General features: G+C 40.8%; 3 protein-coding genes across 4 annotated transcripts in view; 1 reads left to right on the top strand and 2 right to left on the bottom strand.

Moving 5' to 3' along the window:
* LOC128769270 (G-protein coupled receptor 26-like) overlaps nt 1–842 on the top strand; it is a 6,799-nt gene extending 5,957 nt beyond the window's left edge. Inside the window, exon 3 of the mRNA XM_053882836.1 lies at nt 1–842. This exon is cut by the window's left edge and continues 1,892 nt beyond it. The gene's annotated coding sequence lies outside the window, so the exon portion shown is untranslated.
* Nucleotides 843–4,895: 4,053 nt separating this feature from the next.
* Nucleotides 4,896–31,481, bottom strand: cpxm2 (carboxypeptidase X (M14 family), member 2). 2 transcript variants are annotated; one of them, XM_053854114.1, is made up of 14 exons: nt 31,070–31,481; nt 26,712–26,813; nt 22,708–22,817; nt 20,534–20,673; nt 17,532–17,616; nt 16,724–16,874; nt 16,356–16,444; nt 14,459–14,582; nt 14,186–14,382; nt 12,656–12,835; nt 10,445–10,742; nt 9,060–9,199; nt 7,484–7,583; nt 4,896–5,643 (listed from the first exon to the last, which is right to left on the bottom strand). In XM_053854114.1, the coding sequence occupies exons 1-14, from the start codon at nt 31,326–31,328 to the stop codon at nt 5,387–5,389; spliced, it is 2,232 nt and encodes a 743-aa protein (XP_053710089.1). In that variant the 5' UTR covers nt 31,329–31,481; the 3' UTR covers nt 4,896–5,386. The 2 variants fall into 2 exon arrangements, with proteins under 2 accessions (XP_053710089.1, XP_053710090.1); XM_053854115.1 differs by having other exon boundaries at nt 17,532–17,613.
* A 6,766-nt stretch (nt 31,482–38,247) lies between these two features.
* LOC128752593 (carbohydrate sulfotransferase 15-like) lies at nt 38,248–71,425 on the bottom strand. The gene is made up of 8 exons (XM_053853964.1): nt 71,274–71,425; nt 49,670–50,246; nt 47,023–47,362; nt 43,223–43,366; nt 41,207–41,363; nt 40,031–40,187; nt 38,920–39,067; nt 38,248–38,706 (listed from the first exon to the last, which is right to left on the bottom strand). Exons 2-8 carry the CDS (start codon nt 50,105–50,107, stop codon nt 38,513–38,515), a joined length of 1,578 nt encoding a protein of 525 aa, XP_053709939.1. The 5' UTR covers nt 50,108–50,246; nt 71,274–71,425; the 3' UTR covers nt 38,248–38,512.
* Nucleotides 71,426–72,089: the final 664 nt, after the last annotated feature.

The raw sequence follows: 72,089 nt of genomic DNA, 5'->3' as shown, positions 1-72,089 counted from the left end.
CCCTTTTACCAGCCATTTTGTTCTGTGAGGTTTTAAGAACATTCAATGTGACATACAATGTTCCAAAAATACAAGTAATTAATTCACTCCTTTGACATTTAATGACAAAGTGACCGGATAGTGTGCGAGTGTACGGCAATGACCTCTCACCTCTGTTCTCTTCCAATGCCCGACCTCTAATCGGTCACTCCTCTGGGACAGCGAGGTCCAGCTGAAGGGCTGCTCAGAGAGACACAAATACCCTTCCAATGAAATAACCTCTTTTCTCTGCTGCATCCTCGCGTTACGCTCGCCTGCAGATCCGACAAGTTATTTTCAGTGATGCCCATCAACCCTCTCTGGGGCTTTGTTTGTAGGAGCTGATCCTGCTGCGGGGCTTGCTACTGAACCTGCCTGTGAGGCAGAACACTTTTTGAGCATATTCACTTGGTGAGTAAATCACCAGCGAATTGCCACATAAATGAGGTGTTTGTGACTTGTCAAGAAAGTCTGGAAGCACGTTGCAGTAATGAGTGGGATTTTTTTTTTTAACCAAAGAGCTCAGTATCGCACAAATTGAACGATGTAACAACAAAATGTAATTGATGGAAAAACCAGACATTGAAAGTTGGCATGACATTATAAAGTCTAAATATGTACAGTATATATTAAGTATGTTCAGATTAAAAGGTTATCAAATCTACTTCTATGATATACAAATCATTTTATTGCAACAGGTTATATCAGTTTTTATGTCTTTGTGTATGTCCCATCATTTCATAAAACCATAAGTCAATCAAGTCAACCATTATTCAAAAGGAGACAGAATTGTAAAATGTTAAGGTACAACTTGTGCTTTTAGAGTATACATTCATATGTACGTATATATATATATATATATATATATATATATATATATATATATATATATATATATATATATATATATATATATATATATATATATATATATATATATATATATATATATATATATATATATATAGATATAGATATATATATATATATATATATATATATATATATATAGATATAGATATAGATATAGATATAGATAGATAGATAGATAGATAGATATATCTATATCTATATCTATCTATCTATCTCTCTCTCTCTCTCTCTCTATATATATATATATATATATATATATATATATATACATACATAAATATATATATATAGATAGATAGATAGATATAGATATACATATATACATACATATGAATGTATACTCTAATATATATATACACATAAATATGCACATGCTCATACATACATATATGAGTGTTTTTTTTTTTCTTTCGCCTCCACTACTTTAATAATGAAATATGGAATTCCACAAAGTTATTAGCCACAAATATATACATTATAATAACAAACAAAAGAAAAAGGAAATTATACAAAGAAATGCACAATCAAGATATTTATGAGTAATAAGTGTCAGATTATAGGCATACTTTTTTGTATCTTTTTTTTTTTTTTTACTGTGAGTCCATTATAATGTTGATATGAAAATATTTTTGCTGTTGGTTTAAGATGCGTAGACGTTTCCTGGAGTTTATTGCGTTGTTGAAGGATCACATAAGTAGGTAAAATGTGTTTTGAATGGAATTGCACCTGTAGAGACCTGCACCCCAGACTTCTGTCTCCACTGACTAAACTTAAATGTGTCATGCGACGTAAAATGTTGTAGAAATGGTTAGATTTGACCTCTGAATTCAGATGTCACGCTTAAAGTAGCTACAAAGAACTTACACCACTGATAAGCTTTTATTCTTTTATATGTTCAAAGCCGAATATAGAATATGTTTGGTCGTTCCACTAAAGTTCAAGGTGATAATATAATATAATATAATATAATATAATATAATATAATATAATATAATATAATATAATATAATATAATATAATTTGAATTTATGACAATAAATCTTACACCTGATACGTAGGAACATTTCAATGAACAACACACATTGTTGCCTTTTTATTTGTGCTACCTGCTGCCTTTGTATTTGTGTTAGTTTCTCAGTAGACCAAGACAAATGTTGTGGTGGATAATAATCTAAGAGTAACATTAGAGGAAGTATTTTTGTTGTAGTTTATATGTGTATGTGTTATTTATGACGTTGTCCGTTGTTACAGACTGTGGGCATAAAAGTGTATTTGAGTGTAATATACCTCATTTTCATTTCGGTGACAGAAGTTTTACCTCTTAAGTTATTGAATTTTGGCTCGATGCTGCTGCTCAACACGAAGACGACTGTTTGTAGTTTTGCTGCTGAGGAGGAGGACATGGTTCACTTTGGTGGTGATTAAAGAAACAATAAAATGTTTGGTCAAAAATCTTGCCGTTTGTTTTTTAGTCCGAAAGCGCAATGACTCAGAATAAACCCAGAGTTACATGTGGTCACGCTGGTTCTAGGAATTGCATTGGCTGCATTGGAAGTCAAATCCACTGCGAAGCCCTGATACCGCATGGATGAAGAAGAACCAGTTTTTAAACTTTCCATTATTTATGCAAATGCAAATCATTTTATTTCTCCACTTGGGACAAAGACACATGATGAAATGACTCAAAGCATATTTCTCATTTTCACCATTAAACAGGGTCAGTAGCAAGTCATATCTTCAGATGTGTAAGGATTGTTCTGAGCCTTGCCGAACCATCTGCTTGAATTTTCTGCCCTTCAGTGACGACTTGCTGGTGTGACTGTGTGTGTGTCATGGATTGGAATTTCCCTTCTTCCCGTCCCCATCATCTTGTGTCCGATTGTTAACTTCTCATGACTCCTACAGTAAATTTTCATTGCTAGTACAAACAGTAACAGCCATATACATATACAGACATATACAATATGATAAACAGAGGCTGCTTTTTTCTGAGCATTTTTTTTCTTCAGTCATCAAATCTTGCATACTAACACAGCAGCTTTGCATCAAAATAACAGTTAAGTTTTACATTTTCAAAGTTACTATCTCGCTAAGGTTTACAAAACGGTCATCTTGCTCATAGCAGACCACCAGACTACAAAAATGGCTGACCAGCTGTGACCACAACTCACTAACGGAACCATTTAAAGCAGCTTAAACAACAATATAAACCAAACTGACTCAAGGCATCTGCAGGGCAAGACAAGTTGCAGCCTTTTCAGTGTGTAAATCAGTGTAACATTGAAACCGCAGAATGGTTTAACTGATTTGGAATGCTGTGTTTTAAAATCAACCGAAAATGAACTAAAAATTGAGCCTCACTCTCACTCAAGAGCCAAAGTCACACTCCTTTCACAATCTTTTAAGATAATAGTTAGCCGAGGTTAGAGTCGCTAGATGAAGTTCATTGGTGGCGCTATTAATCCAGTATGTTGTGTCATTAAACCCATGATCCTTTGAGAACAGAACATTAGTTATGTAGCCTGAAATGTAGGCAAAAGGAGTCAGTCAAATGGTGGGTTTAGTGTATGTCAGTCTTCAACACTTCAGTATATCTTGAGGCGCCGTTTCATCGTGCTAACACTGCAGATAACATGAAATATCGATAACCCCTTAAATGAGTGTCTCCATGAAGTGCAGACTTTGGGGAAGAAAATAAAAGGTTCTTGAAAATCCTGGATAATGTTGGACAGACTACACTTTAAACAAAAATATTCAAGCAGTCATCTGCAGCCGTCCAAAGTCTGCTAAAGAAATGGAAGCAGTCTGCAGTGTGGCATATGTAATACAGCTCACAACTGTGACTGAAAATGCTAAGTTTTGATCGTTGTTGTCTTCATAGTCAAAGATCCCTGTCTCTGCGAAGAAAAGCCTATTTCATGCTATATTATTCACCAGTATAGCAGTTCTTGTGGTCTCCTCACGCTTCCAGCCAGAAGCCGAGGAAGTTATTTTCCTGTTCACACTTCCTCTCAGGTGGTAATGAAGCTGCAGCTTCAGTGGAGATTTTGTTCCTCCATCACACCCCGGAGTCAGTGGTTTCGATCAGATGAGCGACGCGGCGTCTCCATCGCTGAGTGTCTAAAGACCTTTGGGGGTGAGAAACAGGCCTCAGGTGAGAAGTGGACACCTGATGCTGTCAAATACACAAACATCTGTCACAGATGCAGAGGAAGCGACAGGGAAGTGCTGTTTCTGTTGAAGCAGTGCAACGTGAATCTTATGATTCTTGTCTTTTATCAGCCATGTGGTTTTCACTGAAACACTGTAAAGTTCATGAAAAATGTGATAGTCTTTTATCTTGAAGAGTGTAGTTGCTCTCTTTCAGATTGAAAATGTATTCAGAGCATGAGCACTCTGTCGGAAAAATAAATGAATTTCACACTCAGACAGTTTAGACCTGACGACATGTTTTAAGTGCTCACTCTCGCTCTCAAGTTCTTTCATGTCCATCCGGCCGGTGGAAAATTTAATCTTCGTGTGATACTCGGGACCTCTGGAGGGGAGGGAGGTTAAGAGAGGGTTTACCACGACGCCTCACCCTGTGATAGCCCGACCGACTCTGCTTACTTCAAAAGGCTGGAGACACTTCTGAAGAACCGTCTGCTCTCAAACTGCTGGCAGGGTCAGCAGCTTGAGCCGGTGTCTTCCTGAGTTCTCCCCTCCGTCTTCTTCATCCCACCGAGCTCCACCCTGGCACCGTCACTAGATCTTCTGCAGCCCATATGGGGACTGATCATTCTAATAATAACAAAGCTGAATTTTCTGAACCCGACAGAGGAAAAGATTTGAGCTGACAAGCCAAGGCTGAGAGAAAGTGGCCAGCTATGCAGTTTTGCTAATCTGATAGGATTTTATTGAACAACTTCCTGGTGCTAGACTGGCACCAGAAAATCCAACCGGAGGTCCTCCTCGCATCATCTTCAGTGATCAGGTAGTCGTGTTAGATGTGGAATTTATTTTAATAAAATGTAAAAAGAAACACAATATAATAAACATGTACACTTAAAACATTTAGGGGAAAAAGTATACAGTCTATTACTGAGTGTATTGTCTTCCAGAGAGATTTCTCAATAACTATTTATATCTTTATATCGAGTGTTCCGGATCTCTTATAATCCAGACAGAAATTCAAAATAGATGCTGGTAAATGTGGTATTTTCTTTAACTGCCACACATAACATCACAGCAGATCAAACGTTTGATATTCAAGCATGAATACGACGTCATCTCTAATGGCAGTAGTCGCTGACAGAATATTGGGATAATAGAAGAATTCTTGGCCACAATGTCCTCTGCATACAAAGAGATCATGACGGTAACGAAAGCATTCCGTTTAAATTAATCCACATTCCGCTGGAAGCACTCAGGAGGAATGTTCTGGAGATCCAAAGGCTTGGATGTCACCCCGGAGTGATCGGCGCTCCTCTTTGTTTGGAATAATTCCCTTCGGTCATTATGTTCCCAGGCGCCGCTCTCTAGAACGGCGGGCCTGGAGCGGCCTGTTGGGCAGTTTGACGGGCTGCCTGTTGTATCGCTCCATGATTTCTTTGATCCTGGCCAGGTTGGTGCGGCTCATGGAGAAGTCACACCTGCTGGCCCCCATCTCGTAGCCCACCGTGCACTTCTTACTGGTGAGGGTATAGCCCTGTGCCCGGGCCGTGACTCTGTACTCCCCAGGGTTCAGCAGACGCCAGTAATCCCCGTCAGCAGCTGGAAACACACTTTCATGTTCAATCTGAATAAGTCTATAACTTTCACCCCAAATTTGACAAGCATCCAGACTATGTTGGTTTATGTTTCACAGAATGTAACTCAAGATTAACTGTCCTTATCCAGGTAAACAGGCCCAGGGCAACACATACTTACTCCCAAGGTGTCTAATTTTAATAGGTGTTTCAATGGAGTCGGGTGTTTCCCCTCGCATGTGATGTTCTATGTCAGATGTCACGTGGTATATACAGCACCTTATGTGGCTCTCTCCATAATGTTCTAGAGTCACCATGCCCTAGTCAAGCGCATGGCCATTTGAGGTGCTAAATATAGTAAGTGACACAATCATGTATTCAGGGCAGGGACATGCACTTTTTCCTCGCAAAAGAAAAGTGCCCTTCTCCTTTTTTTTTCTTCATTCCTACATTCTGGGGGAAAAAATGTACTCCGTCTTCAGTTACACCCAAAGGTATTTTGATATTGGTTTGTGCGAAAATCATTTCCTGACCAGCTCCACGGATCCCAACCGCTCCTCTTCATGCAGAGGAGCAGTTAAGGGGTATCAGCATCAGGTAAACATGATGTTTGAGAGAACCCTTTCATCCACGTTTTATTGCGATTCCCAGAAACCCCAAACTCAACTCCCTCCATTTACATGAAGCACTTCCCATGGTTTCAGGAAGGCGAAACATGTGCCTCATATGACGGCCGACGACATCAATAGCCAACACAGACCCTGGTGGGCGAATGGGCCGCTTGCATATTGTCACCTTGGGAGTGAGAATGTGTTTCCCGACCTGACAGAATTAATCTCAGCAGGAGAATGAATGCGAAAGGCAGAAAAAAAAGCTAGTTCCTTCAATTCCATTTGTGGCCTTTCAAATGCATGTGTCTGTCCTGAAATTAAATTCCATGCTAATATATTGGGGACATTTATCGAAAACTTGATCTCTGACAGCGTCTCAGCTGTTCCCATACTGTTTTCAGACATGAATATATTATCAATGCTAACAGCGAGAAAGGAAAAAAAAGTAGATTCTGAATATTAAAGATATTTATTGTGACTCACTCCTAATATAGCGCCACCCCTTTTTTGTCAGCCAAACTCCCACTTAGCTCTATCAAATGTCTACTGTGATAAATAATCTGCTAGCATCCTGACAGCATCACGTCATGGTCTCACATTCCCACCAACAACAGAAGGGATGGTGATGGTTTCCTGAAAAGGTTCCATCGATAAATGCAAATGAGTTCTGAGTTTGGCATCTTGGGGGTGATGATTTCCAAATGTCTCCTCTGCCACACTGGTTCTGTAAATGAAAACTGTTTTTTTTTCATAAAAGACTCCGGGGGAAAGGGTCCACGCTGTTCTAATATATGCGTTCCACTAGCTGCTCTGATGATAGCACCTGACAACAGGTAGAGCCAGGTGCTATCATCATTTTTAATTGAAGCTACTGTCCTTCTTATGACCTCCTCTTTCACTAAAGTGTAAAACAGCTGCGGCTTTGAAGAACTCTTTGTGTCCTTTGACGAGGCCTTGGGAAGCAAAGTGGTTCTTAAACACCAGAGAAGAAGCCATGCCTGGGTATTGACTGAGATTGGAAGCCGCTTCTCTGATTAAACATTGCTCTTGTTTATGCCCACTCCCACTGGAGTAGAAACTAAATGCAAGACTGATTGTCACTGTGGAAGTGAATCTCAAGTGTGAGACGCTGAGCCCCGGGCTGAGCTCTGCCAACTCAAATGAATTTGAAAAGATAAAGGAGGAAATTCAAATTCACGTCTGCTTAGTTGATGGTGCTGCTCAAAATGCACAATATGAACCGCGCCAGTGTACCTGTGCGGACGTCATGGCTGATGCCCTCCACGGAGATGGTGGCGTTTGCTATTCCGTTGCCTTGCAAATCCTTCACGACACCCTTGATCCCACGGTGCACCTGTTCACGGGGTGATAGGTGACTCACCAGTCACACCCACATTATTGAGAATGACTGGCCATGTTTTGATGTGAGGATGTGCAAGCTGTTCATTTAGGGCGATGATGGGTCGCCATTCTGTCAGGGCTGTTACCCTGACAATTAAAAGAGCTATTTCCTTTTGTCAACAACCCAAATCCAATGGAGCTGTGTACAGCTGTTAAATGAAGTTTTTTTTTTTATTGTGGTCATCTAGTTAGAGGGTGTCATATTATAAAAAATGTTATTGTTGGTGTTACCTGTTTCTTATTTAGCTCAGTTTTTCATGTGTTTCTGGACGTTTAGGTTGTTCTTTCATTCACGTGTTATTGTCATAATTTATTTATGTGAGTGGTTGAAGGGATCACCTGATGAGAATAGAGACCCCTGACTCCTCTCTCCATTGGAAGCTCCTCCCAGAACATCCAAGAGTCCTACTCTTTCCATTGTGACCTGGGTCAACCCCAGGGGCCTCCTGCCTCATCTGCTGTCTTAAGGTATGCTGTCGATCACTCTTTTCCATAATCATTCTGAGTCTAGACTGGAGTATGGTTTCCATCACAGCTCAGGTTATTTAGGGGTTAGATGGGATTGGGTCCTGAATAAGATCAGGTCAGATTAATGAAGTTAACAAAGGGGAGTCTGGAGAGTGTCACACTGCAACTACTGTCACCAGTTGCAAGCCATGTGATGGGAAGAAGCTATTCCAGTGCTGGCTACAGCAGCTTACACGGGGGAAGCAGCCAAGAGGAAGAAAGCATCCCAACAGCGAGAGGCCAAATAAGTATTGGACCAGAAACCAGCCAAAACGTACATGAACACTGCAGGTGCCGTTCTGAAATGCAGAAACATATTTCTCAAACTTATTTGGCCTCAATGAATTGGTCTTGTATGATGTAGAGAAAAAATCATTGGCTGAACGGGTGCTGTAAAGTTGCCCTGTTCAGATGAGACCCTGCCGCGTATGGATAAGAACCGTCGGGCGTTTTTTATCCAAGGGTTCAGTTGGAGGAGCCAAAGTTTGCTCAAGGTGGCCATTTTTAAGTTGGCTGCAGACTATGGTTCATTCAGAACTAGGAGGGGTAGAGGTTTACTTCAAAGCCCTAGTTTTACATTAAGGCAAGGTCGGGTTTTAGTTTGTGGCGAGGTGTGGATCAGGGTGAAAGATGAAGCTAGTTTAGGAGGAAGGGTCATGTCGTGGCTCACTTGAGGTTTGGGCAGTGGTCATGAAACCAAATCAATCATTACAGAGAGATTATTTAAATGTTAAAGTTAGTGAGGTTGTTTAATGGACAGTCTGTCAAGTAGTGGTTAAGGTTGAAAGCAGGCAGACGGTGGAAAAAACAAATCTAGCAGATAGAGGCCAAAATCTATCCTAGAAGCCCACCTTTGACGGGGAACAATAGACAGCAGTTGTCTGTGTTGTGGTTTCTATTGAATGTGTTGCGGGGGAAGTACCTGCTCCATGAAGACAAGAAGAGACTCGCGATTGTTCTCCCACTCCTCAGGCAGCTCGCTCTCATGAGGGAATTTGTCACAGCCCACGTACATCGACAGCTCAAAGCAGTTGGTGTGCAAGTAGCTGAAATCATTCATACCTGCCAAGACAGAGGAGCATGTCTGGAGTCAAGCATTTGTTTTACTGTATTTGGAGACGTACGTGTTGATGAGAGGAAGCTTTTGCACACTTAGACCAAATCTGTTCTAGATATAAATTATGTCACAATTCTATTCATGACCTGCCAGTGAAATAAAGACTCTCCACCCCTCTGGTCTGTCATATACAGTGGTACCTCGGTTCCCGACCACAATGCAGACGTTCCTGACGGCCGTTGGAGAAGCGATTTGTCCGAAATCTGAATTGATTTTTCCCATTACAATGACTGGAAAAAGAAATAATGTGTTCCAAGCCTTAAAATAGGCTTTTGTGGGAGTGAATGTAGAGTGTCTGCTGCAGGTGCGCTGTTCCTCTATGTGTGTGGCCGCTGCATGTGGGAGGGGTTGCCGAGTGAGTGACGTCTCTCCAGAAGTGAAGAGGTGCCCGGTGCGTGTCCAGCTCTGAATGTGCGCTTCTGTGCAGTTTGGCTGTGACAAAGTCATAAACCAAGTAACGCTCTGTCCCAGACTCGCCTCATCCCTGTCCCAGCTCCAGCCCACAACAGGACATCAAACCCTGGAGTGAGAGCTCCAGCCTCGGAGGTGTGGAGAGCGAGCACCTCCCCTGTGACACTCTACCACGGTCCGGTGCGGAGACAGGAAAGGTTTTACACCTCAATATGAAGAAAAAACAGTCAGTAAATGTAGCTAACGGGACACGTCTGCATACAGAGACTGCGTTATACACAATAACAAAGCACGTTGTGGGTCAGCTGATCGGTTCTGGCTTTTTTCGGGGGCGTTCGAGTTCTGGATTTTTGTTCGAAATCAGAAGCAAAAAAATCTCGAACTTCGATTTCTTTGAAGTCTGTGACGTTCGAAAACCGAGGTACCACTGTATTATGATGCCTTGGGCCATGTTCATTTAATGTTCTGGTAACTGCCAATGCAAAGGTTTTAATCACAAGATTCGGTCACTGTTGTTCCAGTTTGGAATCTATTCTTTTGCTTCCCTCTCTGATTGATTTTGACCACCTGCTTTTGTGTCAGTAGGCATCAGAAGTGACTTGAAGAACTAATAAAAGTAGATACTAGGTACAGGATCACATGCATCTATAACAAATGTGTTCTGATACAAATCTTAAAAATAAATCTTGCAATTCTCTCCACTGATCTTATTCAATTTTTTGCCAATTCATCATTTCCCAAGACAATATTTGAATAAAGCAGAATCAATGCACACTAACTTCCCGCTGCCGTGTGCCAAGACGCCCCATTAATGGTTCCGTCCTCCTTGGCAAAGTCTTCAGTGTGGCAAACTCTCCTGCTGGCGTCAGTCATGAGGCGGTGTGTGGAGGCGTAAGAGAACGCCAGCCAGCGGAAGACGGGGTCATCTGGCGTGGGAGTTTGCTCCCTAGTGACCCCTTGTGATCGTGTTTTATCATAAGGGAAGGTCACCACCAGCTCTCCTCCCTGGATGTTCCCTCCCAGCACAAAAGGGATCTTTTCCATCCACACTATCAGAGCCCGCGTCTCCACAGCCACCTGCAGCAGCAAACCAGACGCCACTGTAATTCATGTCATCACCTGTATGCAGTAAATGCATTAATACAGAAACTTATTCAGACTGATAATTAAACAGAACAAAAAAAAATGGAATCACATCTCCTTTAATATTTATTTGGGACACATGTATTACTCTAATGCATCCCTTCCTTATAGATTGATCCTGAATTGTTTTCCAAAAGTTTTTTTTTTCAGTCTTCACACTGTCTGAGCAAAGACGGACGCGGCTGGGGGTTCTATTTCTGAGACTCAGTATGACTCACCCCAGTCTTCTGACACTATCTTGAGGATGGGTGTATTTATAGTGAGCTGTATGTATTTAAACAATCGTCTCGCATTGGCAGACTCTGAAAGGAGGTTTGTGCCATGACGTGGCTTGTCATGTGGGGGTTTCTTTTTCTGACTACAGTTGTATCAAGACTATTATTGGTGGATGGAGTTAAGTGCTTAAACTCAGAAATCTCAGATGCATCTAACCCACTCCTAACTGCACAATGTGTTCACAATGTACTTTTATAGGTCCATGAACGTTGGGTCAGACGCTGACTGCAGTCTAAATAGAGAGGGCTTTGAGCTGATTCATCTTGCATTTCCAACATAGGGGAAGTGCACATCCACAAGTAACAAATGGTGGGTGGCAAATTAGTGAAGAGATGAAACAACTTTTTTGAAAATTAGTTTCCAACAACATTAATCTGATGTAGTTTTCTGGCAACAAATGTAACACTACATCACAGTCATTACTGTCATTGCAAGACGGCTTATCAGAGGGGCTGCAGTTCACACTAAGCTAAATCACACATAAGTCATGTATCATAAAAATAATAATAATAATGTGTTTTTCATTATTTTGTATTATTATTATTTCATGTATAAAGCCAATGCCAGAACACAAAGAAGCTTTGTCTTCCAACAAAGTTGAAGAAAAGTGCTTCTAGTCAATTCTTAATGTTACAAGTGTTTGATATAGAATTTATTCACTGTTAAGAGAGAGAGGGCACCAGTGCTACTACACCAAGATACCTGTAGAGCGGCAATTGCACGTGGTGTTACCGTAAGAGAGACAGCAATTATGGTATCATATGCATAACTGGGAAGACTTCCCATGCAGCACAGCCTCTTGTTCTGGGCCATCGCACAAACTAATAAGAGTTAAATGGATTTCTACTGTGTCATCTACATGCGAAAATACTTAGGCTGCATAACTGGACACGACTAACTTTATTTCTAGATGTGTCTTTCATCTGTATACAATATAAGCGAATGCAAAACCTACTTTTAATGGATTCAATGTCATCAACATGTATGTGTTTGCATTCATTTTTGCTTTCTTCCCCCGGCACCTCACTCTCTCTGATGCTTGGAGTGTCACATACATTGGCACCCGACTGGAACCCATCGGCAATCAGCGCACCTGCCACCACACCAGCATCTAAACTCCAAGTCATATCACCTGTACTCCTACACTGCCGCAGTTGACGTTGTCTTAGGTATTATCGCAATTGAATGTCTGCGAGTGTGTGCACTGTACCACCTTGTTATCTTCTGCTGTGTTGTATGACAACTGTTTATACAATGAGCTAGCGCTTCCACCATGTGTGCTGCAGTTTTCTCTGAGCGCGTTGACCCTGCCAAGTGCTTTCTGTGCTTCAGATCACCATATTGTTTTTGTTTTCAGGTGTACCTCCTGGTCACCCTTGGTTACCCCCGCAGTCAGTCTATTGTTTTGATATTTCTATTGAATAAATAGTGCTTGCTGCTGTCCTTGAGTCTGTCTGTTTCCAATCACTAAACGCACCTGGGTGACGTTATTTCCGTTACCTGACCAACTCCACCAAATGTCACCCCCAAAAGGATATATTTTTTGAGAAGCAATGTTGAGCCGGGCTCACTGAGGCATTGTTGGAGAGGTACCACTGCGGGATGGGCACATGGTGGTTGAACATTTTACGGGGGATCCACTTCTTGGCCTCAGCCTCCCAAAGTATGGAGTTCAGATCAGGGAAGTTGTGGTGAACGTCAATGCCAATGTTGCTCCAACGACCCAGAGACCATCCACTGAGCTCAGACCCCTGTGAGGAGAGGAGATTCAAAGAAAGTGTACCATGAAATCGTAAAGGGAGAACGTATAGTCAATAACACGTTCAATCTGGTAGCATCTGCAGGTCAGGAGAAAATTAAAATCACTTGTATAGTGTATACTGTATATGTGTGTGTGTGTGTGTGTGTGTGTGTGTGTGTATATGTATATATATTTGAATAGTGACTACCCAATACACTGCAAAGATGAGTTATTATTAGCATTGACAATGTAATTATACAAGTATAAAGTGACAAATGGAGAGTGTGGATCCCCTACATGTTCACCATATAGTGAACACGGATGGGATCCACACTCTCCAGGCGCCTTATTAACACCCTAATAGCACATCACCAGCGTTTCAGGCTGAGCAGGCTCACATGAAAACGCAGTTTTGGCTCTAAAGAGACAGAGTTCAACAACTGAAGGAGGTTTAAACAGCATACGACAGTAGTGTTAATTCAAAAAAACTCCACCAATTCTCTATTTTTACCTGTTGTTCTGTTGTATTGGTGCTCTAATTTTATTGGTCAAAGTGTATATTAAACGTTTGTCTTATGATGTTTGATCACAGTCTACTTTTGCTTTGACTTATTGGATACCATGCTTGAATTTAACTTCGGACCCACCTTATCATAATACATTTTCACACATTCATTTGAGAGTTTTCTTCAACTTTGGGAGGTCATTGTTTCACATATTCATATATTTTATTGTCTATATAGGGAACCTAACACGAGACACTTTGAATGAGGTTGGACTTACCGAATATGAGTCAGCACCATCACATTACGATAGACTCAAGAGTGATCTTGTCTGAAAACAGCAGCTATAGAAAATTGACAATAAGGAATGTTCATTTTAAGTCACTGTCTTTTGATGCTCTTATTGACATTGCTGTCCATTGGCTGCAGTGGTCAGCATAGACACAGTGACCAGGACTTGCCCATTGTCTGAATGGCAGCACCAGAAAAGGAGCTGCAAACACTTTCCTGCCTGTTAGCATCAGTATATAGATAGTGGGCGATTATCATATCATTATGCTCACAATGAGCCTTAAACATTGAGTCTAACTCAAGGGTTAGACTTGAGTCGTAAAGGATGACATGGTAATGTTGCTCAGCTCCACTCAGTGACTCGACTTCGGGTCCTTCATTCAGACATAGTCACTGATGCTCTCACACACTCTTCATAAAGTGCACTTTATATCATCTCCGGCTAGTTTCCAATTTTCCCACCTGCACCTCTAGAGCTTTTATGAGGAGAGCATGAGCCTGCTGAGCAGATACGTCGGAGGCCTCTGAGCGGTATGAGGTCACTAATGTCCGGCGAACAGACCTACCACTTCAAAGGCTTTCTCGTAGCCGTCTGGGTTGATCGATGGCAGTAGATGGATCCTGGTCTCCTCCACCAGGTGACGAATCCGCTGGTTGCCAGAGAGATACTCCAGACACATGAACTGCATCAGCAGGAGGAGCAACTCTCGCCCTAGAACCTCGTTGCCATGGGAACCCGCAGAGTAGCGGAACTCTGGCTCACCTGGTCAAAAAAACCGAAGCCACTTCGACAATTCTACACTCTTAGATGACAGAACCGATTTTAAATCTTTTCTTACCAACTTCATGCTCCCCTGGATTATCAGAAATCTCAAAGGCGTACAGTTTCAGTCCTGAATGGCTTTTTCCAATGTTGTAGATGCGGGTGACATTGGGACACATTTCGTTGACTACTTTCATCAGCTGTGCACAGGAAAATGAACAAAAGATAGTTTCAGCAATGAGTATTTTTAATGAACTGAGGAAGTTCACTCACTCACCCCACCCTTATTTATCTGCCCTATTAACAATGTATGTCAGAATATGTCTGATCATCTTGAAATAGTAATAGTCTCAAAGGAGTCATCATTCATTTGTATCATGTCTAACTGCTGACCAAGCAAAACAACATGAAACTTTCTAAACCAGAATCACCAAATAATGCAACTTTGATGTGACAACAAAATCATTGCACATTCAACATTATTTCCAAGTTGCTTAATGTAAGAGTCGTAGATTTGACCTCTGTGGAATGCAGATGAGCGGACATCATTGGGTTATGACTCACAGAAGAGAGCCATGTACGATTCAGGGAACTTTCTCGCAGAGAGTGAACACGATTTTTGTTTTATCGGTTTGACTGTTTGTTAAACACTAAATGATCATATGAAGTTTGTTCATGATCACAACTTCCTGGGACCTACTACGATGTAAACCAGTAAAGATATAAAAATTACAATGGTAAGTCTTTATTATTAACTCCCAGTGTTGTTTAGCAAACAAAACTTAATAAATAAATAATCAATCAATACAATCTTTTTTTCATATTCATAAGGTTATTAACTAATAATTTTGAATAAAGCTATTGTGTCAGTTTCAATAGCCTGAAAAGCAACTCCCCAAGATTAGTATTTATTCTGTCATGGGCACATTTAAACTACATAAAGAGCATTTACATTTTCTGTCTGTCTGTCTGTCTAGAATCAAATTGTAACTCTTCTTTAGAGTAGTGAATCTGGACACCAGCCAGGAAAAAGACCTTCTACTACAACACTGCTGCTTTGCTCTGTCCAGCAACCACTAGTGATAGCTGAATCATAACTTTGGACCCATCCATCCCCAAACATCTGCTTTTGTTTGTCAAACGCACTGGCACACAGACTGACAGGAATTTCTGCCCTGCGTGTGTAGTCCAATAAGGCAGGCAATTCACGTGTTAAATATACATGGATCGTATTTATTTGAGTAATATCGACCCGCAGTGTTCATACAGTGACGGTCTTGTGCAAATCCGGGGTCGTGTTTGATGTCATGAAGTTTTGTTATGTAATGAAGTAGAAGATGCTCGTACACATCATGCCAATTTCAGTAATGGCTAGAACTCAGCTGTGAGAAAGAAATGCAAGCTTGTCCCAAATATATGAGCTTTATGTGGGGAGTGAATTACGACATTAACCATTTCATGTTCCATTGTTTATTTTTAATGAGTAGGGTTGGATAAGTCCTGCAGTATTTTCAAATAAGTTCGACTTCTGTTATTATTGCATTTTTTTCACCGTGAAATGGCATTCTCTTCTCAGCAAAAAACTCAAATTTTGGGATGCAGAGATTGAGACGATTATTCCTTCAAGCTAATGTGTTGTGGACCCTGTCATATACTAGTCTTTTCTGTGAATTATTGGAGACAGAAAACAAGTGCTCTGTGAGGTAGAGGGTTACTGTGAGTTGCTGTTGGTGTGCAGGACTCCTGTGGATGGCTGTTTGGTGCTGCTGGAGCTCGTGCAATCATAGTGACAAACACAGCTGTCCCCCTCAGTTCAAGAAGGCTACTGTTTATGACAAGCATTCACATAAAGCCAGGGAAGACTTATTTTGGTGTTCGGGTCTGCTCTCTTAATCTGTTGCTCTCTTCCAGATGACATTTACTCACAGTGTTTGGTTTGATTTTATTGCTCAGACAGGACTTCTGTGACTCACCTGCCTCATGTCTTTGTAGCTGTGGTGTCTGAAGTCCAGCTCGTCTGTTGTTATAACTTCATTACGACGGTGGTAGTAGTTGTTTGGATCTATGGAGAGACGTAGAACCAGACTATATATGTCAAGAAAATAACTGACTTCATTAGAATAATTCAATATAACTATATAACTATATAACTATATAACTATATAACTATATATATATATATATATATATATATATATAAAATGTTTCTTTTAATGCTACATGTGCAGTTTTAACTAGGTTATTTAGTAGTCTGTGCCGCTGAACTAGTATGACTTTTCTTCAAATGGTACCATAGTGGTATCGGCATCAGAGGAAGACTGTGTCCATACAAACCCGTCACCTGGCAATGGACAGCCAAGGATCTCCACCCTCATGCAGATGCTGCCACTGTGGAACCACGAGAGAGGATTCACCCGAATGTATCGGGCAACAATGGGAGCAGGAAATATGTTCCGGACAGGGATCTCTTTCTCCCTATTGCCTGCAAAGATCTACTGATGCAAACACAAAAACATAATGTAATATTACTACTGGTCTCACCAACACATTAGTTCTCACTGGAACTTATTATCAGACATTCTTGGAGTATTTCTGCTTCTTCATATAAATTTATAGTTTTTGCCAGATAATATTCCATGTTAATACCCACACAGCCTTTTGAGTCATTCATGCAGCTGTGAAATGGTATTTAACTCTGGTACGACACTGACTCGACAGCACCATTCAACACCCACATGGTGACAGTTGAAGTTACTCGCTGAACCTTTTGGCATTTTCAAATACAAACCGCGACGCTTGGCATTTGCCACAAAAGGGCTGCAAGGAGCTGAGTGGGAAGCTTGTTGTCATGAATCAGTGATGATAACGTTGAGTGTCTTGTCAGGTTATGAGTGAATCAAGTATATTTAAAAATGAACCGGAAACACAACATGACATAGAATACAAGGGGGTGTACTTTATACATCAAAGCCCAATTCCGAAATAAAAGCTGAATCCCATTTGTTTGAATCTGTTATTTTGTAACCAAGTCATAGTAAAATGTTTCAATGGATTTGGATAGATAGAACATGTTTTTGGGAGATGAACTGCACAACACAAGATCAACAACAAAACATACAATGTAGGCCTCTGGGTGCAAAATGTCTCACCAGTTCTTTGGAGCCGTTGGTCAGTGTGATCCACGTGTGGCTGTCGTTACTCACCATCACCTTGTATGACGTCACCCAGTCGCTGCTGTCAGGAGAGAAGCGAACATCAGGTGACAAGAACACAAGAAGAAATATCTTATCTGGAATGAATTCATCGCGAAAATGAAGCGTGGAGGTGCGTCACGGATGCTCGATTCCCAGGCAGTGAGAGAGGCAGAGGAGGCATAAAGCATTTAATTTGAAAGATTCACTTGGGTATTTTATGACTTACAGTTGTGGAATGTGAGAGAAAAAGTGAAATTTGTCATGCAGATGGTTTTAATCTGAGCAGGATCAAGTTGTGATTGTGTAGGCCAGGTTCAGTCTTTCTCGGCTGCTTCATTCAGATTACATGTGACAGGGCGATAAGTGGTGGATGTTTAGGAAAAGATGGCAGAGATTTACATCTCATTTTTGACCATTACAATATCATTATCAAATACTGAGTTGATCCAGTGACCGCATGAAGTCATCTTACAGCTGGGCTACACAGCTTTGCTGCACAAAGTAAGCACTCGTCAAATAAAAAACAGAAACATGAAGCGCTTGAAAGGCACTGAAGAGAGTGCATTCCTTTCTGGAGCCACTTATTTCCACTCACACTATTTTTTTCTACTAAGATTATTGCATTAATAAATGATTTATAAATTTGAATTAAGCTCAGTCATACTCTAGGTGGCAGTGGCATCCACCCCATCCTCACACCCGTGGGGTGATATATTGACGTTGGGAAAGTTTTGCGTCCTATACTGACAAAAAATGCAGCCTTCAGCATTGCATGTTACGCGTAGGTGTTTCAATGGACTAAAAGAATGTTTTCCTTCTGTTGCGTTCCAGGCGGGGCGATGCTCCTAGCAGCCCTGCGCAACGCACGTGGCTGGAGAGAAAAAAAAAACAATAAAACACTTTACTTCCATATAGTACCAGGGGTGGGAATGGATCTCTTGTCATAGACTAACAGTGGATGTCAGTCACTTATTACCACTTAGATGGTTCTCCTCTTAAGTGACGGCACTGAAAGCTACCGTGACTAAAATGCACAACCGTTTGATGGTCTTTAAATAGCAATCTGACTTTAGCTGGTTTAGCTTTTTGGTTTTTTTAGCTGTTTCTGTGTATACACTTGCCACCATTCTGACAGCCTGATGCTGTAATGGTTAAGCTGCCAGTTCAGGTCACAGGATGGAAACTTCTACCATGAGAGGGCACCCAAGGCACTGTGTTAACCACTGCGACATTGTTGTTACCAAACCTGGGACTGTAACAGGCAGCGCTGTTATGACAGGACCCTGTCATAAAACCTCTGTTTTTATTGTCAAAATAAAAACAGTGAAAAGTCAGTGAAGTGTCACTGGGTGGATTCTCTTTACATGTGTAGAGGATTTCCCCACTGCGGTGTTTCACTGATATGAAGTTAAATCTGACTCATCGGCGCTCCAGTGTTACATGATTCTCCACCGTGCTGCCCCTGCTTGCTGACAAAGCCATCGCTGCTGGTCCAGTCTAGTCGGGAATTCCCACTTCTGCTAATTAACGCCCTGAAAAAGCCTCACTCCACCGACAGCTACATGCCCAACAGAGGCAATTGCAGAGAGAATCTGTCTGCGGCATCATGTCGGCAGCAACCCTTACATTCTGCTGACCCAGAAATAGCCAAGGCACTCTGCCCGCCACACTGCCGACTCCCCAGATTCCACAGTCCTCTGCCATTTCTTCCAATTAAGAAGTACAAAGGCCAAAACTTGTCAGGCGGGAAAACGTAGCTGAGTCAGAGGTGGCTGGACGCAAAGTAGCATGGTCTTTTTGCTTGAAAACACTACATTGCTTAAGGACTCTCAAACCACGGTGAGACACTGGCCATGAACCACAAGCCCCTTAAAATAAATGACTTTATCCTCACACAAAAATGTCGATGTCATACACCTTAACCAATTTGGCATAGGAGTTACCATATATGGAGTAATAACTCAACTTTGTGCTGTTTTTGCAAAGAACAATGACCTTGTTTGTGGGCAATTATTACTGATGCTGTTAATATGTGTCAGATTGTCTCTGTATATGAAGCTGGAAACATTATTCTACATGTTGCATTTAGACTAGACTCATTCAAAAAACTTATTGTGCAGGTTTGTATGTGCTAGTGTTCCTGGTGGTGCAGGCAGTGTCTCTAAAAACTAAAAAGCAAAAATATAGTACACAAAAATATAGTAACATATATCGACAAGAGACCTGAGGGGTGAAATAAGAAACTTTGGTCAGGTATGCATAAGAGGACCCTTTTCAAAACTTAAGACTATACATACTCTGATGGAAAAATAAAGGTTTTCATTGAAGCAATGCTTCTCTGGACCACCAGATGTGTGTAAGCATAGCGGTGTGTTGTGCAGATAAACGTTCTTGAACCTTGAAAGAATGTGTCTGATGGATGTGTGACACACCCAAGTCTATTTTCAGAGTGTTGTCTAATTAAAAAGTGACCTTTTGAAAGGGATGAAAGAATGAAGATGCTCTTTAATCAATGTACTAAATCTTTAATCTCCAGAACCAAAAGGTTACTTCCAGGAAGCTTCACGACATCTTAATGTGTTGCCTTACGCTATGAAGACGCACTGAATCCATACTGTCTACATTTAAGAAAAATAGCTACGACATATATATATATATATATATATATATATATATATATATATATATATATATATATATATATATATATATCACAATTAGTTTCAAGTGTATGTGCAAACAAATAAGACGAGCCACAACACCTGCTAACAACAGTTGCAGAATAAATATATAAACAATGAAAGATACTCATACATACATTTACACACTGAGACAATTATTATTTATTTTTTGTGTATTATTTAATTAGCATGTGAAGATGGCAATGATGCGTTCAATGAGTTGAGTGATAATAAATGAACTAATCCTTCATGTTGCCATCGTGTGTCTGTACTTACGACCAGAGGGAGCTCCGGCCTTGTGTGATGACCCCGGTAAACTTTGTCAGCCTCCTGGCATCCACCTCAAACCATTGCAGTGGGTCGTCCCTCCCAGCACACCACGCCCCGTCGTAGAGGTCGTCTTCATAGATGCCTGCCTGGAGGACCCAAAATGTGGAGCCGTTTTATTCCGGATTATGCATGTGAGTATCTTCACCACTGCTCTGTGCGAATGGTGGCATCAAGCATCAAACTCCAACCCACTGACATCCATAGCAGAAGTAATGGCCACCAAAGTTAGACAAGCACCGGACTGAAAAGCATTCGATCAAAACATTCTTTCTCATCCAACACGTTAAAGTAGACGACAGTGAAGGGACCTTCAGAATCAACCCCAAACGTATTCCCCTCTAATGTTGCGATCACATGATTCCATATTGATGCGGTCAATAGAACTTGCTCTCCAGTCTACTCTGACACCAGAAGTGCATTATAGCTACAACCAGTGAATCCCATGTTTTGTTTGTGTTTCTAGCCCAACAATTTATTTGCCACAGTGTGTATTTTAAACATTGCATTTTACGACATTTCCAAGCATGTTTTTCTAAATTTTACGGCACGGAGTTGAACCCCAACATTGTGCGACGTTACAGAAGCCGAACAGATTCTCTGTTTTTTTTTACTCACCAAAAAAAAGTGGCAATGGAATTTGAGCACATCTGTGGAGCAGAACTGCGAGATGGAAACTGAGAACATTGTCCTCTGCCCAGCATTCCAGAATTTGCTGTTTGACTGAAGATTTTATAGTTGTTTTGTTGTGGGCATATTTTCTTTACACACATCTGGTCACACGCACGTTGTACTTGATATACAAAATAACAGAGCTAATCAATGCGCATATTGACTCACGTCTGGTATCATCAGTAGACTGGAATTTATTAGCCTTCATTTCTCCCACCACAAGTTGACTTTGCAGTTTGGCAGGTCTATAAGACAATTACTAACTCACATAAACAACCAGTGATCTAATTTGTGCATCATATGTTGTGTCTTAAAGAGTACGTCAACATCTGTTCACCCCAAGTCGAAGTGAGGTTATTGGAGCTAATTCAAACAGGTGACAGCAGCAGAGATGGTTGAGTTGCCCCTATCACACCAAGGTCTTCACTGAAAATAGAAGTTCAGCTTCTTTAACAGATTTGAAAGAGGCATCTCTGGGTCTTGCAATGAGCACTGGTCAGGAGTGTGAAGCCTTCAGCTCCACAGAAAACATCTTAAAAATAAATAGATAAATAAAACAGATTAAAATAAGATGGGTCTATGTTCCTAGACGCCTCCCTGGTGAGGTGTGCTGGGCTTGTCCTAATGGGAGGTGGCCCTGGGTCAGACCCAGGTCACACTAGAGAAATTATGGCATGGACCGAGGAAACCATTTATATTCCTTGATAGCTTTATTATGACTGCTACTATGACTATGATGTAAGTTATAGAGCTGAAAAGTAGTTCCTCCCCTGAATATCAAGTTGCGATTCAACTTTGTATTTAAGATTTGGGACGCTGCAGATTTATTACTTCCAGGAAGCTTCACGACATCTTAACGTGTTGCCTTACGCTATGAAGACGCACTGAATCCATACTGTCTACATTTAAGAAAAATAGCTACGTTTTCCTATATATATATATATACATATATATATATATATATATATTCCTTGATAGCTTTATTATGACTGCTACTATGACTATGATGTAAGTTATACAGCTGAAAAGTAGTTCCTCCCCTGAATATCAAGTTGCGATTCAACTTTGTATTTAAGATTTGGGACGCTGCAGATTTATTAATGGAAAAAAGGTTATTATTCTTTTGCTCACTTTTTCAGCACAGACAGGAAATACCGCTTCTCCCAGTCGGCTCAAGGATCCACGTCTGTTTGATGGCTACAGAATTACCCTGTCAGTTCAAATCTACTCCGAGATGAAGGAGAGTGATAAAACCCTGCGCACAAATCTTCTAATGAAGCTTAAAAATAGACTGCAACTGATCCTGAAATTAAAAAAATGATAAGATCTGCCAATATTGTCTGTATTGCTCTCTTTGCAGTGGGATATTTCTCCATCTTCTGGAAGAAAGGGAATAAAACCAGCCGGGACTTTTCAGCTCAGCTTGCCTGAGCCCCACATTCCTGGCTCACCTGAATGTTAAGTCGACCTCTGTGTGCACCGAGGCCGTAGCGTTTGGTGGTGGAAGCATGGAGCTGGAAATCGTCAATCTTCAACGTCTCCAATCCCATGGGTGGGCATTCTGAACAACACAAGAGATTGGGATTACAATGAAGGTCCAAACAGTGCAGGAGCTAAGAGTGCGCAGTAATGAGCCTTTTAGATGGTGGAACAAGAGACAAGCCTAATTGTGAGCTTGCTGTGGAACACAAGGACGTCTCAAGCCTCTGTGTTATGCACGTAATGATGTAAAATACACCCAATTAAAGCGGGATGTGTGTTTTTGTAAGTCTTTAAAATCTACCCAACTGACACAAAAGGAAGTTTAAATTAAACATGCACACAAAATATACTTTGGAGTCTGCAGAAGTATCACTTTCTGTTTTGAGAAGCAGTGAAGGGTACTGTCGCCACCAGCACTTTTCATGCATGAGAATGCTGCACTTTTCATGAAAGATTCCAGTTTACACAGAAACACAGCAAGTTCTTTGCTGTGCGTTTTGCAACAGCAGTCAGCGACTTTGATTGCTGTGTATCTACTGATTTCTCGCCCTTTTCACCACATTTCCGCTTCACCATCCAGCCACGATGTTCTGCTTCTCTTTGAACCCTACCTCGCCGACTCAGACACTTTTACATGCCCATGTGCTATAGTCTATTGCAAATGCTGTCAACTAAAAGAATGTGAAGCCCCCCAGATATCAGCAGTACAGTAAGTGATGGCGCTTGTTTTAGAAGTGAGTCGGGTTGAAGGCTGAGAGCACTGTATTTTTTTGGTTAGCTATCAACAATAATAGTTGACTATAAGACTCCCGGACACAGGCGGCTGGTTTTCTTTGACATGTGGCGGGAGTCTCCCTTAAAGATGGGGTGAGGAGTTCTGTCACCACCAGGAGTGGTGCCACTGCTTCTCCGCATTGAAAGGAGTCAGTTGAGGTGGTTCGGGCGTTTCATGAGGATGCCTCCCGGACGCCTCCCTTTGGAGGGTTGTCTGGCACGGCCATCTGGGAGGAGACGGGGAGGTTGACCCAGGACCAGGTGGAGGGATTATACCTTTTCACTGGCCTGGAGCTGGCAGATGTTGCCCCGGAGAAGGGTGTTCGGTGCAACCTCTGCCTCTGCGACCCGGCAACATATAATCGGATAAGGATGGATGGATGGCTGTAAGACTCCACACTTGGTTGTGTAGCATGCACAAATGGGACTTGAGTCTGTGACTTCGACTTGAGTCACACCTATCCGTGACTTGAGAATAATGTAAAGTCAAGGTCAAAAGACATAACAGTCGACTCGGACTTGTGCACAATGTTCTGCTGTCCTGCTGTAACCAACTGTCATACGTAACGCACACGCATGCACGTTGCGTGGCCACCTGGCCGCTGAACAAGAACAAGACAGGCCACAGCGCTGCACTTTATTAGATTTCACTACAGATAGAATGGAGTCAAAACCCGATCCTATATGAAAGTGGATCCTAAACTAGTCCTCCAAAACACAATTGAGTCACTTCTTTCAATGAGGGTTAAGACGATGACTACAGCTCTGGTGGCTGTCCACTTCCCATGAAGACTGTCAAGTTCTGCGAATGATGAATGGCTCTACACAGTTGTGTCATTTAAAAATGAAAGCCATATCCCTTCCATCTAACCGCAGCCTGAATACTAGATTAGAGTGTTCAATTGATTTAAGACGACTCCTGTTCCAGAATAGAAGATCGTAGCCTCCAGTAATCCATCAAGAGCTTTTGGGAGCATGTTGTGAACATGCTGGATGCGAAGCAGTGCATCATCACTACATTACAGCGCATGTACGAACGCCTCATACCATCAAGAAAAGGTAACAAGGTTTAAAAAAAATAAGATACTAGTGTCTTCCTCATGAAGTTATACAACCAGTTTGCACTTCAGCATCCCCAGTGAGATTTATTTATTTTGTAATTCTTGAAGGATATATGATGTAATGTGTTCACCATATTAAATATATTCAGCCCATTTTAGCGCATTCTTATGCATAAAAAAGGGGTTTTCTTTAAAAACTGTCGAAAAACACAGAAGGAGCTACTGCAAGTTATAATAAAAGAGTAAAATAAAATGGACAGTTATCATTTGTATGCTTTTCCAAAGCAGCTTTGCATCTGTTCAAACAAGTAAAGCCCTTACAGAGCTGGAATTCATTTAATTTCACATTCTATTCGTTTCATGCTTTGGCTACTCGCTGGATAGATGTGGTAGTTTTGGGTACCAGTCTTTGTTTTTGGAATTTTTTTCTTGCCAACAATGGAATGAATGATTGATACTGAGATTATATATATATATATATATATATATATATATATATATATATATATATATATATATATATATATATATATATATATATATATATATATATATATATATATATATATATATATATATATATATATATATATATATATATACTCTGGTGACTCTGGTGAAAGAGTGATTCATTTTGTGTCTTAAAAGGGCAAATTTGGCCTCCACGGAACTCTTCCATGAGGGTGGGCTCATTCTCAACTAGTCGGTGACCGTCCAAGCAGATTTCACACCACAACCTTTCAACAGTCAGAGTGCAGAGGATGAGCCAATCCCTGACAAAGGCTTCTTTTTAGTGCGCACTGTCTCAGCTTCTGGGATCGTTTAAATGTGGGCATCTGCTCAAAAAGACATCCAACTCTCATTGAGAGCGTGAAGCGTGAAAAAAAAATTGGTTTTCAGTTATTTTGTCATTAAAAATGCAGATCTTTTTTTGAGAAATAGTGTGTTGTACTGTCTTTGATTATTCTGTGTTTTAAAGAATCTAGCACAGGTTTAAACCTTAAAACACAATGCTTTCCAATGGTTTATGTTCTTCAGCTCTCAAACTAAACAATAACAAACTTATGCCCAAGTTTTCATGGACAATTAACCCAACATTATGGCTTTACGAGATGCTTTATAATTCCATATAATTCCATATAAAACATTAACAAGCCCTATGGAGGCAACCAGCCTTTGTGTCCACCTTTGTGGTTCAGCAATGACTAAACATTCCTCGCTGTTTTGCCTATAGAGCACTTTGAACTGAAGTGCTACATAAATAATGCCCATTATTATTATTATTATTATTATTATTATTGTCTGCCCAAAAACATAGATAGGTTTATTAGTGACTCTTTATCTGGCCAGTCACAGATGTTGTTGACACCAAAAGGCACATAGACATGATGCCTGTTGCCAGAGGTCATTTCAGACTCTCAGCACTCCTTTCTTCTAGTAGCTATGTTGATTTGTCTTGCAGCTTTGCATAATTGTTCCTGTTCACGATGATCTTAAGTGTGGTCATTTGGTGTTGAAGCTGCAAGTGTGGTTGCAATAAATCAGTTGCATTTGGTCGACCAGGAATGATCCAGGATCCCTGTTCCAACCACGTAAACATCATTTATGGAGCTTGGACCATTCTGATCATGACCAGGTCTGCTTCTTACTTTCCAAAACATTATGTTGCCAACCATCAGCTATGAATATCTGTGGAACCTGATCACAAATAAAATGTATTTTCTCTCTCTCTCTCTTTCTCTCTCATGCTGGTTGCATGAAAAGGACAACATTAAAGTTGGCCTGCATAGTCATGGAAATTTTACACTCAACACAGTTTGCAGGCAGAGTTATGATGAGAGTGACGACTAGGGCATCTTGTTTTCAGTTTTGCAAACACCCCGTGGTCCATGGAAACCGCTCTGGCTTCCAAAAAGGAAATCACTGTTTTTTTGGGAGTGAGTTTCTTCTCTTGCAAAAAAAAAAAAAAAAAAAAAGAAAGAAAAAACAGTCGCAGCCTTTGTAAAATGTCAGATGGAATGTGCATAAATTCTTCCAATATCAAAATAATGAGTCCCAAGAAAGTGATGAAATGACCCTAGCCCTTCTATGGGATCATGAATTTTTCATAACTAGTCTTTTTTTGCTCTTTCTCTTACCTTCTTTTATTGGATTGTGTTGCTCCTCTTCTTCTGGGATGCGGTTGGACGCTTTCTGGTTTCCTTTCTTGTTTTTCTCAGGTTTTTTGGTGCCAGTTTTTGCTAAATTAAAGAGGAGCAGAAGATTAAACTAATCATCTTTTCCACTTCATTTAAAAGCCAGACACACAAAGCTCTGGAGAAAGGTGCATGAGTAAAGAAGTTTTTCTCTCCACTGAAGTAAGAGATAAAGTTTGTGAGAATGACAGCCTCCTGACTGGCTCTAATGTGGCAGCGTTAGATACATGAACAGAAAGTACATTTAAGACTGGTCACTGTACACTGTACCCTTGTTGAGGGGAAAACGCTGCAGAAGTGTTGCACAAAGTCGCTCAATTGCTATGGTGTGTTAAGGGATTGCCAAAGAGTGCCATGGCACAAAATAAAGTAATTATAAATAGCCATTTTATACTTACTTGTTGTTGTCCCGGTCACCAACTGGTGACAGGACGAAGGCTGTGAACAACATGGAGCAATCGATACTGTATTGAAGAGTCTTGTTACCCAGCAGGGTTGTGGTTACCCTGACTCTGACCCCTAGCCACACGGTTTCATTCAGAAGCACCATGTCATAACTATCGCCATCACAAACGTGACATATGACTATTGAATAAAGTGGCAGAAGGAGGTGGGAAGCTACCTTCATCGACATCACTGAGGAGGCTGTAAAAATGGCAGCTACGCAAAGGGAATCATGAGACCACAGGTACATGGCTCAAGATCACGCAGCATTAGTGTTGACAGGTTTAAAACGTTCTAGTGGTCATAAAAGGACATCTTCAAGACACTGCTAAAGCCACTGAGCCTTACTTCTCATGATCTCTTTGTCGTGACCTCGGTCTTGTCTGCCATCTATAATCTTTGTCAATTTACACCCAAATATCCTGATAATAATGACGATAATAACACTGGATTGTTAGACCGAGGTGGAAGCTGCCGAGTTGAGAACCAGTTGGAAGCATACCAGAGATCTTCTGTTGATGCCTGTGAGGAGAGAGTTGCAATACAATTGTCCAGACGGCAGAATATGACTGCTTCTCTCTCCTAATTTGGCCGGTGACCACGAGTGTGATTTACAATATGCTTTCTACTAAAGGAAAGGGGACTTGACTATTTCTTCAACGTAAGGGTCAAAAGGACACAGATTTCCGGCATGACAAGTAATGTTTTTGGACAAGACCGAGGCTGTTATCAGAGGAACTAAGAGAGTTTGGTGAGGGAAATGTTAAGCAGACTAACTAAAATTTGGCTACGCAGCAGGTGACATCATCAAGACAGGCACGAACAGCACCGACCCCTTCAGATTCCTTTCTAGGACAGTTAATCTGTGTGTCATCCATGGACTTGTCGTGATGGATGGTTTGACCAAGAGGTAGGGTGTAGATGAAATATAGAATGGGACCTAAAATGTAAACCTGTGGAATGCCACAGGTAAATGTAAGTATGGATGAATAGAAGTGGCGAGTGAAGACGTCCTGCCTGATGTGACTGAAACCAGCAAGCTGTCACTGTGATTTCCACCCAGTAAAGATTTGTGATAGCCACTGTCCAAATTGACTCAAAGCTTTAAGAATATAACTCAAGCTTTCATCCCTGATGGAACACTACAGTTTCTGAAGTCATTTGTTCAGTCATTGGTGTTTAGAATGTAGATCACGTGATATTGCATGCCTTTCATTCCATCTGTTTGAAAGAAAGAGTTCACCAATGTCTGAGTCCTACATCAAGGTAACGGTATCTTACCATAGTAGTAAGTACAAAAAAGTACAATTTGATGTATAGTTTGAATGTGCTCTGTTTTGTGTTTTGAATGTTATTTGCTAACTAGTTTAATTTGGAACTATATTTTACAATATTTGACCATATGGAATCTCCATATTGTTGTGTTGACTAAACTCTTTCAGTGAATTTGGCGACTGCAATGGGACATTAAACCTTTTAAAGTTGATAACTGTTTATCTGTCATTTATATTCACTTCAATTTGATTTAATAAACATGAACCTGAGCTCACAGCCAATATATGCACAGTCTCTGAGTTGATGTTCCAGCTGGTCAAATAGTCGAATCTATGACATTTGTGCAAATTTATGAAATTATGGTGCCACTACCGTAATTTCCGGAGTATAAGCTGCTACTTTTTTCTCGAAGTCTGAGCCCTGTGGCTTATACAAGAGCGCGACTAATATATGGATTTTTACAGGCTGAAATCAAATTAAATCAGAGCCTTTTTATTTACCCTTAAAGCGCTCAAAATGCACTGGTTTCGCCCGCGTGTCTGCAGCTCCTCTCCTGGAGGTCTAGAATCGAGAAGCAGCCGCTGAGACCAGCAGTGGTGTCAGAACTTTGGACATGCAGGCAAAAAACAGCACATTTTGGGGGCTTTAAAGTGAATAAAAGATATGAGACGCTTTCTCGAGACAAAATGCATTCAGCTCAAAAGTCTGATGTGAACACGAGTGAGTCGGGTTTTTATCCAGCTTGATCCCAGCTGGATAAATCAAGACGCTCCGTATTATGCAGCTTGTTTCCGCCATTTCCTCGATTTCCTCTCAATGCTGCACCCTGTTTTCAAAGCCAGTTTTGAAAAGCGTTTTTAAGCCAGTGCACCACTGACCTGTCCACAGCGCAGACAGCACCACTGCACCTGTGGCTTACAGACCGCTGCGGCTTATGCATGATCCAGATCTATTTTCCTTCTTAAATTTAGTGGGTGCAGCTAATATTCCGGTGCACTCTATAGTCCGGAAATTACGGTGTTCATATTAATTTCAGGCTTGGTCTCACTCTTGGTTTTACAATTGTCTCGGACAAGGGGGTCATGACTTCATGTCGTCATGATGATGTAGAAAGGTTTAATTGCAAAAATCCATCAATGCTGGACTCTCAATTACGAAAAGAAAATCATGGATTTGCTTCAAAGGATTTCAACAGATTACAAACACACTGCTGAAGGAAGCTAGTTGTTGAAAAAAACATTCATGATCAAATGAACCATCTTGCATGTTAACAACACTCAAATCCTCAATGTGTTCTTCATCATCAGAATGAGAAAATATTGCAGACTAATGTCTCCATAACACAAGGAATTCTGTTTCTCCTTCAAGTGTTTCCAGGTTGGTCCCTCACCCATTAAAGTCTCATTCATCTAAGGAAGTGTTTTTGTCACAGTGATCTACCAATGTTTAGATCAGTTTCTTGTTGTGCACAGTGGCCAAATCTGAGTGAGTTTCCAGGACCTAAAGATGGAGGCGAGACTCTCTACTGGACTGCCAGGTCAGGATGGGCCCCTCCTCATAACAACAGTCCTTTTGCACATCTGAAAGTCTTTATCTTCGCCTCCTTCTGGAGGAAGTTAAATCTTCAAATTCAAGCTGCATGTGTTTGAGTGCTCTGTGTGAAGAGAGGGCATAGATGTGAGGCTAAAGAAGATTAAGATTGCGTATATTTGTGTTATCGTCCACAGTTCCACCTGCAAACGCTGCAACGCTATCTCGGCCAAGACTCTCAAAGCTGGATGCTTTTACTGTAACATACATCTGATGGGAATTCAACCTCATAAGTCCGACGGTCTCAACCTGATCTGTCATATCTGAAGATTTAAAGCATTACCGTATGGGGCTACTGCATGTTCAGACTGCACACGTGGACTGCCACACCACCTAGCTGGAGGGGATCCTGTGGTCTTCCACAGCTGGATTGGTGTCTGTTCGCCTGGTATCAATTCAGTGTAACATACTGTGGTGTAAAAGCTTCAGATGACGGACAACAGATGGTGTATTCTCATAAACCTTGGCACCGTGGATGCCCTGCACACATGATGGGTCACAAGAAAAATGAAGGCTCAGCCCACTCTCAGCCATGCCAGCAGACATGTCAGTCAAGCTCTCTTTTAAGTGGGCCGCTCATTTTGTTACCATTTCTTCCCATCTGAATGGCCTCTCCGCTTGTAAACACATGACCAGCTTCCTGTCCACCAACTCCTGAAGTTGTTTGTGACCTTTTTATGACTATAAAGAGAGTCATAATAATTCATAATAGGACCAATGACTTCTTCCCTGCGAGGATTTATCACGTCTGGGCTGAGAACCATGGACTCAGATTCCACCCTTTCACTCTTTCGATTAAATCTTGGCCATTCAAAAAATCCTCAGTCATTTGCGTCCATTGCAATGGTTTGACATTTGTGTTAAAACTGAGCCACCACCATATAGTGAAGAGTTTAAGTTCAGCCTTTCGTGATGTATATTATGACAATAATTCTTGTACAGAAGGAAATTATCCTCCATATCAACAGAAGATAACTGGGAAGCACTTTTACCTAATTTGGCCTCAGCGTTGTTTTTATCCATCTTCCTGCTGCTGTCTGTGTCCTTTGGCACTTTCCTGGCAGGCTGCTGCTGCTTGTCAGGCACTGAGGCCACAGGCTTCTCCTGCAGCTGAACCTGGTTGTACTGTTCCCTTGTCAGCAGCTCCTGCATGTAGTAGTCCTCATCCTCATCAGTTGAGACGCGACTGAAGTTAGTGAGGAGTCCCAGCAGAGCCAGGGGCACAAGCAGCCGAAGACGCTGTCTGGTCATGACCTTTGGTGTCCAGGTATATCTCCGGCTGCGTGTCCAATACTGAGGCGGCCGCTGCTGCTGCCAGTCTCTGTCCCATCAACTCCTCTCTCTCTTTCTCGCAAGAAGAGTTTGCAAAGTTCCTCCAAGTCGCTGACGAAAGCTGCAGAGCCAGAGGGTCCATGAAGGGCTCAGTCTGGGAAAAATGCAGCGAGGGAGGGAGAGACAGAGGAGAGGGAGGAGAAAGAGAGCCAGACTTCTCTGCTTCAGATGCTGGCAGGTGACTCAGACCTTCACCACATCTGCTGACTGACTGTGAAATCACTCTAATGATGGAGGTAGATCTGGAATCGTGACTGACAAACAGATATTGGCTAAATCAGACTCTCCACCTACTCTTTGGAGCGAAGATGTGTCTGTGAATGCTGGGAATCCGCTCTTTCTGGAGAATGTACTGAGGCACATCATTTGAGAAAAACAAGTCTGTTTTTTAAATCGGAAAGATGATGTTTCCACGAAAATTGATTTTTTTTCAACAACCAAATGATATATTTTTCCCTTGGTAATGTGTTTTTATCAAAACAAGGGATTTTATTTTATGTTTATTGGATGTGCCTTTATATTATAAAATATTTTGGGTCTGTATGTGCGTGTGTTCTGACATAAAACACCTCCTTGTGGGGCCCTCAGCCGTTTGTGGGACCCCACAAGGTTAAGCCTCAATTTGAGGATGAAGACTTCCAAATAACTTGGTCATCATAATTTGGTTTAAGTTTGGTTAAGAGTTTACATTCAGCAGTTTGTTTTGGATGGTTGGGAATAAGGTGAGAGGCTGGGGAAAGCATTATGTCAATGAGCGGATGAAGACTTCGAAATAACATTAGAATTGGGTTTCAGTTTGGTTCAGAGTCCTGGTTAAGGTTAGCCATTTGTTTAGGATGGTTAGGTTTAGGGTTGGGGGAAGCATTATGGCAATGAGGAACCTCACAATGTCCCCACAAGAAAAACAAACATGTGTGCATGTAGGATTCTTTAAATTGTTTTTCCCCAAAAAACACACGGTGATTTAACAATGTCATTTCTTATGACAGAATTTAAAGTAATAAAAAGAAATAAATTATTGTAACTAACATTTTTGCATGAATGTGCTATGCTTGAATCATTTGTGTATTTACTTATTTTGAATCCTTGTTTTTTCAAGACTATTTTTTTTCTTACCATCATGATGGTGTATTCATACTTTACTTTTTAATCTTTCATTTCAAAAGGTTCTTAAAATGAGAAAATTCTCTGGAAGCTGAATCACCAGCACCAAATATCGGTTGTGATGTGAGTTGTGAGTGTGTTGGAAGATTGTTTTCTTAATCCTCACAAATTTGCCAAAGACAAAATCATTTTGAAAGGGTTTCCCCCCCTTTTCCTTGATTCAACAAAAGCAAAATGAACACATACACTTCTTAAAATAGTTTCTCACGAGTAAGGGAATGTTTCTCTCCTGAAAATCATTTTTTATTTGCTGTTATTCCGCAATATTTTCCAGGAACACTTTCATTTTCAATAAAAGAAAGACAAACTAATGCATTTCAAATTGCCTGTTTGCACTTTGACATCAATTTCAACATACCTTGGCTTTGTACTGTCAAAGTTGCTGAAACCGTTATATTCATTTTTACATAAATTCTGTGGTAATTGGCTCTCTATGTATCTTGAGTGTGATCCCACGTGTCACTGTTGATCTCATCAATGTCGTATTTTCTTCTTCATATATTCAAACTGCAATGTTACACAACCATTTCAATGATTATGAGCCGCAATAAAGAAAAAAGACTTCACACTGACACGTGATATTCATCTGAAGGGCGAAAATAAAGCTATTCGGAGAAAAGAGGTGAAAGTTATAAAATGAAGAGTCAAGATTAAGTCTTACAGAATACAAAGCTACTGTATTATGACAATTAAAACACAATAAAAATGCATCATTTGAAGCAAGAGACAAAATCGAGAGGTCAAGTGAAACATTTCCTTAACGGTCTGCAGCTCATAAATGCTTTCTTTTTAAGTAATGAAAGGAGAAGGCTGCTGTTTTGCGCTGTAATCTTCTTATAAAACTGAAATTCCCAACTGAGTACTAATTGGCTGTGGGTGTCAGATTGACAGGTTTGAGACTCGGTGGCAAATCTCTATTGGAAGCTGTGTTTGTTTTATTATTGATGGGAAAAAGGCATAGCGTGACAGAGATCTGTCACATTTATTTATCACTCAGCGAGTGCATTTGTCGCAAATATTTAAATGTGTCTTGAACTGACTGGCTTGTTAGGTCCCTTATTTTGGTCAGTATGACTCAAGATAGAGCTGGACCTAAATGTGTGTCCCTTTTGTGTTTTATTTCAATACATGATCATTATCAAGTGTGAAAAAAAGTGGTCCTCAACATCGACGCCTCTATTTATCTGCTGATGTTTCAAGTTGCTTCCTTTATAGCCTGGTGCAGACTTTCCAGTGTTGCAGTATAACATGGCAACTCATCTTCAGCTGTCACTGCACACCTGCGATTCCAATTCCTCGCCCTCCTCTGCCAAAGATGAGACACAGTCAAACTGGACGCAACTGAAATAAACCAGATGTTTGCGTCCTATATATATATATATATATATATATATATATATATATATATATATATATATATATATATAATAAATGTTTTCAATTTGGTCTGTGAAAATATTCTTTGAGAGAGACAGCAATAAAGAGTTAGAGTAGTAATAAGCCCAAGCCAATGTCACGTCTTATCATGCAGTATATACATCAAACGCTTGGTGCAATGAAGCATTGCAGAATTCTCTCCAATATTCTTGCACATAGTTATGATTTGCACTGCACTGGTATTGTAGAGTTGTAAGGTGTAGTCAAGTTTGCCCTCTGCTTCTTAAAAAAATGCCTCCACGTTCTGGTGACCCTGTGGAAACAGAACTCCAGCCTCAAGAAGAAGAAGACAATGGTACTGTCTCAGAGCAAACTACAATGGTTAGAACAAAAATTAAATATAATTTTATTTTCTTCCTCTTCCAGTATTTCATCATAACAGAACATTCAAACTAACAATTATTAGGACAACTCGAGAATGTATGTCAAGCCTGACCCGAGTCAGCCAAAGACTGTCCCCCACATCATATCACTAACAGATGCTGCGGACGCCTGCAGCCTTAATATTTCACAAATGTTACCTATATTCAGCTCACACGGCTCAGAGTTCAATTTCCGCTGCTTACTTCTGGGATTACGGGGTGCAATAACACCCTCTCCTTCTAACATCTTTCAGCCAAATGATAGACTCACTGCATCATCTCAGCTCTCAAACACTCACTTAAACTGAACTAAAATTGATAAATTAGAAAAGGATTTGGTACAGTATCTTACACTCAGTAAATATTCAAGTTATACATCTGTCCATTAGAATCTGCTGTGTAAATATAGCATCATCTGCTAACTTCTTGCAGCGCCATGCAGTGCTATATTCTTCCCTGCCACTTCTGCAGGGGAGGCGGGGGGCTGAAGCCTCTCCAAGCGTTATAGGGCAGGAGACAGGCCAGACAACTCCTGTCAGAATCATTACATATGCTGACGGCTGGATGGACCTTTGGAATTCCTGAATTCCCATCAAACTTCTTACGCAGTCCTGGATATTTATTCAAGAATGCATGGTTCATGCCGGTTACAATGATGCTTCCAAAAGCATTGCATCAAAATGCATCAAAATGAAGTGTTGCCAAATCATGTGTAAACAATAGTATTAGTTTCAAGGGAGCAGAATGTGCCATGATCCATTCACCTCTTAATGTCATCCACCATCATTTATTTTATTTATTGTCCTTTCATTCCTGAATAATATGATTGTGCAGCATCTGAAAGACGGGATAACATCACTGTCTCCAGGAAGTTCTGTAGGTTCCATTTAAAAATGCCTTTTTTTCCACAGGGTTCTCAATGTACATGTCTCCCAGTATTTACTGTATGTCCTTAAATCAGACGCTTCCTGCCCTAAATGACATCTACTGTCTCTGTAAATTGTTTGCACTTTTTGCAGGAGACTGTCCAAGATTCATGGCCTGAGGGCTGGAGCTTCAAAGAATTCCAGAGCATCTGGGAAACGTTCCTGCTGTTAATTTCATTGAGAATTCATTGGCTTGGCTTGATATATAAAGTGGCTTGGCAGTTCTGTAAAAGTCGTTGAACCATCCAATGTCCAACTAAGCATCCGACTTGGTGAAACCCATATAAAGAACCAAGTCAATTATGAGTTTACTAAAAGTGATCAGCAAAATATGCAGGTGATGGTTGACTGCACCGCTGTGTCCAGATGTGAGTTCCATATGAAATGCTACACTTTTGTGACAGTCATTATATATTTGAGAATTGTTTTGTCATATCCCTCCTATTCAGGAGGAGAAGTAGAGTGAAAGGGATGATGGTGGAAGGTTGTGGTGTGACAGTAGTAGTTGCTCACTGCACATTCTTTACACCGCTCTCTATGGAGACCTGGAGCATGCATTTCATTAAACTGAAAGCCTTTTTAGAGAGTGCAAACAGAGACATGAAAGTCTCCTTCATCAGCCCTGGGTTTATACTGGCAGATTCCAAATCCATCACCAGACCAATGAGATTGCGGTCTTCTGATGTGAGGACAATAATAATAAGACAAAAAATAAATCAACTAGAAAGGCACTGGGACAGCACATACTCCTGCCACTCCTCTTATATCTTTTTAGTTTGGTAGTTGTTTATTTCAATCCTATTTCACAGCATATGTTCAGCCATCCAACATCCTTTTCCAAGTATTGGGGAGTGAAAAGGAGAAGGTAATTAAATCATTCCTACACTGTAGTTTACAATATCCATATCCACCATCCAAAATAAGTGCCATTAATCGGTTTGTTATCAGTAACGCAAATACTGCATTAGATGTTTATAGATCCTTGTGCAGAAATGACAAAAGAAGCCAGCTAGAGTGAATGTGTCATGGAGCCACTTTCATTTGTCTGGCAGTGGCCACTCATCATCCTGCATCATCTTGAAATGCAACAGTGGTATTGTTACAATGCTCCTGTAACTTAAATACAGGAGATACAAAGTAGAAGCCAGGAGCATCGGAATTTGAATGATATATTGCAAATTCACATTTTGTCACTATAGTGATTTGTTTGCCTGTGTGTTTTGATTTATATTACTTCTAGCGCACTAGAAATTATAGACTTGAATAGGGAAACCTTTAGAACGTCCATAAATCTGAACAACTAGTTATTCTGTTTACAAACCAACAGAGCCCAAATAGATAAATCTGCCGCTTTATTGGTGGAGGTGGCAAGCGCTGCACAAATAAACTGTGCCCACTTAATATGTCTACCATAAAGTCCAGCCTCAAATATGAATGACAATATTTTGAATTAGCTATATTTCAGTTTTGAAACTAGAATAGAAGGTGGTGTTTCAATATTTTAACCAGACATGATGTCAGTTTTAGCATAGCTGTTTTGATATTGATAACTTATTCTATTTGCATGTATTTGTTTGAATTGTTTTCACCAATTTTAATTGGAACTACAATATTTGTTTCATCTCTTGCACCCATGCCATTGTCATCCCTTGTAATTCATACATTGCTTTTTAGTTATTTGAATCAATTAATTCGAACCCTGCACGATCTTAGAGAAAGACGTCCAAGTAGATGCTGCTTTACATTTTTTTTTTTCTGAGTACAACGCTGCTATCTTGTGTTGGAGAATGGTATTGTATCACCCGAGGTTGCGATTTTATTTCTTTTCAATGGTAGCCATCAAAGCTGACGTCCCAGCTGCGGACACAGAGGAAGACAAAGCGATATTGAACCACGAAATAAGGTTCAAATGAGAGGTAGGAAATCATTTATTTATTTTTATTTCTTTACTTTTTTTGTTTTTCGTCAAAGTGGCTCGTTAGCATGGTGGTAAAACAAACTCCGTGAACAAGAGCAAATGTGGCGTGAATAACGTTGATAAAGAACACGAAATCTAACCGAGGTTTCACTCCAGGTGTTTATTATTATTATTATTATTATAGCAAGCAGTGGTCAGAGAAGACACAATGGGTTGTCTTTCTGCATCCGTAGGAATTCGCAGATGCTCTTTATTGAAAGCAACCGAACTGCAGCATCAGTGAACACAGCGAAGGCATAAAACGCAACAGCCACTTGAATTATGGTGCCCCAACATCTGAAAACTACCAAATGCATCATGGGTAGTCCACATCACTTCTGAATACAGCAGTCCACCTCTCAGCCGCTACATTATTATTATTATTATTATTATTATTATTATTGTTATTATTATTATCTTTGGTAGTAGTCGTATCGTGGTCTGATTTTGCTTTAAACCAAACCTGTATGTTATATATTTGTATTATTTAGTGGTAATATGTGAAAGCAAGAAACAGATTTCTATACATTGACAAAAAAAAAGAATGAAAGCGAATTGACATCGTGTCTTTACTACCTATCTAGGTGGTTGAAACAGACAGTTCTTGCCAGATTACTTGTGTCTGTCCGTCAGTCCCTTTCACTCTGGAGTGGAAAAGATATGTAGTAACACAATCTTACCTCTTGATGTCAGTACGACTCTACTAATTCTCACGTGCTGGCTCATGCTTTCGTTCGCTTTGAATTGTCTGACCTCCAGTTAGATATATTGATATCATTACTTTCCTAATGTGCTAGTTTGTTGTTCCTAATTCGTATGACACATATTGTTATCACTGGGTGGTGAAATAACTTACACTTCTACTGTATACTTGTACTACTTATGTTTGTATCTCAGATCAGATGAGTGCATATAAACATGTAGGTCTCACATTGTGTTTAGAGCACAGTTCGTAGAAAATGACAGACAATCAGCCTCTTTTTATACTAGAATTTACGATTTATTTTCTTACACCTCATCAAGAAAAACAACAACAACAAACACTGCAATCACTCCTCACACACATCCTGACTCAATCATTCACCTCGCTCACTTGTGCTATCTTTGATTCAGCTCTGCCTTTATAACTTAGAAAATAATTTAAATTAGAATAAAGGACGAGTTCATGGGCACTTGAGAGTGAATCCAAAACAGAGCAATTGCCGTCCATGTCAGTGGTTTTTCTTCTTTCAAGCTTGAGGGGAGGCGGAGTGGGGTTCATGATTTGGACTCCCAGAGGAAGGAGTCATTCCGGAGAACTTTTGCTAACTTCTCATTGAAGGGCGTGTAGAAGTCCCGGAGGATCTCTTTAGTGATGGGCAGCATGGGTCCTAGATTTTTGTCTGCAGGCCTCCTGGTATTAGATGCAGGACTTCTGGTGATCTCAGACTCTATTTCTCTTGTCACTGGTCCTGAAAAACATTAACACTTGATTTAAGGTGCATTCATTTTTAAAGTGGCAGCTTGTTTCCAGTCATCACAAAGCCAGCAACAACCCTGTTTTGTATGAAAGAAAATTACATTTACAGTGCTGGAAATGTGTTTTCATTCATGTTCTTGTATTCACTTGAGTGAGGGAGTGCCACTACAAATGGTCCCATGTTAGGAACAAGAGCATCACTCACCAAGATCGAGAAACTCAAAGACTTGGTGCATTGTGTATTTTCTATTGGAGGCATGATCCTCCAGGCGCAAGACCAGAATCTGTTCCCTGCTGAAGATGGTTAGCCAGTCCTTTAGGTAGACGATGTATAGGCCGACGTGCAGCCTGACCTGCAGTAAAGAACGCAAGAATCCATGTTAGATAATTGATTGTGGTCCAACAAACACCACGTGATTGTATTTTCACAAAAACATAACATGAATTATTCTCCAGTAACCACCCCCCTCCTTTATCAATAGTCACTGAATTGAAATGATTCCCTTTAACTGGGCTTCATTCTTACCAAAATCTGTCTCAATGAAAATGAAACTGTCCTGTCAGTAAGTCACGTAAATAAATATTGCTATCTTGCGTCAATAGTCTTGAACTTGACCTGACTTGAATGCAGTCCAGCACTTTTTTATTTTTTATTTTTGTATGACTCAGATCATCAAGCAAATATAACCATCCCCTGGTTCCCACCTGATACGCTTCCCAGCAGCCATTTAAGCTGCCAATGTTAGTGTAACAACTGTTTCAAGTTTTATTGCTAAACTGTTCAAATTCTGCCATTTGCATGCAAAACTATTTTATGGCCTTTGGCTTTGGCAACAAAGTGCTGTTGGCATCCGAAAGCCCGCGCTCTCATATTAAATCAGTTCGGCGCAAGGTCAGTTGTGACTTGTGTTGGGAGTTTATTGGTATTGTGCGGCCCTGCGCTCTTCTGGGCTCTTAAACTTTTATCGAGGCAGGGCAGACATGAGCGATCAGTCATGGCAGCTGTGCGGCTCTTCTCATGTGCCTGCTGCTGGATATAAAAGGATAGGCAATTAGGGCAAAGGCAGAATGTGAAAACAAGGGGGAAGACAACAAAACAGCGTCCTCGACCCTTCTCTAAATGGGCTAATGCTGGCACAGAGCCCTCCTTCTGGGACCCTTCTCAGTCTGGCTTAGTCGCTTCTTTACCAAGGAGAAAATGAACATTCACGCCAAACAAGATTTAAACCTGCTTTAGTTCAGTGCAACTGATTCAAATGCTCGTCCTAATACACTGCCTCCTTTATGTTGGCCGTGAGAGAGGAAAAGGCACTCACCGGCATGGCGTTATTGACAGTGGTGTTGTACACACAGGACCGCATGCTGTACTCAGTAAGGCACCCCTCGAATAACTGCAGGGACTCGGACACTTTCTCATGGAAGTCCTCCGCAGACTTGTTGGCAATTCCAAAATAAAGGTAATCAGAGTAGAGCCTGCCAGACAAGAGGGATTAAGATGATTCACTCTTTCATGAAGTCTTAAGCTCATCCAACTACTGTATCATTCACCCATCTGGTAGAATTCCAGAGGAATTTAAACATGTTACTGGCGCAGCGGATATTGTTCATCAACGCAAGAGAGTCAAGAAAAATCCAGCTCCATATTAAACCACATTCTGTTTTAAATTACATTTCTCTTCATGCCAATTGGATCAATTTAAGATTCAAGATTTATTTGTATTTTTGACCTTAAGGCAACAGTCACATGACGGCGACAAACTGTGGCAATGATGATGCTTGGACAAAAAACTATTTGTCAACATCTGCCAACAATTTCAGCAAAGTGACATTGTGGTGATTCAGCAGTGACAGATCCCCTCAAAAGCTTTCTGTCTTGTATCTGACCTTTGTCACGAGCCTCTGTGGTCAGACGCTTCTGCACTTCCTAGATCAATCTCTGCAGACATGTATGAGGCAGTGATTTATACTGAGCCACTCAGGTAGTGCTAGAACTTGAGGTGGGACTGACCTGATGAAAAAATGTACCGCAGTTTATATATAATTTATATATAATTTAAGATGAATTTATACACATTAGCTTTAACATCTGGCAGAAGTGTTCCTGTGATGAGCGAACTTTGTGCCACAAAAAAGTGCAGGGAACAACTTTTTTTTTGTTCTATCCTGAAGTTAAAAAAAACAAAAAACATTCACCTCCATCTGCGCAATCTCAATTATTCTCCTTTATCATGGATGTTTTTGGTTAGGACATTGCATTGCATCACCTGGAAATGATGCACTAAAAAAATGAAAAAATCCAAAAATGGAATTAAGAACCTCTTTGACACAGAAAGGGAATGAACAAGAATGTGTGTTCAGGCGTTCTCAGAAGTGAAAATCAACATGGACAGCATGAAGTGGTTTCACTGAAAGCCTTGAAGGTATCTCCAGCAAGAGAGAGTATAAGATTGGATGGAGTGGGCGTATGTTCTGAATCATTTCTGTCCGTTCACCTTTCGACCGGGTCCCTGAGCATGACAATGAAACGAGCGTCGGGGGTCAGTGCGTGGACGAAATCCTGTATCAGGAATGGAGGTTCTCCCACTGAAGTGTTGTCGTAGAAATACACCCAGGCATTGTTGTCCCACATGGTGGAGGCACTGGCTTCACCTACAAGTAAACCCCATCACGGTCAGTAAAAACAGCGACAGTTAACACAAGGCATTGGTTTATTTTATTATTATTTTATTTATTATTAGCACCTTCATTTGAGAATTACATTTCATTTGGCGCATTTCAGATGGTCATATTTAGAACTTGTATCGATCATATTTTTTTAAGTGTGAAATGACATGACAGAAGAAAAAAACAAAAATAAGATTTTGTCAGAAAGTTACAATTGTAAAGCTGAAAAATATCCAATTTCACATGAAATAAGGAAGCTACATTTCTCCTCACAATAAACTTCCAAAAACTGCAGCTAATGCAAACAGGCTGTATATTTGAAGCCGCTGAAATTGATACAATACGCCGGCTGTAAAAAGTAATTTTCTCAGCCAATAATAAACTAACCACATTTTTATTGGGTGCTTTTAATGTTTGTTGTGAATCAAGACAAACAAAATGTGTCCTTTCCCAGTTCCGCCATGACTGTAATTGACTGTGTTGATGCCGTTCATCAGTTTGGGGGATTCATTTTTCAAACAATTAAATAGTTGAAACGTTATTAGACTATGAAGAAAAGGATATCCGGGACTCATTAGTCGGCGCCATCATTATCTTCTAGACACACCAGGACCTCATCTGCCTCCTCTTCACTGACTGCTCGTGATACAAGCTGCTTAAGGATCTGTTTACAAAACATGAGGTCAGTTTTCTGAATGAACTTAAGTGGACCAGTGAATGGAGGAGCTCCATTAGCATCTCTATGGCACCCAAACACTACGTCTGGCACTTTTTCTAGGGACTGTAAAGAGTCCAGAACCCTGCGGGCCTGCACCTTGCCGCGCTCTCCCAGGGCATGGTGTGAATACTGAGTGTGGCTTTGGCACGCTCTCCCCCTTACAAGGATTATTTATTTAAACTGGGAAACAAAACCAGGCGGCATGCTAAGCTGCAGTACACCAACTCAGTCCAGTGTGACAGACCCTTGTTGTTGCTCCTTTAAACACCCAAGCAGGTCTTTGAGATCTTTTTTTTTTCTGGATGACTAAAAAAAAAAAGGCTGGACGCAGGATATGCAAATACAGCAAGGATAACCAGTGAATTTCATAAACAATGTAATGCAAGTAAAACAACTATTCCTGTCTGAAGCACCACAGTGAAGTGGACAGGTGAAGCGGGAGGAAGTCCACTATTATTAGGCTGTTGGATTATCCCCGTGGGGCCTGAGTCAGAGTTCTCTTTAACATTCTCCATCAGTGATTTGAGTGAGAGTGGCTGCTACAGAGCAGCCTCGCGCTTCAGCCCTGCTACCTGCTGTTGTAACAGCAGCTTTGTAATATTGCTGGGGAGATTACTAGTGAAGCTGCCGGCGTGTGCCGGGTCACCCTGAGCCAGAAACTAACCGCTTCAGACTAGCGAGGGCTGAGAACTGTCAGACCACGTTGCACACCGAAGTCCTGATAGTTGACCAGTGAGACGGTGGAGCTTGAGGTTGTGATTCTTGCTACTACATAATGAGAATTTTTGGATTTATTTGATGAAAGGTCAGCACACACACAAACAGTTGTTAGAACAGTGCGTTGCTGCTGTGGGTATTTTAAGTTTTTTAAAACGGACGGAGAAGAGTATTTCAGGAGGATCATTTGTTGGTTTCATGTTTACATCTGGGGCCACAGTTAAAAACAAACCTTGCTTTTGAAAACCATTGATCAAGCCAAGGTGGTTTCTGGAGGCAATGTGTGGGTGTATTTGTTCTAATGTATTCTAATGTAATGTTCTTATATGTTCCGACCAAAAAACCCTGCCTCAGGCAGAGACATTCCCTGTACAACAATAATCACATCTTTCCTGTTAATCTGGCTTACCTATGATGATATTAGGATGGTTCGGTGTCCCGCTGGTATTTGCACTGAGGTTACCCTGTATTTGATAAGCAGCTTGATCGAATAAATCCAGGTAGTCCTCCACTGGATAGCGATCATGGAAGCCCTCGCTCAGACGGATTATACCTGAGGAAAATGTTTGGAGACGTTAGCTACTGCTTATCATTTTAATTCAATTTCATGTCGGCGCATTTGTGGTGAAATGAAATAACTTCTGAGCTCAGGTTCCGAATGTTTGACTTCTACTGAATCAGGACCTGGGTGGCGAGTCTACAATTTAATACGTGACTTGAAGTTGATTTAAAAAAAAAAAAAGAAAAAGAAATAAACTTTCTTCTTCACACTGAATGTGCTGTGCACATCTAAATTAAAACATATAACCAAGAACTATGTGCTTCACCAACATACTTTAATACAAGACTCATAAATGTTCTGCTTGGAGAATCCACTGGAGGGTGCTGCACAATCTGTACCAAAACTGAAATAAATTCCAGAATTTAAGGTCAATTCAGAGTTGATTCATCATGTGGTTCATGGAGATGCAGTTTACAAATATTTTACTACATCACGTTTGTCTTTCCAAACCTGCCATGGTGGCATATAGTGTAGTGTGTATTATGAAGTCAGGATTTTATCTTGGCTGGACCCTGTCTGAAATTCCACCCTCGCCAGACTGAATTTGTAGATTTTGTGCACATAACGTCAATGATCTTAAACCTTACGAGCAGATTGAAATTGCTTTCACAAATGCCTTGGTAAGAAAGGCGAGCACAGCAGTTTGTGGCAGATCTAAACAAACTAGGGAGGACAGTCCAGTCTTTGGACAGAGCCAGTAGCAGCAGACAGGCACGACCTTGTTCAGCAGAAGTTCTCATAGCGTCAATGATGGTGAAATAAATTGCCGATTTCAAGTTTGTAATAGCACCGGTGCTAGTGCCCCAGTGTACATCGCAAACTGTTAAGAACAAATCTGAATGTCAACTGAACAAACAGCATAAACCATTGCATTCATGCTGATCAATCCCCCAATTAGTGAAAAAAGGGATTAGGGGCAAAGTCAGCCGCTGGACCAACTTCAAGAGGATTACTTTGCCCGCGACAGTTAAGCCGCCTTTTGATAACTCTGGCGAAAATGTGGATGAAACTGTGAAGAAAGCACCACTAATGTGTGTCGCTGTACGGCGAAAACAGAGGGAAAAACTATTAAGCAGTTTTCCGACAGATAGCTGGAGGCGAGCGCAATGTAGGTATCAGTCCTCGCAGACATCCATACAGAGCACCACCATGCAAATCAAGTTCTGGGCTGATGCGACACTTCGGCGCCTGCTCTGAATGGAGCGATATGAGATTATTGATGGGCGGCATTGGCCTGCTTTCAATTCCACATAAAGTCATTATCTAATCGGCTTTATGTTCTATGATCAGAGCTGACACTGAACAGAGCAATCACTCGAGAGAAGGAGCTCTGCTCAACTCTTTGACTGCTGCTCGACACAAATACATGAGTGGAGCACACACACTTGCACACTGACTTTCTGATGTGAACTCTGCATCAATCTCAAGTCTTGATAGACTTCAGATCAGTGGATTTAAACATGAGTATTGTGAGAGTCATGGCAAACACAGAAAGTGTTAGGAAATAAACACAATATTATTATTACTATTATTATTATTAATAAATATGAATCGCATACTGTATACGATATGAGTGTATCAGAGAAAAAGGTTGCCAAAGGAGTAGAACCAGCCATAATTCTTAATAATTTTGTCTCAAAATGAAGTCTATAAGGATGTGTGGTACAGGCTGATAAATAATGCAATGTATGTTGCAAAAGCAACCAGCACAGGTTCAGCAATCTGATTAGCTTTTTGGTGCAATGGGAATTTCATCACACAGCAGCACGAGTAAGCAAATCGTCACAAGAAAGAGGTTTTGCAAGTAGCCAGTGTACACACTTAGTAGCTGACTTCTGTGTGTTATACATTGTACATGCTAGTGTTTGGCATTGTATTTAAGGCGACTCTTGACTACTGTATCAAGCATGACACCAATATCGAGGAGCGACTTTAATTTCAACAAGTTGCAAAACTGCACAAGATCAAAAACATACGTGACAAATTGTTTCAGAATCTACCAGCCTGGATGCATTGAATTTAATTGTGAGTTGGAATAAACACTGTGGCTGGGCGTCGGTGCTCTGAATATATTCATTCTTCACTCCAGTGGGGACTGGTGTGATCAATAAAGCTGCCTACATACAAATTTTGTTTAGTTGAAGGTGGACAATTTGAGGCCTTAAAGATAAGCATCATAATTTGTCGTACAGAAGTTAAAGTGCTTTATGCTTAGGCGGGACGTTACTAATTTAAAAGTGCTGTGATTTTCAAAATATCCAAGGGAACAAAGCATCTGTTTCTCAAGATGGGTGAGTTTCAACAGCCTGGGAATCTGTAGCCATATATGGAGGTTGCAGTCACAATGGTACAGTACATGTGGAAAGAATTGAAAACTACAGATACCCAGTTAGGACCGCAAATTCCTGCACACCACTAAAACGGTTTATTTTTGTGCACAGAAAATGGAAGATCTTAAATATTCATTTCTCTGATTAATTATGTCAGCGGACTGAAGCGTCAGAGACATCAGAGAGAACAAGTTCATGTCACTGCAGGCTTCCACTTAACAGAGGATTTTATTGAGTGCAGATAAGTGTGCTTACATTTCATTGTCCATTTATTCATACACTCCGTTTTGTCCACTACACTTTAAAAGGGTCAAAAGGGGCCAGAGCCAATTCCCGCTGACATTATTGGAAGTGGTTACTTAAGAAAGATGAATAGATAACAAAAAAAAAGTCAAAATTAACATTGACAGCTGTGTAGAACTGAAAGTGTCCGCGAGGTCGGTCAGAAAATGCTTCAATGTCTTCAAGTAACAAGGACTTAATGGTGTCCTTTGTCGATCATCAAGTTTGCATGCAATGTTCACGCTGTAGTCAACTTTTCCTGTGTTGCATGTTGGCATACAGGCACTTCAATGGAATCCAATATTTCCACCTCCATGGCGTTACGTGATGTTCATAAGCAGTGGTAGCCATGTGCTTGCTTGAAACCTTAAGGAGCACCACGCCATTTCTTTAGACTTACCTCACCTCCTTTTATGCAGCATCAGGAAATGCCATGTAACTTGATAATTGTCCATATTTTACATCTCAGGAGTGATAATATGTTGACTCGTAACTTGTTTTACACATATAAGCGAGAGCATCTCTTAAGCTCCTGCCTGTAATCAATATTTGCAGCATCTAAAGTTTACTATTAAAAACTGAGCGACAACATTTGAAAGATGGTGTGATAGTTTGTTTTGCTTCCTGTCAAAGGCATGAATGGTCATACGGGGGGTCAGTCCAAAGCAGGACACACAGGGACAGAAAACCAACTCTGTTTTGAAACCATAGACAGTTCAGGGCAAAAATGGCACCAGTCCATGTTTTTGGATGAAAGAAAGAAACAAAGCCTTGGAGGAAGCCCTTCATCATGAGAGCAAGCCACAGACTAATACGGCGATACAAGAGAGTCTCTGTTAGACATTTGCACCATGGGCCTTTACATATCCTTCATAATCAGCAGTACAAGCTACTGAAGGCCCATGAGGTGTCCCCGTACTGAAATAATTCCCTGTGGGTGTGTGACATTTGACAGCATCAATGCCCCTGGTCTCTCATTATAGTGCTCCAGCCTGTAGGCTTCAAGCTGAGAACACTGTCATTTTCTTTACTTACCAAACCGCTTGCGCGTCCACCAGTGCGGCTCCTTGAAAGTCGAGAACTTGACATCTGGGTGCAGTCTGAGTCTGTCGTACAGATCTGTTGTCCCACACTTGGGTTGACCGATGATGTAGAAATATGGAAGGCAGCGCATGCGGCGCAGTTTCCCATCACGTTGGGACAAGTGTTCCCGAAAAGAGCTCCTCAAGTGTTGGAAGACAGTACGGAAGCGCCTTGAATAGCGTGCGTATAAGTTTGTCATGTAGGGGTCAGACGTGAGATTCCCAGAGTACTCTTCTTGCCAGCAGGGGTTTTTGATACCAGACAGGAATTTGCGGGGGATAACCGAAAACATCTGTAATGACAGGAAGGAGTCATTCTGCATTACTGATTTGCCACAATGTCAACAACAGCCCTCTTGCAAAACCTGTAGATAGGAACCACTGAAGCTGCGAGATGAAATGTAAACACGCTCGAGTAATTTCTCAGACACACTAAACCAACAAAAATGGACTGCTGCAGCTGTCGGGATGCTTACACTGGGATTCAGCATCATGTTTTCACAAGAGTTCATCATACCGTTTTCATTGAGAATTTGTGTGGTCAGTGTATTTGCTTGAAACACGCTACCAGTGAAATCAGGTTTTCTTTTAAAAAAAGGATTTTTTAGAGTCGAATTTGTATGCATTTGAACAAGAAACATCATCATTATAAACCATTATATTAACATTTATTATTTATTATTCTTTAATAAACAAATGAATTCATCTTTTTCAGCAAATTTGCTCACTATTTTGTTGTTCTTATGATAGAGTTTCTCAAGTGCAAGGCATACAGGGGAAAATCTGGTGTTATCTTTGGAAACTTAAATGCAGTTTTGTTTCTCTGCCTCCGCGCCTACATATGTCACACAGTTCAAAAGACGAATATATTAACAATTCAGGCAATGATTCACTGAACAGTGAGACACAGTTTCGGTTGCTAACTCACTATTTGGCGAAAGGTATGATCCGGCCATATGGTATGACACTCAGAGGAAGGACATTTAATGCTGAGACCTGAGCAATTGATTTTCCCGAGGCTGCTCAGCTTTCATTAGCTTGTTCAATATGAAATTAGTTGGATGAAAACAGCCATGGGTGACGCCATTATCACAAGGATTAGCAATTAATTGAAGCGGCCTTTGAGGTGACACAAACGCTTGGAGAAAGCCAGTGTTGTGGATGAGCGTGAAGAAGATAAGGTAGAGACATAGTAGCAGTAATTAGGTGTGAAATGAGGTGTTGTGTAAGCTACCTTGTTTTTTTTTTATTCAAACAATGACTTCCTGCTTGCTGCAGTGAATGTACCTGTGTTGTGTTATATTTTTAATACCAAGTAGGCTGTAATTATATCGATCCATAATGAAAATCTAAAACTGATCACACAAGCCACCGCTGAAAATATTACTATACTTCTATAATACTGCTACAATCGGTATGAGGTTTGATTGAATCCCCATAAAGTGGATGATTTCACTGACCTGCCTTCCACATCCACAATTGCACGCTGTGGTCGAGGTGTGGGGTAACACTTATCTAAGTAATAAAAGACCATGGCTTCTACTACAAAAGAAGCCCATTACAGTAATACTGTGTATACAGTAGAATACAGAGCACATACATAGTAAGCAGGCGTACTGAAATTACCTGAGCTAGTAGGGTTTGGGGTTTAGTTGTTTACGGCCAGAAATATCCTGGCCTCCGGATCAGACAAAACTTCTAATGAATAGCAGCAACACGCAAATGACCGATGGGGAAAAAAAACCACTGTGATACCAAAGTGTCTGACAGAAACAAAAAAAAAAAAGAGTGAGAGAATGACAGTAACACACAACATAATGGATCTCACACATATAATAGTAGGAGTAAGGGGTAGAACTTGAGACCGGTTCTTCACTCTGCTCCTTTTCAATCTCGGTGAAATGTCAGACGAAATATTGACTGAACTGTATGTAATGTAGCAATAACGTAGCAATGTTATATAATGGTAATACAAGTGTCATATAATTTGTCATGTAAGTTTTTCACAGTGTGTTAGAGGAGATTGAAATAAACGTTTCTTCACTTCACAAGGACATGCAGGTCAATGGCTTTCAAAAGGATTTAAATGAGTTGTTTCGCACACATTTTTGGAAGGCAAAGGAGGTGTTAAGAATTTGCATATGTTGGCGTGATGACAAAGCAATAGTGAGTCCTCTGGCTGGCGTCTTAATTACAGATCTAGTCATTAACACATGTTGGGACCAGCAGGAAAGTAGCTATAGTAATCTTTTGGGTCAGTTGAACAAATGGCCATCATTGCTGTAAAACAATGGTCATGATACTCTACTCACTCTTGAAAAGTCAAAACAGAAAAATGCCAAGGAAAATCACACAATTTTATGAATTTAGCTGTTGCTTTATATTGAAAGACCCACTGTTTTTTTTTTTCTTGCATTGTAAATTATGGACTGTTCAAATGTGCAGGTTTTTTCATGACATTTTATGAAGTGTCAGTTGTTGTGGCTAGGTGCCAAAAATGTAAAACAGTATGAAACAGTATGGAAAATTGTTTACAGGTTGATCTGAGGCGGACAGTTAAACAGAGTGTTTTCAAAATGCTGGTAAACTTCATTACTCACGTGTTGATCACTGTTGACCAGTGCTTTAAAGTCAGGAAGTTGTCTGCTGCGAAACTCCACCTTGGATTTGATGGTCTTGACGACCAGTTTGATATGTGCATAGTCTTTGACTGATGAGAGGTTGAAGATAAACGGCCCAGAGCCACCCAAGCTGCTGAACTGGTATGGTGACGGTGTGAGGAGAAGACCCTTCTTGTCCCCAGTCAAAATGTACGAGGCCATGATGAGAAACATCACCACCAGGCCAAATAGGAAGCTATAGACTCGAATCCTACGAAAACATGTCAAGATGCTGGTCCTCCTCGGTAGTTCATGTTTGACCTCTAAAACAGCAAAAAGGTTCATGGGTGTGTTGTCCACCTGCAGGAGCAGCGGCCTCTTCCGGTAGTCCTCTACCAAGGAGCCCAGCAGACTGTACTTGTAGTCCGTCAGTGTCATGGTGTCCTGGTCCAGGTGTCACAGCACTCTTTTGCAGCAAGAGCCTGACATGAAGTCAATGCTGTGACAGTTGAGTGTCAAATAACCAGTTTCCATGATGGGTTGCGATTGACAGCCCACCTCATTGAATGGTGATAACCTAGAAAATGGAGAAGAAGAAAAGTTTTAAAAAACATAGACTCAAAGTACAGCTGGGTGATATCGAAAAAAAAAGATTGTTATTTTTTGTTTTTTATTTGTGATATGATTCGACCTTGATTATTCTTGTCTTTAACCCTTTCTGTTTTTCCTGTTTCTGTTATTGAAGCATCTGTAAACATGCTTGCAGCAACATAGAATGTTCAAGTTATTTGCTATTTTTGTCGCTGCGAACTACCATTGGAATATGCCGCATGTGGAGCATTTACATAGTGACAAAGCCGACATCGATAGTGAAGGTTCCCACCCTGCACCCCTTCGCAGAAGTTGTCTGAGTCAAGCAGCACTGAGGCTATCGCCGTATGAACAGCCACTGCATTTAACACTGAACTGGTGCCGGTCCTTACACAACTGGGCTCCGCAGAGATCACACTTGTCAACTAGACATTTATCCAAATGTGCTTACGCAGCATTCAATAAGCAATAAAACTGTCCTCAAGTATCGTAGGATGTTTGTCCTTTTCATCTTCAACTCCGCCTGTAAGTGCTCACAAGTAAAATTGCTTACTTTTACGTGCACTCTGCAGTTTGTGTGGTATACGGTTTAAGCAGCACATACTTGGCCACAGTGAAGATATTGATTTTGCCAACATACCACTGAAATGCTGGAGAGTGGCTCGAGGTGGGACAGACACTAATTTGTGAATAAATACCTAAACTTGCGCTGTACTGGCAGCAGGAATTAAAAATCCAAGTAAATTCTGCTTTCTCCTGCTTACTGTCACTGTCAACTTGATTGTGCACACATTCCTAACATAATGATTATGCACAAAGGAGATTTTTCTATTGTTTTCGAGGAAGGAATACAGTGGCATTGTTTGGCAGTTTGAAAGCGAAAGAACTAATTGAAGTGGGTCAGACACTCCATAGTCAAACAGCATCTTGAAATATGTTGGTTGGCAAGAGACATATTACAATAGATGAAACTGTTTCGCTGTGACATGATAAACACCTCCCGCGTGTCACAACTTAAGAGGTATATTGGATGTAGTACACATACCAACCCTGTAAGTTGCCACCAAAGAGAGTGATAGTTAAGGGTTGGTGGGCTGCAGGGCAGGAGTGATATGAAAATATAGCAGGTGACACAGCAGATCTTGAACGCACATTGGGATCAAGTGGTACTGGATTATTTACACGATATTACTATTATAATTGTACATTTTTTATACCACACTAATCAATACAGTACACTGCGACTAACCAAGTGGAAATGATTATTAAAATTGTGCTGAAACTTTCTAAGCAATGAAAATATGTTGCCTGGCCAGTCACACTGTGGGAACCTTAACAGACATGAAAACACAAACTTGCAAAAGATGTTCAAGAAAAGCCATTATTCTCATAACATACGTCACGATACATCTTCTACTTGATAATGTATGAAGTTGATGGTAGATAGCAATATAAAAAAAAAGTTTACACACTATTGTTCAATACAAATAAAGGCTGAGACGTGAATGAGGACGCAGTGAAGAGTCAGCCTTCAGTGCGACAGCACATTCTAACAGTCGACCGTCCTTTTAAATCAGACGTTTCCCAACAAATTTACTCAGGTAAAGAACCATTTTCACCCTCCTGCCTTCCTGCTCCCGTGTTAATCGGACTGCTCCAATCCCCTCTTCCACTTTGCAGTCCACCCATCCACCTGCTCTCTACATTATGGACACAATATGGCAGGAATGATAAGGACGAGGGGATGATTATAAAACTGCAGACCTCGAGTCAAATTCTAATGGAGAGACACATCGTCATTGTGGGTTTTGTGACGTTGCATGGATCAATGAGCCCCCACAAGGATGCGGCTAATGACTAAAAGATTAAAGGACATTGACAATTGTTCTTCAGTGGACATTTCTCGCTATGTCCTTGAGGTTTTCTTTTTATCTGGGGCTGAGCCATCATCAAAGCTGCTGCTACGATACCAAACAACACGAGAGAGGGGCAACATGGCCTTCGGTGAAGGACCACATTTGAAAGAATAAACTGGATGTTCTGCAGCACATTACGCTTTCACTCATACACATTTACAAGTGACAAGGCGGCAAATGTGAAACCTGCTCGGAAGTTCACAATACAAGTGTAAGGGAGAGAAACTCGACTGCCTCCTCCATATTCTTTGCTAAGCCCATCACACAGGTCTGCTAGCTGTTGAGCTGATAAGAGGAGGCCTGGAGAGAACCTGCCTCCATGCTCCAGCAATGCTGTTTACCCCCAACTGTGCCGTGAGCATCACCTCACAGTATCTCCTTAGCAGACATATAAATAAACCATGTCCATATATATATATATACAGTTCTGCCGTTTCCTCAACTTTCAAGCTGTTTTCTATCTTTCTTGACAACCTCAATTTTAAATGTAGATATTGCAAATCCTTCTGTTGATGCAAGTGACAGAAATGATAGATAATAAATAAATAATGTAAATAGATAATGGTGGAAATAGGGAGCATGGGATGGGTCGTCTGCAAATTCTGAGCAAGAATGTTGGTCTCAACAACCTGTACTAGTTTGCAGGAGAGGGGCAAGTAGCCTGGCATACAACATGGATGTGGAATTAAAAAAAAAAAATGCAAATTAGGTTCTAGAATGTTCTGAATGAACAATTATGCAGGCTGGGATGCAATCCGTGTGGGGGTGAGATTTTTGCCTCAGGCGACTGAGTTGGCAGTTGGTAGAAGCGACCTAAGCAGCGCGACTCCACACTTAACAGGATATCTGCGTAGCAGGGAGTAGTTGAGTTTACTGATCGGTGTTTGGGCAGACAACGTCATACAAAAACAACCTGGAAACTCCTAGGATACTGAGCTTCTCATCTGCAACAACGGGAGTTTGATGACAGGGAGCGGGAGTCATTGTGCAGTGCAGTGCGGGACTCGCTATTGGTGTGTTTGGGTGGTGGATAAGACTACTTTGATATCTGGCCTTGTACAGTAGTCGACTGATAAAAAGCTGGTTCAGTGATTGTAGTTGTTTTTCTGCCATGCGTCACTGATCTCTGTCACTTTCTCCAACTTGTTGAGAGAGTAGCATGGGTAAATGAAGACTGTCTGGAATGTGTGTGTGTGTGCACGCGCATGTGCGAGGTGCAGCTGCATGTGTGAGAAGTGCGAGAGGTGAGAGGGTAGAGTGAAGAGACTTGGGCGAGAGTTGTGAAGTCGTGAAGGTGAGGAGCCCGTCTACCTCTGTGTCACCTGACCACAGATCGGTGACAACCTTGCAAGAATGGTTCAGCTATTTTCTTGTTATTGATGATGACAGTAACACAAAAACACGCAACCTCAAGTTTATTTTGGCTGTGCAACATGTGCAACAGCACATTCTGCTCAATGGGAAACCTTTAATTTTACAATCTTTGGCCAGTCAGTTAGAAACGTCATTCATGAGTGTGATAAAGTATAGTACAGTATATTGCACATGGTTGACAGTGTCATGATTTTGCTTTTATTTTGTCCCTTAATTCCTGTTTTGTTTCTCCCTCCTTCCTTCCTGTTTGGTGGCACATTGCTGGAGCTAATCACCCTGGAATCACCTGAGTATAAGAACACCTGGACTTCAGCAACGTGTGCCAGATGGACTCCTCTTGTTCCCGTGGTAAATTGGCTCTCCTCGTTCGTTCTCTCATTCTGTGCGCTAGCTAGCTTATTTTGATTACTCTGTCTGAAACCCTGGTGCCTGAGTTAGTGCTTTGTTCCTTCCTCTGTTTCTGCGTGTTTCCGGGTTTGTTTTGTGATTGACTATCTCTGTTCATTGTCTTTTTGTTTCTCTATTTACAGATGTAAGTGGGTTTGATTCTACCGGTTTGGTGACGCTTTCTGTTGGACTCTCATTCTTGTTTGTGGACTTCTGCCGGTTTCAACATTTTGACTTAGCTTTGTTTCTCCCGGGTTTGGTGACACTCTCTGTTCTGGTTTTATTGTTGTGAATGACTAAACTATTGTATTTGACTCACTCCAGACTCCCTGTGACTTTCATCACTGCATTTGGGTCCCTTGCGTCTTGACTCATAACAGAAATGTCAGTGCTACAAAAATAATTTCATAATTGTATAATTGGTTTATTTGATTCATTTGAATACTACTATATATGATTGCAATACATTCATTTTTGTGAGTTATGCACACAGGCATAGCCATAAATGCTGTGGTACTAAAAAAATATTTCATTTGAGACCTGATTTTTCATTTTTGGTTATCATTTCGATGCATCCCTAATCTTTGCCATGGCCTACTGAAATGTCTTCATTCAACAAAATACCAGTCAGGATGCCTTGAATAGTAAGACGTCATAATATACCAATTCAATGAGAACAGTGGCATCTCTCTCAATTGAATTCATGTGTGAGAATCCATATTCTTTCCTTTTTATCTAGAAAGAAAAGCAGGCCAGGTGAAGGTAGGAACATGCTCGTGTTTGCGACAGGTGAATGGAACTGGCAATGTGGACTGAAAATGAAAAGAGTATGAGGGGAAAGCTGAATGAGATAGGGGAAGGTCACGCTGGTGTGATAAGAGATCTAAATCAACCAATCGTAAGCGGTCAGCAGGCTGTTTTCACACTGCTTTATTAATCGAGTTCTATGCTGTAGAGCGGGGGGGCAGTTAAATTTCCTAAAGGGCCACATTATACACTGCAACTATTGTGAGACGCCGTCAAAACCAAAAGAAAGAAGGTGAAGAGACAAAAAATTATAGAGGAACTTAAAAAATATATACTTAAAAATATGTACTTTTAATTTAAATGATACATACTTTTACATTTAAATTATATTAACAAGTGTAGTTGTACCAAATTCAAACGTTCATTTCATATCCATTTAATTAAATATGAATCATAAAAGAAAATGTTAAGGAGCCCTGCCTGCATTAATGGACGACTCAATTCCATCAAGATTCAGACTAGCGGCAGAGGTGCTAGCATTACAGGTTGTAATTTAACTTCTGGACTTGTGATTCTGAATAATTGCCAATGAAATCCGCTCACCTGAATAACTGGTCTGAGGCAGACCCCTCTACACAGTCATGTCATTCTGATAAACTTAGAATCAGACAGATTTGTTCATAGTTCACTGCTTGGATTTTCCAGTGCATTCAACTCCTCTTTTCCTCAACTTTCAGGATAAAAGCTGCTGTCCGTGGTGATATGACTGAGTGACTGTCCACCTGACATGCTGCACTGTGGACGGATTACCTCCCTTCGTGAAAAGCATAAGCTATGTAAGGTCTGATGGATCCTCTCTTTTATGGTTTGGCGGCAGATTCCACAGAAGGCCACTTCCATTTCCAAGAGCTTTAATCATTCGTTCCTCGAACTGCAAAAAGATCATTACATTATCTGTGTGAGTGTCATTGGTGGCACGCTGTCCCACTTTTTTTAATTGCCTAACCTGCTGCAGGGACCATAAGCCACGGCAGATCTTACGTGTTTTTGCTGAATAGCATTCAGAATAAATGTCACCTCTTTCAAATGGGCAACCAATATGTGAACGTACATGGTTTGAAGTGATTTTACACCATATTATTGGAGAGATTTGTGTGTCACTGATCTTTTGATCTCAGTGATTTTTACATCAGTAGTATTTTTGCACTATTTTTTTTCCATGAACTGACCCACAAATTGACATTCTTAACATTATGAACAACAATTCATCCTATGTCGCAATAAATCTGTGCATTTTAAAGACGTCTTCGAGACAGATCGAGCCAACTCACCCAACCAGACCCTGAGCAGAAGTCAATTAAAAGAACGTCAACACCTCTAACACCATTGCACCAACCACATTTACCACACATAAAAAAAATGTCTACAACAACCTCTGCTGCAACAAAATGATTTATCAGTACTAAACAAGTACAACAAAACAGTAGACATGTCACAATAATAAGTCAATTATCGTACAGTTAATAAAAATGAAAATAATTAGAAATTAAAAAAATAAATAAACATTTAAAAACCTGCTAGCCCGTCTGCGGCCACTGACAGGAGGGTTCACTCTGTCCACAATATCAGACACCGCTCCAGTTGCATTTGTGCCACAGCGGAATGAAGAGCATTAACCCTCTGGTCAGTCCCTCATCTCATCCAGAAGTCGGTTGTCTAGCTCAGTTTAGCAAGTTATCGAGACCCGCAAGGAGCAACAAAAGATACTGTATCTTTGTGGAAATAAAGGGAGATAAAACGTGATTGCAAAACCAAATGCCACAGTCCCAGTGTGGGATTATTTTGGCTTTGAAGATGATGTGCGAGGTAAGCACAACAAAAAAAAGAAGAAAAAAAAACAGTAAATCGGCTAAAATAGGTATTTGCCAGTTGGGACTTAAAAACAATTGGCAATCGGTATCGGCCAAGAAAATAACAATCCGTGGACCCCTTATTCTTTTTACTTTAGGTTTATTGCATTGAACAAATTTAATTGTTCCATCACATGTTTTTCAGGGAGACTTAGTACGTATTAGGACCAAACAGCAATTCAGCAGTTTCTCATTAAACCCCCAGTAAAAGCCAAAACTTCCCTCTGGACTTCAAACTCACACGACAATAATCACTTTAACACACCCGTACTAAGAGACTGGCTGTGGATATTGGCTCCACCACAAACAGGACAATACTGTCAGGACCAGAGCGTGACTGAAGAGGAGAAAGATGAACAAAGGTTGGCGTCATCGCACAGGGAAGAGAAAAATGTTTTTCCACACGGTCACTCACAATAATTAAAGTTCAGCAGGAGGCCACTGCTGCTGGAGCCATGACTCTCCACCATGTGACAGGAACACCACACTGTGATTGGTTGAAAAGGGGAGGAGAAAATGATCACACTGGACTCAAGGTCAGAGTGTTTTTGCCAAGAAAACAGAACTTTGTACTGCCCAAACTTGACACATTTTTTTTTTTTGTTACAATCAGGTATTCCCTGCAGAAGTCAACAACTGCTATACACATTTCCAGTGATGAAGAAAAACTTGCCTTAAGTCAGATTGTAAAAGCCTAACCCTACTAGAGCAAAGTACCGGATTTCAGGTGAAGTTTGACAAACAATTTTGTTTGTGAAACTGACTTTTTTTGGCATTTCGCAAAAAAAAAAAAAAAAAAAAATATATATATATATATATATATAATACTAATAATAATAGCTATTGCCACAGCATTTTCCCCACCTCAGCCTATCTTGTGCATCTTCTCTCGTCACCCCTGCGCTCTCCATATCCTCCTATATCACATCCACAAACCTCATTGTAGTCTACTCCTCCTTGTTTTGCATGCTACTACCATTTCTTCATCCAACATGTTCCCTGTCCCTCTTCTCCACGTGTCCAAACCACGTGGCCTCCATAAGCTTGTCGCAATAATAATAATAAAAACAAAACACAAATTTCAATTCCAAATATGATCATAAACGTAACCAATGCAGCATAAAATAAATTCTTCAAGCACGAAAGAGAAACATAGAACGTTAGTTGATAGAAAAAAACAAATCACAGAAAAGACTATATGTATCTCCTCTTGGTGGAGGCTTCATATAAATTTTCGATCACATGTTTCAAAACATCTTATAGTGAGTCCAAGTTCACATGATTCTGCAAGATAAGGGTTTGATAAGAATCTAGAGGGGAAAAAAATATTAATCTATTTTTCTAATCAAAGGTAACAGATGGCTTGCAGGTAGTGGCATGTTTATGCCAAGTATAGTCATATATACTATGTAATGAAGAGCCAAAAGAATATGAGAAGGCAATCTGCATTCAAGATGCTCAAGACTCCAAAATGAAGCCTCCTCATTTTGCATAGTTGTATACTGTAATCTGATGTGAAAATTCTGGCCTTGGTCGGTCGGGTGCCTGTTTTCTCATCCTGGACTCTCCAGTACAAACCTTCACCGCACGAGGGCTCCAATATCAGTCGATGACAATATTAAGGTGGATATATTGTATTTATCATACAGTTATCAGCAGAATCTTTGAGTAGCCTATTATTGTTTTGTTCTTAAAAGCCATGACTACAATGTCACAACAGCGACTTTACATGCCATATCAGGTCAATGCCACATATGATACATGAACTGTGACATATGACTATATGGACACAAACAGGCGATGGACTGCGAGTCATTTTTACAGGTCCTGACATCATTGGCGAACGCAAAGCAAACTAAATGTGTTTTGTCAATTAAAAATTAAACACTGTGAGCCTCAGCAGAGGCATATCTGTTGCAGAAATCAATTTTTAAAGAACCTCAGAAATGAGAGGAAATGAAGCAAGAACAACGCAGACTTGTGGAGCGTGAAATGAATCTGTACAATAGCCGCGAGTACAGGAGACGCATGTGGAAATGGAATTACAGCGGACCACAGCTCCTCAGAAAGTCACTGGATAATGAAGCAAATGCCTCAGTGACCTGTCTAATCAGTCACTTCCTTCCCTGGACTGTCGGGGCCAAACGCCCGCGACAGTCGCGTAAATCACCCCCATTTGACACCAGTGGTAGCAGAAGTCAGAGGTATGACACTCATCATGTCAGCCACGGACAAGTCATCCATTACAACCCTCAGATCATGCGCAGTTGTTGGAAGTTCAGAGAGTAATCTCCAGGAACTCATCCAGAGACCTCCAACGAGAGGTGCTTGGCTCTGATTTCCTCCCAAGCGTGGCTTCTTCAGCGACCTGCCAGGTCTAATTACCCCCACACACTTTCCCAGCATGCTGAGACACTGGATTCATAACTGTTGCAGGCGCCTTCCCAGTTCAGCACTATTCCTTTGTCTTATCTTTTATTCATTATTTTAATTTCACTCCCTGAGCTGGGACTTCGTCAGAGGCGGGTAACAGCTTCTATCAGTGTGGTTAGAAACAGCAAGCAGACCCACAACATTACACTTGAATTATTGATATCATTCAATGGATTTGTTATGGAAACTTCTGGATGTATGGTCTCCAAATCGAGGATCCATGCAGCTTTAAGTAAGAACTTGTGTGTGACTAATGTGACAGGCCAGGGTTTGCATCAACAAAAGAATAAATGAGGGCAATACCATTTGAAGAGTTGTGTCTACACTGCAATAAACAATCCCCATGGATAAAAAGAAGCACAGTGTTTATGTAAAGGAGCGTTGAGTTTGGGCAGCAGTTTCTAATGAATAATTTATCATTTGGGTTGTGATATGACTGTGACTTATTATTCAACTTTGAAAAATACAAATTTAAATCATTCACTTGTTTTGAAGCCAAATATATTTTCAGCAAGTGTCTTCTACTGAGGGGATGTTCACATTATGAGTCAAAAATAACTGAGTCAAAATAAAAAGAATACCATATGAGAAAGTATATATTGAAATAAGTATAGATTTATGGAAGCATTAACAATATCATTGAGCATTCCAACCGATAATACTGAGTTGCATGACATTTCTATCAAACTTGCGCTACTCATCATATCACTCTGTCAACAATATGCAGGCTTGCTAACAACATATGGGCCAGAGACAGAATCCTGCTTGACTTGTACCATGATACAATTCATGACATTCGATCCTTAAATCGCATGGATAGAGAAAATGAAAACCTGCTGCGAGATAGTTTGCTCTCATCACGTTCACTAAGAAACTGGATGCCCATTTCTGTGATGATCCCATAAATGCAATGGAGGGATTGAAATAACTGATCATATCAATAATCATCAAAAAGCGTCAGGGACATGAAATTAGACCTGAATGAAAATACAGAGAAGGTGAGAAGTTAATTTTTTTGATAATTTTCTACTTGTGCTATGAAAAGTTTTTAATCATTTCAGATATTTTTAGTTATTAGTTCTTTTTTAGCTATTACTCATGTGAATGTCATAAGCCTCCAGCAGTTGACTACATTATGGGAACACATTTATTTTCATTTTGCCATACCGTACACACAAATTAGACCTAATATCAGTCAAAACACAAAACATCTGAGGGATGTTTTTTGTTTCTCTCCTGTCTCCGTTGTTGTTGACGTTGCATCGCGTTGTTTACGTTTCGTACAAGAAGTCTGGATGAAGAACTTTAATGGGATCGCTAGTTTGGATATACTCACAAGTCAGACTATTCATGACTGGAGAAAGGGGTGATGTAAGTGTAACAGTATCTCCATGTAGTTTCACTAACCCCCACTCTGCTTGGAGCCAGGCTCAATTCCAAAATGACTATGAACTTACAGCCAGTGTTAAATATACGTTGCTTTGTCTGTTGTTAGGTTCACTTCTTACAATCCCCCATTTGACAAGCAAGTTCACTCCTCAACTTGGGGATAGAAACTACATAGCTGCTACAGCCGAGAATTAATTACTTGTTTTGAAAGGTTGTACTTATGTTTCACCTCCCGCATACATGGATTGCTCGCTCATTAATTTAAGTGTGTGAGGTTTAGCATAAATCACAGTAATGCGTCCTCTTAAACAAAAACTATTATTCCTTTGTTTTGATTAATGGAAGGAAGGAAGCCTCTAACAACAGCATATATATCATGCACAGAGTAAACGACTCAGCTTTGTTCATACTGTGAGCAAAAAATGTGTCAAATACGAGCTCCCCATGAGCTCTTGGGTAAATCCCATGAGAAGAGAGAACAGAAAGCCCAACTGATGTAAAAGAAAATCTCACAAGAGCCTAGTTGGCAGTGAACGGCTGCCCTCATATTGACACAAAACTCAGTTGTCATAGGGATTTAGCCTAACTCCCAGCACACAGTTCGCGCAACAGATAATGGAGTCAATATGTTGACCCTTCTTCGAAAGTTTGTCGAAATGGCTCATGGCCAATTTTGCTTTTATATGTCCAGAAAGCAGCAAGTTCTTTCTATTCAATTATTAACAGACTTCGGCCACAACAAAAACCTTTCAATGGTTACGATGAGATCTAGGGCAGCAGTGGGAAATATCAAGTCTGTGGACAATGGCGGGAGTTTGGCGGTGTGTCACCAGCATTCTTTTCTGGTGAGCGAGAGATGTTGGAATGGAATGCCACGCAAGATTTCCAGCCCACCGAGTCATTTTATGCAGCATATAGGTGAACAAGGAGTAAAGGCATTGTTGAGGGTCTGACAGTGACCTTCTGTCCATATGCATAACACATGCTGTTTTTCTCCTGTTTTAGTACCTAAATCAACCTGTAGCCAGCCACTATTTGGATCACAGAAACGCAACTGAATGGCTCTCTCACTAATGAAGAACCTCAAAAGTTGAGGCAGTTCTGGGAATGTTGTGAAGTTTGGACTCCACAACCCTACTGTGTCTCACCTTCTTAGTGAACTAGCTCTTTTTGGTTCAAGATGTGTCGATTATAGCATCACAAAGGAGACTTGAAATGTTTTTGAATGGAGGATTGTTTTCGTTTACTTTTTCATGCTTGAATAAATCTGTTTTCACGTTGTGCATTGTCCCATTTCCACTTTTCATTAAATTCGAATCAGTTATTGAATTCATCTGAGCGTCGCAAGCCCAGATTAATTTACAATCTGCCGTCTCTACAACTGCCTGCCACCTTGACTGCATCACCGAAAGGGAATCTTCATATTTTTAATGGCTCCGCGACCACCATGACCCAAAACTGTACACATCACAATGGACAAACTAAATACCAAAGTAAGATGTAACATTTGCCAAACATACCATTGTAGCACATCTTCTATCCATGAACATTTGAAGCGGAAGCATACTGGGGAAGTCGGGGAAACGCTTTCCAATGAACCTCAGTAAACGCAACAAATTTTTCTTTTGGCCGCAACAAAATCTATTTCATTCACTGAAATGTGACGGAACACTATTTGTGACAGTAGAAATGGGTCATTCCTTTTTCCTCATTGTTTCTGAGCAATACAAAGGCAAACACAAGCCTTGCAAGTGTACCACATTGTTTTATACGTATTTGAAGTTGTAGCAAACCAGTTATGTTCTTGCAAGTTACTGTCCAGCGCACTTGATTATCTCACTGTCACTGCTTTGTTTATTTTTTAAGAGCAGGTAAAGAAACAAAGCTGTCCCCCACTCCTGGTCACTTGGTCAGATTTCTAATTCAGAGCCTGGTTCATGTCCTCAACAGCTTTGCAAGTATGTGTCTGGTATTTGAGTCTGACCTGGAGCCTGCTAAACGGATATTGACCTTTGATCTCAGACTGGCACACGACCCTGGCATGGGTTTTTGTTTTTCTCTTTTTCGTGTTAACCAGGTGTCTCTTGTAAAAAAAAAAAAAAAAAAAGAGTGAGAGCGGCAGAAACTAGTTTCTTGCACCTTCAGTTCAGTCAGAGCAGAGCAGAAATTGATCTCTTCTAAATGTCAGTTATAAGACAGGAGAGCAGCCAACTGTGTGAAATTTAGAGAAACAATCTCAAAACACAGTCAAGTGAGAAATAAGAGACAAAAGATTTCATTCAGCTAGTCATTCGCAAGGCTGAGGTGATTGGAAACCGTGCGACAATATATTGCTGAGGTCTCTGCAGATCTGTCACACTGACATCTGGGAGACAGATACTAAGGGCGGACAGAGCCACTAATAACGGTGGTCATTCTGCTAACCTACGGGATTCCTTTCAAACCCATGAACACATGCAGAACCCAGAACATGAATAAATATAGATCGCTGAACAATAACAAAACAGACAAAACGTCTCAAGATAACAAGGCTGCTAAAATTACATGGTGGCTACAAGTTGATATTGCCATATCCTGCCTTCTGCCTTCATATTTTATCTACATAATGCAAGACTAAGTTTGGTACAGCGTGTTTTGTTTATCCATCACAGTCACAGATTGACCTAAGCCATTGTTCTTTTGCATCCATTTCCACCGGAGAAGTTCTGAAAACAATGTTTTGGGCAGCTAATACTAGCATCCCTCATGCCATTTATACATAATAAAATAAAAATCACACAACTTGTTGTGATGTTGCAGCCCCGCCTGCAGAGTAGACCGGCAGACATTAGAGCCAGCCAGCCACGATGGCGGTCGTTTCTGAATACTTGTTCGTGCAGACTGAGATGCAGCATGCGGTATCAGCCTGTTGGGACTTGGCAAAAATGGGCAATCATTTCGGCCAAAAAAATGCAGATCAGTGGGCCTCTACTAGACATATGTCCCCCCTCTACATATTAACGGTTTATGAGGCATGCTATATCAAATTCCACAATATTCAGTGTTAAACAATAGATTCCATTTTCATCAGCAAGAATAACTGGCCGTTTTAGTTGGGTTGTAATTTTGGTGCCTCAGCAGACATATAAAAGATGAAATAAAACCATCCCTGCACCTTTGAATGAGATATGGATTTCTGGAAGCACCCTGCCTGGCAGTTTGCAGGTGGGCTGTCCAGATTTTGTATTATTTTCCAACTTTCTACATCAGGAACCGTTGGATTCTCACTTCATTCTCAGATGATACGAGCAACACTTTTTATTTTGTGTTCAATCACTCAATTTAATAGTGTTTCACATTCCAACGGAACAGGTTATTGGAAACTTTCAGAGAAAAGACACATTTCTGCTGCAAATCATTTAGATTATTTACGTATTTGTAGGGAGATAAATGTTTTCGGTACATTTAATTTTCCTACAATTTTAATACCACCTTTAACAAACCTTTCAGGTTCTTAATGCTGTTGTATATTTGCTTCTATATACTATCTATTTTCTCGTACTATTGCTATGATGTGCTTGGTATAATTGATGGGTTGTTGGAAATGTCAGAGCTAAAAAAAAGAAAGCAAACACATCCACATATGAGCCACTTGTTTCAACTGTTTATCAGCTAAAACCAGGCTCTGTCTAGGCTCAGATATATAATCTTGAAATTATGCTTCAGGTTCATAGGATTAAAATCTGGATGATGCATTTTGGTTAAAAAATATATTCTTTCCAGCATGTAACACTGACACTCACTGATCTGATTCATTTGGTATGTTCAAAAGATAGTTGAACCTCAGCCTCGCACTGCCCCCGGCACTCTGAGTTATTTATTTTAATAATTTTAAACCGCTTATATTCTACAAGGATTTTATGTTTTGCCAGGTTCATCTGCCCGTAGGGCTGTGTGGTTGAAAAAAACAGACCCATATACAAACGGAGAATTGCAGCGAAGGAACATTTGCCAGAACCAGCAGTTAAATCCTCCTCATTTTTCTTGTGTTCCCCTACCCTCCCTATGTAGGAGGTAGGATGAGCATGGAGCCTCATGTGTTGCAATGCATATTATTGGTTTCACACAGTTATATAAAAGAACACAAAACAGTTTCTCCAACACCCATAAATCAAGCCACTTGTTCTGGCTTCATTTGTTCATCGCAGCAGGGTGCAGATGGCGAGGAAATAAAAGCACATTTAGTTTTAGCATGCATCATTAATACAGGCAATGACCCCAAACTTGGCAGTGGCACAGCGCAATTCCAGACCCACCTTCTAACCAATGAATGTTCCGCATACACCCTGTCTCATTTTCTAGTGATAGAATGCGTTGCACAAACTTGCAAAGTACACTTGGCAAATAATATGGTTATTGTTGTTGGGCGATTTTTGTGGCCTGGTTCATGAGCACCACGAAACAAAGTATGGAATTTGATTCTGAGCTTATAGGAAATATATGCAAAGGAGAATTCTACTGTTTACTTAATGTCATTGAGACACTGTCATATGGATTATTTTAAGTATACAACAATGAAATCCATGTAAAATGAACATGCTGTCACAGTAGGGAGGGAGGATGACTTGTCATACACCGCCAAAAACGATCCCCGCCATGAGAATTTTGCATCTCATGATAAATTCGATAAACAGGCGGCACACTCGCTGCATTTGACTTGCATACATGAATACGACAAGACCATGACAGCACGCCGTGCTCTCCAGCTCCGCCGCGACAGCCGACACCGGCGTGTGACAGTTGTGGAGAGATTGGTGGACTTCGGTTCACGGTCACAGTTTTAAACTTCTTTTTAAAACAGGAAACTTTTGAGAATGATGTCGGTTGACTCTAAGTCTCTGGATCGCTTGTTTTATTTGATCGAGTGGTCCTAATAGGGTTTCCAACATGGTCGTCTGCCTTGGTTCATACTGTATCAACCCATGCGGGATCTACGAGAGATGTAAAATATAATGTATAAAATAGAACGTTTTGTCCATATTGCCCATCCTTACATCGTAGAATTTTTTTCTGGGATGAGCAGCAGCCTCCTATAACCTCCTATAGTGACAAATGAATGCTTTGAAAAAATGTCTAAAGTATGTTACCATGAACCTGAAGACCTCACATGTAAACACTACAAATAGAAACCATGTTAGAAAATGTGGTTTTACTTCTAAATTCTGCATTTTTTTTTCATTTAAATTTCATGTCACACCTGTACAAGAATTTGTTGCTCAGAAGCTAAATGTAGTCCAAATATTGTCTTTCTGTAACAATGAAGTGCAAGCATAATTCATACATTACATTAGGCGCTATTCAAGAATATGTGACTATGAGTTATGATAAGGGGGTTAAATGCTTGATTGGGCAACAACAGGCCTCCGCTTCAGGCACTCAAACAGAACTGTGCCACAAAAAGTTAATGGAGTTAGTCAGTGGAAAAGCTTAGGAAGGACACAGGTTTTGGGGTGAGACACTGAGGTTGATGATTGTCAGTATCTCCATCTGGTCCAAACTGCTCTCCACTGAAATTTGTTCCAGAGTGTAATGGAGCAAAAGACATTTGGCTTCAAGTCAAGCAGAGCGAGACATTGTTTTTTATTGCCTCTAATTTCCACTTCATTTCGATGAATCATTACACATTCATGACACACAGTCGCCTTTCAAACAACAGCGTGAAAGTAATGATGGCGTTTGTCTTCGGAATCTGTGCGAATAAACAAGCGAACCGCCATGTAAAATCTATCTGACGCTAAAGGCAGAGTAGCAGAACAATCCGCATGAAAGTATTCGTTTAGACCTCAAGTGTCTCCGCTAATCAAAGCTGCTCCAGTGCACAAAAGTCCCAGCGAATCTCCAGCCAGCACACACACTCGGCACACAGCTTTCTCCTGTTTGTGCTCCGACCCCGTCTTTGTTAATAGATGGGGATCCGTTTGTCACTGTCACGACCTAATTGCCTTAAATCCATGATTCTGAAAAGGGTAATGCACATTTGCTGCCAAGTTCCAACTTGGTCTTCACGATTAAGTGCACATTTCCATTGAATTCTGGGAGATCGCGTTTCAAATTTAGATCAAACTCACTTCCCATGGGAAATGTGGAACAAGGTATTCAATAGCAAATCCGTTCACAGAGATTAATAGTCATCTGCTGCTCATCTAAGGAACACACTTTATTAACATCCTTGTTTCATCCAGATCAGTCCCTGCATTTCCATGCTGATAGAAACACATCTTGTATGCAATTTGCGTACAAATTACTTCCAATAAAGTGAAGGAGGAGGTGAGAGCAACGGTGGTGAAGCGGGGGATGACTCTGCTTCAGCTGTATTTGCCAGGCAACTTCATAACAATTGGGGAAAGTTTGACGACAACAGCCAATCCAAAAAAGGCATTGTGAAGAACTTGATACAAGGTTGGGGTGTAGGAAAATAGTGATATGTTCATATATTACGATACTTGATTGCACAATATTGTATCAATATTTTTTGCTGAAATATCACAATACTTGTGTGATATTGTTAAGTAAGCATCGATATTTAATACATACATATTTGGATATGTTGCTGCATTTCTGACGTGTTTAATACGAATAACATATTCCTTCTGAACACAAAATATTTTTTAAGGGTCCTCTTGGACTGCGACATTTAACTGAAAGTGTAGCTGCACTGAGTTCTGCATTTGATCTTTTCCCCCTTAAAATGATGGCTATATTGTTGATGTATCATATCACCACTCCTGTATCGGGATATGTATTGTATTGCAAGATACATGCCAATACACAGCACTGATACGGGGTATTTGATAAACAACATTCGTGTGTTTTAAGAATTGGGTCCATGTTCAGGATGACATTTCAGTTATGAATATTAATGGTATACACAAACAGTTCCGGCACATGATGGAAGGTTACATCAGTAGTACGGTGCAGTACTGAAGCACGGGTGCTACCATACTACCGTGAATACAAGGTTTCCCCCAGGGACAAAAGACTATATATACTATATATAACTACATCAATGTTGATCGTATTGGATATAGTATCTTCATCTTCAGCGCATCATCTGTTATCCAACACGAAGGTACAAACATCTCAGTGCACTCAGGCATGCTGTCTCATTCTCACTCACCAGCTCACACAACAATTTATCCTCAATATTAAACTGACAGAACCGAGTCTAGGACATCTTGAACATAACAAGATTCTACACCAGGCGCAATCCCCATCACGCTCACCACTCTAACAAATTTTCTGTGGGAACACCCGGTAATACCATGAAAAACAAACAACAACTGAGTGTAGCTGGATGGCTCACTTGACCGTGATGCCTCTTGTGGATTTTCTTCTGCATCAGAGACAAAACAATGGACTTATTTCAGAGGTGTAGAGAGCCTGCTGTTCCAGAAAGGGCTGAGTGTTGGGGAAAAGAAAAGGGTAAATGCAGTCCAAAAGGATGACTCCATACTCGCACTCATAAAATCAAGTGGTGGGACTTACAATGAAAGCCGACTTGTGAACAACAGTGACTTTATTGATAGCATACTGTATGTGTGAGACAACTGTGTCAACATTTAGATTAAGGGTGAGTGTGCCTTCAGAGTGGTGGAGGACTGAGTGGAATTGAAATTACATATTCTACAGCACAAACATTGTCTGCAATTGGACAGACAGTGATACATAATAAAATGATGAAGAAAGTTCATTTTAGAAAAAAAAAACGTGAATATAACCAAGGCAGAAGAGATTGACCCTACACTGAGAAAAAAGCCTGGCAAGAGCCGTAAGACGTGGCACAATTGAAAAGCAACAGGATGAGGGGGACAACTGCTACATCACGATGGACTAGACACACTAAAGCAGTAAAAAACATCCTAGATTTGCAGAGTCATTGTGCAGGACCTGCAGAGCAGATCTAACAACAGCTAGAAGTGACTCCATCAACCTTCCTGCAGCACCACCTTAAAGAGCAACTCCAGCAATTGAAGTGTGGAGTGGGTTGGGAATGTATGCAAACTGAAGTATGTTCTTATTTATCGGAAGTTATACTGTCATCGCAATCTTTAAGCATGCCATCACGTATTCTGAAGGCCTGCTCTTAAACTATTAAATAATGAACTTAGAATTGTATTCATTATGCACTTCTCATTGTTTGTATCTTGTCTATTTTATGAATGAAACCTTAGGTGATGGAAAGATATGACAACATGCGGCAGCTGCTCAATTGTGAATCGTTCTTTAGTAACTCCTCTTTTGCTTCGAAGGTTCTTTAAAAGGAATTCTTCAATGACCAAAAAATTTAGACCCATCTAAATCAAGAGCCGTCAGGCTAGCTGTGTTACGACTTCACTAACATCCATCAAAGGCTCCTGGTCGCTCCGCATTAGCGGCGCGAAAGATGAGATTGTGCTCAAAGGGAAAGAAACAAAGTGTTTCCCACAGACATGGTCGCACACCCAGCTGTGGGATTTAAATCCTGCTAATCATTCAGCCCACTTGCTGCATAATCATAGATTGCAGCGAGAATGAGGAGTCCCAGCCACATTTACGATGCCTACAACCCACACCCCACGCCTACAAGTCGCTGCACACTTCAAACACACACACACACGATAGAAGCCTTGACTAGTAATGGGAATGAGGTTGTCAGTGCTGCCCTTGCTAGTGATTACTATTATTGTGTTTGGTGATTATTTTGATAAACCCAACGTATGACTTTTGGGCCTTAAATTGAGCCAGTATTTTACAGAAAATCTACTTGGTGTAGAGTAGAAAATGCAGGCAGCTTTGCAGTCTAATCCACTAATATTATAACAAACAAAGCAAGTCTTCTCATCAAGTGAATGCTTCACACCTTTAATACAACAAAACACGCATCTGCCCACAGCTTAAAGGGTCAACAAGCACTGGAGTCAGTCTCTGGTAAAGTCCACTGTGTGGAATGTTCATTTTACATAACAGAGCCACTTCAATGTCCTGTGTAGTTATCATCCAAATGGGTTGCAACTTAAATAAGGTTTGAAATTGTTCACCTGAATTTCACCTCTCAACCATCTGGATGACCATCCCTTCATTTTGTAATGTTTATGCATCAAATGCAGTCAACCATAAAACCAATCAAGATCGCTTAACCACCTGACCTTTCTCAGGCATTTTCAATGAACAGATGTCTTGGCTCTACTTTGAGGCCATGTCCACATGACATGACGCCTTATTTCCAACTATTTTCAAAACAGCGCCTGGGAAGAATGGAGCCGTTTCAGGTGTCCGGCCAACTCAACTGAAAACTGCACAAAACACCTGTATGTGGTGTTGTAACACTTTCGACAAACAAAGAAAACAGAATTGTGCATGAGCATAAAAAGCTTGAGCACTGTACAACCAGATCATGCTTATTTTAATTTAAAAAAATAGAGTTTCCAAGCTCAGCACCATGTGGCGGGGGCTGTTGTTGCTTGGTGACTTACTGAGCACACAAGAGATAAAGGCCAATGATGATGTCATTCTAAAATACTAAAATAATCAAAGGTGAGAAAAAAGCCTTTTCATATCCAGTCTGGCAAAGGGTCTGAAAACAGTGCCATCCCAGTGACAGTAAACGCTGGATTTCTGCAAGTGAAAGTGCTATCTGACAAAAAGAATCGGCAGCAGACAAAATTCTTCAATCAATCCCTGCCTGCCTATAAAAGAAGACTGTGCTCAACGGCAGTGATATCTTGCCCTCCTGATCATGAACAGTACCCTATGAAACGATGGGATTAAAACTGATCTATGTGGACATGACTCTTCTTGACTACTCCAAACAGGTGGGCTCATCACTCAGAATGATCGCCTCCTCTTAGAACAGACTCAGAAGTCCTTATCCTTATCACATTTGGCTGCAAACCGAATGAGTAAGAGCTGAAGGCCAAAGCCCACTTAAGCCATGATAACAACATTATCTGGGAATCGATAATGAAATCCACAGCGACGGCGCACCCACCCAGGGGACAACCATGGTGAAGGGGGGACGTCCACTACCTCCTAACATGAATCTCCACAGACAAAACACTGCGCAGTGCAAATGTCATTCTGGTACATTTTAGAAAAGATCCTATAAACTCCCCTGCACTTTTTCTCCACCCTGTGCACCAGGCATAAATATAAAAATTACAGACACAGTGTAGTCATCTAAAATCAATGAGGAGAGGCGGAAGAAATGTGAGGTACCCCGGGGGCTTGTCTCAACAATTAACCCATCAGCCTTCACGGCAGACCACAACATTAGAGCAGGGGCCCGTTTGAAGAGCACGCAGTGAGGAGATGGATGTTTAAATGATGTTAAAGTGAGTGCACAAGATGGAGGTCAGAGAGACAAGTACAGCGGGGTATGTCATCCCGGCTTGTTCGGGGTCTCAGGTTGGACAAAGACGGGAGAGGACCACTCCACACCAGCAGCCTTCTCTGCCCCCATTGGTCAGCAGGACAGCCTTTTGTTTTGGCTCTCACGGCTGAAGAGCCAGTGCTTCATTCATGGGAACCAACTATGTCACCAGATTTCTCCCCACTTTTTCCAGCAATGACAGACGTCACGTATCTGCTGCCCGTCTCGTGCGAAGTGAAGTTCGATCAAAAGAGTGAGCCATTCATTCTCCATCCAGCCCGTTATAGCGTCTGCGCTGTCAAGACAAGCGCGCACAGAAAACCGCCGGCAAACTTTTCCATTCAGACGCAAACACACTTCATTCACACAGACACGCTCGCTGAAACCTGCAGTAGAGCAGCCACTTGCATCCCGTTTATTCATTTCAACTCCGGCAGACGCGTTCACGGACGTGGAAGAGAAGAACCTACCGTGAGTTTCGCGTCGCTGCCCAGACTCAAACTTCCAGTCTTGCCTGTTCGCTGGCAGCATCTGTTAAATCCGCGTGAATGGTGCGTCAGGCTCCGACTGCATGTGGACAAGTCTGCTTCTCGGAGCGAAGTGAACGCCGGTAGTCAGGCAGCCTCGTGAGCCTGTGAGGCTGGGGAGGGGTGTTAAGTGGGGGAGGGAGCAAGGGCTCCGAGAGCCTGGCAATCACTCCTGTATTTCAACCGTAATAACGCTATGAACCTGAAAGTGTATCACTGAAGCGCCCGGCTATAACGCACTGAAAGATCCTGACTGCATGCGCTTGTAAAATACCACACCAACATGACCCTCCATTGAGAGTTTTATAGCTCAGCAACTGAGAAACAGTGGGAATTATAGAAAGCTGATGTTTGTGGAGACATTTTCGAACTAGCAAGTCTTGGTCCCATCAGAGGAAAACAAAGGAAACACTGGGCGAGCATAAACCCCAGAAAAGTTTAGTTGTCATGTAGGTGATTAACTCAATCGTAGAAGGAGGAAAAATATTAGACGGTCTTTATTAGTGCCACAGCGGGGAAATTCCACAAGTCACATCAGCCAATGACAACAAAGGCACTGTCACGTATAAGACATTAAAGATAAACAATAAGCATGAATGACGTCCACAAAGCATCAGCAACATTGTTATCATTACAGTCGTGGGCTTAACATGATATGTATGTCCAGCACCTGCTTTGTTGCCACCGTCCTGTTGTCGGGTGCTGTTTTACTGTATAAGACAAGTGGTGTTGCATCGATGTTAGACAAAGAAATACTGT

Source organism: Synchiropus splendidus, chromosome 1, assembly GCF_027744825.2.
Source record: "Synchiropus splendidus isolate RoL2022-P1 chromosome 1, RoL_Sspl_1.0, whole genome shotgun sequence".
Lineage (NCBI taxonomy): Eukaryota > Metazoa > Chordata > Actinopteri > Syngnathiformes > Callionymidae > Synchiropus > Synchiropus splendidus.
The sequence above is the reverse complement of the archived record's forward strand: the minus strand, read 5'-3'. Positions and strand labels throughout refer to the sequence as shown.

What these genes read in the sequence shown, in the direction of transcription:
- cpxm2 (XM_053854114.1), bottom strand. Translation starts at nt 31,328, where the DNA reads ATGACCAGACAGCGTCTTCGGCTGCTTGTGCCCCTGGCTCTGCTGGGA. An exon ending in CAACGCTGAGGCCAAATTAG is followed by an intron (nt 26,814 to 31,069) that starts GTAAAAGTGCTT and finishes TCTTTAATTTAG; the next exon opens with CAAAAACTGGCACCAAAAAA. An exon ending in ACGAGAAAGCCTTTGAAGTG is followed by an intron (nt 12,836 to 14,185) that starts GTAGGTCTGTTC and finishes CTCTCCTCACAG; the next exon opens with GGGTCTGAGCTCAGTGGATG.
- LOC128752593 (XM_053853964.1), bottom strand. Translation starts at nt 50,107, where the DNA reads ATGACACTGACGGACTACAAGTACAGTCTGCTGGGCTCCTTGGTAGAG. An exon ending in TGGTCAACAGTGATCAACAC is followed by an intron (nt 47,363 to 49,669) that starts GTGAGTAATGAA and finishes CTGTCATTACAG; the next exon opens with ATGTTTTCGGTTATCCCCCG. An exon ending in CTCAGGGACCCGGTCGAAAG is followed by an intron (nt 40,188 to 41,206) that starts GTGAACGGACAG and finishes CTTGTCTGGCAG; the next exon opens with GCTCTACTCTGATTACCTTT.